General features: G+C 34.6%; 4 protein-coding genes and 1 long non-coding RNA gene across 7 annotated transcripts; 3 read left to right on the top strand and 2 right to left on the bottom strand.

The window, feature by feature from the left end:
- Positions 1-20,305: 20,305 nt before the first annotated feature.
- Positions 20,306-21,319, top strand: LOC115985903 (zinc finger MYM-type protein 1-like). The gene has a single exon (XM_031108793.1). It carries the CDS (start codon positions 20,306-20,308, stop codon positions 21,317-21,319), a length of 1,014 nt encoding a protein of 337 aa, XP_030964653.1.
- A 135-nt stretch (positions 21,320-21,454) lies between these two features.
- On the top strand, positions 21,455-22,756 carry LOC115985902 (zinc finger MYM-type protein 1-like). The gene has a single exon (XM_031108792.1). The coding sequence runs from the start codon at positions 21,455-21,457 to the stop codon at positions 22,754-22,756; it is 1,302 nt and encodes a 433-aa protein (XP_030964652.1).
- A 27,207-nt stretch (positions 22,757-49,963) lies between these two features.
- On the bottom strand, positions 49,964-51,121 carry LOC115986292 (non-specific lipid-transfer protein 13-like). Its single transcript, XM_031109150.1, has 2 exons — positions 50,695-51,121; positions 49,964-50,200 (listed from the first exon to the last, which is right to left on the bottom strand). The coding sequence occupies exons 1-2, from the start codon at positions 51,048-51,050 to the stop codon at positions 50,158-50,160; spliced, it is 399 nt and encodes a 132-aa protein (XP_030965010.1). The 5' UTR covers positions 51,051-51,121; the 3' UTR covers positions 49,964-50,157.
- Positions 51,122-57,999: 6,878 nt separating this feature from the next.
- On the bottom strand, positions 58,000-62,083 carry LOC115986293. 2 transcript variants are annotated; one of them, XR_004090624.1, is made up of 2 exons: positions 61,768-62,083; positions 58,000-59,547 (listed from the first exon to the last, which is right to left on the bottom strand). It is a non-coding gene; the product is annotated as an uncharacterized LOC115986293 (long non-coding RNA). The 2 variants fall into 2 exon arrangements; XR_004090623.1 differs by having other exon boundaries at positions 58,000-58,196.
- On the top strand, positions 59,488-61,299 carry LOC115986291. 2 transcript variants are annotated; one of them, XM_031109149.1, is made up of 3 exons: positions 59,488-59,569; positions 59,794-60,713; positions 60,952-61,299. In XM_031109149.1, the coding sequence occupies exon 2, from the start codon at positions 59,952-59,954 to the stop codon at positions 60,672-60,674; it is 723 nt and encodes a 240-aa protein (XP_030965009.1). In that variant the 5' UTR covers positions 59,488-59,569; positions 59,794-59,951; the 3' UTR covers positions 60,675-60,713; positions 60,952-61,299. The 2 variants fall into 2 exon arrangements, with proteins under 2 accessions (XP_030965009.1, XP_030965008.1); XM_031109148.1 differs by having other exon boundaries at positions 59,794-61,299.
- Positions 62,084-72,089: the final 10,006 nt, after the last annotated feature.

Genomic DNA, 72,089 nt, shown 5'->3' with positions numbered 1-72,089 from the left:
CTATTGGCTCAAGAGCTGAATCTTTCTCATGTTATTTTTGAATCTGATGCTACCTCTGTCATCTCGGCAGTCTCTCAAGGCCATTATGGTGGCTCAACGGGTCATCTAGTTCAAAACATTCAGCTCGCAAGATCTTATTTTCCTGTTGCTTATTTCAACACGTGAAAAGGGATTACAATAGGGCTGCCCATGAGCTAGCCCAAGTTGCCAAACATAGCCAAGTTTCTAATCTTTGGAAGGGTGTTATCCCTCCTTGTTTAGCTCATTTGTTTCAATCTGGCCTAATATGAGTCTGCTAGCTATTGACCTGTGTTGTACTCCTTTTCTTTGTGAATGAAATTATCAGTTTCCTCTCCAAAAAAAAAAAAAAAAATTATAGATACTATAATATTTTAACCTATAGCATATAATAATTATTTTATTCGATGACAAAAAATTTTACCAGTTGTGCCAAGTGGAATCCACAACTTATTATGACATTTATGCTTGACATTTTGCCCAATGTTAATGATCCAGCAAAAAAGAAAAAAATTGAATCCTCCCAGCATAATATGTGGAAGTTAATAGAAGACCTTTTAACACGAATTTCATGGCCAAAATGGGATCTTATCCCTTTCTCACAAACTTTCTAGCAAAATGCCCCATATATGAAATTATTTAGGATATGCCCCTATTTTGAAACTTGATTTTTAGAAAATCGAGTTTCAATGTAAAAATCTATTTTTGGACAATCGAGTTAGAACGAAATGAAGCTTTAAAAAAAAAAAAAAAAAAATTGCGGAACTTGAGTTCCATTCAAAGAACTCGAGTTCCACTTGAATATTTTCAAGGAACTCGAGTTCCACACTAGAAACTCAAGTTCCATGAACTCGAGTTCCACACTAGAAACTCAAGTTCCATGAACTCGAGTTTCTTGAATGGAACTCAAGTTCTACAATTTTTTTTTTTTTTTTTTTTGGTCATTTTGCTATAACTCGATTGTCCAAAAATCGAGTTTTACATTTGAAACTCGATTTTTAGAAAATTGAGTTTCAAAACAGGGGTGTATCCCTAAATAGTTTCAAACAATGAGCATTTTGCTGGAAAGTTTGTAAGAAAATGGTATTTTGCCATTTTGGCCCGAGTTTCATGGTGGACCCTTACCTTGATAATGATCAATCTCAATACCAATATAATCTCTCATTTACTAATGTAGGACAAAATCTCCAAATTAATTTTTGTAATTTTGTATTTTTGATAATTTATGTAATTCTCAACCCTTAGATTTTCTTTTGCTATTTAAACACATTGTAACATCTAAGGCAATTCAAATTATTATTAATAAAATTCGAACTTTGTCTATTTCTTCTATTTGGTGGATTCTAGAAAATTATCACCTTATGGATTCAAGAAACCCTTTGTAGATTCAAGGTTTTTATCCCATCAAAGAGAATATTGTGTGTGTGTGTGTGTGTGTGTTTTTTTTAGGCTTCCATGACCTCAAATAGTATCAGGGCTTTGACTGGTCAGATAGTAACCACCACAACAATAACGATGAAATTGAAGATACAGTCCTCTCTAGGATTGAGTTCCACTTTTGTGAAGAGATACAACAGTTTTATGAAGAGAGATGGCAAGATATGCATGAAATTAGGCAAATGATTGCTACTCTTCTTACTAGAAAATCATCTCACAACAACATTAATCAATATATTCAAAGAAGCGCTCCTAAATACAAGAAAATTTCATTCTTTGATAGAGAGATGCGAAAGTTGGATTTTAGTGACTGGCTTCTTAATTTGGAAGAGTATTTTAATTTTTGGAAGATTTGTGATGAAGAAAAAGTATGGCTTGCATATAATAAATTGGATGATGAAGTAGAGAAATGGTAGGAAGACATTCAAATTGATAAAGAGCGTCAAGATAAACATCCAATTTGCTCTTGGCAATGAATGAAAAAGGTGTTAGTTGATTTACAGTTTCCTTATGACTATTATGATGTACTAGATTATACCAATAATTATAGATCTGTATATGTTCATACAAATTTTAAAAATTTATGATTCTTTTAACCTTTAAAAAATTTTTGTGACCACCCTAAATTTGTTTAGGCCTAGCATAATTATACTTCAGACAAAATTTGATAACAAACTTGATTATAAACTAAGGCTACAACTCCACTCAATATTTTTTTTTTTTATTGAATGTGAATTTTGAAAAATGCTCTATTGAATTACATTTTTTTTCTTATATCTTTCATGCTTGCAAAATTTCATGAAGATCAAAGATCAGTAGCAATATTATTAATCAAATGTTTAAATTTCAAATTTTTGTAGTCTAGAATTATAAATAAAAAAAAAGACAAATTTATGGATTGAATAGTAAATGAAATTCTGTAAAGTTGTGATTTACAATTATGTTTTATGTTGGCTTTATTCCATGACAAAAAGTGTTGTAATTGCATTAATTTATTTCCTTTTATTTTGTGGGATTTTATTATATTGGGTTTAGTATTAAGTTGGTGAAGAATCGAGCATGAAATGAAGATTAGTGTAGTTTCGCGACTAGCCCACTAGAAGTTCATGAGAAAGGTTCCCGCGGAAAGAGCACGTGAGAAGCACATGCTGGAAGCTGAAGAGTCAAGTGTCAGATTGCATTTCGTGAGTACTTCGCGAGACAGGCTATCTTGCGAGGTACCTACAAAACTCTTTACTTGGAAGATTTTAAGTGTGACTTTATTACCTTTCACTTATACTATATATACCCTCATTACCCATAAAAGAAAAAAAGGCTATTATTCAGAGAGAAAACCCTAGAGAGGTTTCTACAACACAACACACCCACCTTTTAGAGAGAGCTACTCATCCTTTAGTGAGAAATCATTGTAGCCTCTTCTCCTTCCCCTCTCCCATTGTTATACCTTTAGAGGAGATTTGTATCCAAACATAGCCCACACCTATTTAGAGTGTAGAGAGTGTTTTGGAGCTTGAGAAGTATTTGGGATTTGCCAAAAGAAGTCGATAAGGCTTGGCGGATGTAATTGAGCAGTATTGCAGGATCCGAAAAACTAGTGAACAAAAGACTTTGAGAAGTTCGTTGGTAGCAAGGCTTGAAGGGCTCAAGTATATTGGGTAGATTAGGCTTGGAGGGTCTTTTATTATCCATGTACTCCAACTTATTTACTAGTGGATCAATTTCGACTTGGAGGGCCGCAGAGAGGTTTTTCACCGAGTTCTTTGGTTTCTTCTTTGATAACACGTCTTGGTATTATCTTGTGTTTGCATCTCTCTTCCCTTAATCTTTAAGATTTATATTTATTTTTGCTTGCTTGCTTATGGCTTAGAGAGTAGATCCGGTGATTGTGCTTCATTTACTCTTGTTCCGTACTTAGATAAGTTAGAGTAAAAGAAATTAAGCTGTATATTTAAAATTGGGATCTAAACAAGCTCTTGTATTTTAGCACAAATTTGAGCTTTCAAATTCGATTGACATAAAATTTGACATGTGTTAAGAACATAAAGAATATGCAATTCAACAGTTAGATTTTTAAAATATGTACTCATGTTAATTTGTTTAGTGATAGTTGTAGCCTTTGGCTACAACTAAGTATGTACCCAAACTTTGGTTCCCTTAAAAATATCTTAGGCCTTTACAAACAAAAAGAAAAAGTCCAAGAAAAATTTTACTAAACTAGAATTTGAAAGTAGCACTCATCCGTCCTAGGTGTTAGATTTATCTCCTAGGAAGCAAATGTTTTGCTTTATTTTGGTTCTTTTTTAGCTTGATAGTTAAAAAATGAGAGGTTTGAGCTCTGAATGTCTCTGTTGAAAACACTAAGAGATGTTGACAAATTGAGTTACACTGCACTTGACATGCAAATATTTCAAACTTTTAAGTTAATGTAGGATATCGGTGATATGAAATGGAGTTACTTTATGATACTTATCCCAATGTTTTGTTGCATTTTATTTTTACTGGGATAAAACGACCCTCTATTGTGTACATCCTAAGAACTGTCACGGTTCTATAGATACAATTATATATTATGAAAATTATATAGATACCATACCAAACTAGAATATACTTTCTGTTGTCTACTTAAAAGTAAAGTTTTGGGCTTTTTGTTAGCTTCTTTTACAAACAATGTTGAGCTACACGATATTACCTTAAATTAGTTAGAACTCACTATTTATATATTTTAATGAAGTAACCAAGTACTAAACAAATTAGGAATAAATCAAGTGTGATATTTTCTAAACAAATTTTTAACTAAGTTATATACTCTATTATGTGATTTATATAATTTAAAATTTTATATATTAATACTAATGGGGGACCACAATTTAACTCTATACAATCACTTTAAAAATAGGCCCGCATAGTGTAATATTGAAAGCCATAAAAGATTTGAGTGTGTCTTCCTCATCACCAATTGGTTTTAAGGTGGAATGACATAGCACACGGTCCAACAAATGGTATTAGAGCCAAGGTTATGGATTTTAGTCACGAGAGTATCATTGTGAGGGAGGGATTGTTGACTCCCTACAACCACTCTAAGAATAGGCCTGTGTGGTGTGATGTTAAAAGGCATAAATGATTTGAGTGTGTCTTCCTCATCACCAATTGATTTTGAGGTGGAATAACATAATTCACGGTTCGACAAATACTTTTTTAAAATTAAACATGTATTTTATATATTTAAAAAATTGACTTTTCACATGCATTGCAAAGGGTTTGAGACTAGTACATACGAATAATGGAGAAGTCGAGTATTATAACCAAGGTTTGACAAGTCATGTATATTTGTGGGTTTCAGTTAGCTCAATTAGTAAATTTTCTGATGATTGAATAAGAGATATGGAGTTCAATCTCCGCCTACATCAAAAACCGATTAGTGTCTTGGTTTAATAATAAAGAGTTATTATCAGAAGCGGACGCCATAGGTTGAAACACTCTAAAAAAAAATGTATATAAAATATCTTATAAATTTTAGAGGGGTCTTAATTTACTTTAACTTATATAAAAGATAGTAGTTTCAAAATCTTTTAAAAGAAAATGCATTAAATATGTTTCCTTCAAAGTTGGGTGTTTTAAACAAGACAATTGAAAAAGGAATTAACTAATGAATTAGTAAATTATGCTCACTTCTAGACATTCAATATTCAATATGTTAAGGTTGTCTGTCAATGTTTGTCTTGTATTAAATTTCACATTTGATTAGTGCCTATACATAATTTTATAAGGCTACTTTAGTAGCTTTCAAAATTCAATGGACCATTGTGCACTTTTGGTGCGATGGTCACTCCACAAATATAAATGCTTGTGGAATGTAGGGGGTAAGGGCCGGGGTTTAAATCTCCAGGAGAGAGCTTCACACACATATATATTTAAATTATATTAGAGTATAATTTTTATCTTGTATAAAAAAAATAAAAATAAAAATAAAAATCAATGATGGTAAGCTATTAATTAATTATATTAGTGCCAGATAGGTGTCGTTGAATTCCAATATGTATCGTTTCTCCACACAAAAAAAAAAAAAAAGAATTCCAATATGAATCTTTGGAAGCATGACCAAAACTATAATTGGCTTGACATACGTGGTTTGCTAGCCATCCCCCCGTGCGTTGTTCACTTGATATTACCATATTCATTCATCATTACATTTTCATATTCAATAGTTCTCTTGTGGAAGTTAATTTGCAAACTATGCTCAAGTTTCTCTCTCTTTTTATTTTATTTCTTTAATCTGCAAGAAAATTTTATGCTTAAGCCTCTCACTATTGGTATCTCAGACACTAAAATTCAAGGTCAAATGATTCATTAAAAAATGGACGCTATAGGTTGAAACTATATAATAAAAAAAAATAAATAAATAAAGAAGGTATCTCGGCCAACCCAAAAAAATGCAATTAGAATTTTGGTTCTCCAACATGCTAAAAAGGACATAACTCAAAATTATATGTATTGCCCAACAAGAACCAAAACCTTGATATACATATAAAAGAAAGTACAGACACCAAAAAGTTTAGAAATAATTTCTCTTACTCATAAAGCATAAATGAAAACTAGTGCCAATTTGTAAAAGTTTATTTTTATTAGATTATTGCGTTTAAAAAGTTAAGTTAAAAAAAAAAAAAAAAAAAAGGATATATTTGCATCTACAAAATAAAGATGTAAAAAGTCTGAAATACTAAATAAATTGAAAATGAAAAAAGTTTAGCTACAAAATTGGTTGTAGCCTTAGGCTACAAAATTGGTTGTAGCCCTTACTTAATATTATTAATATTACTACATATTTCGAATATCTAACCGTTGGATTACATATTCTTTATGCTCTTAAAATACATGTCAAATTTTTTGCCAATTGGATATTATTTACTATACGATCTATTAGATTATATTTTATACTTAATTTTAAACTATAAAAATTTGAAATTTAAACAATTTATTAATGACATAACTATTGATCTTTAATTTTATAGAAATTTTGCAAGTATGGAGAATATAAGAATGATAGATTTGTTAAAATTCACCTCCAATAAAAATATATTATGTAAGATTATAATCTTAAGACTACAACAAATTTTATACCTAAACTTTATCCAATTGAAACATATAAGCTCGCACTATTTCACAAACTAGCATGATCCAACATTTCCCATAAATTTTGGCAGACTTGGTTAATTATAGTGAAGAGAAGCCTTAAAATATTGACTCTATATACTAATTATGGTGTTAAAATTAGTCTATAGTCTAAGCATTCCTAGGTAAAGAAATTAAAAAAAGAAAAATCACTCAAAGGTCTCTATTACTAATTAGGGCTAAGAGTACGAGTAACTATACAATACTTCAAAATATGAGTTTTTTTTTTTTGAAAAGCAAAATATGTGTTAATTGCTTGATTAAAAACTTAGGCTATAGTCTAAGAATTACTAGGTAAAGGAATTAAAAATAGGAAAAGGTTGTCAATTCAAATGTAACCATTACAAAACCGTATTAGGAATATTAGTTGATGAAGCTGTGAAAATCACCAATGAGCTACATGATCCTCGCACACTTGAAATAGCGACCTGCAAGAAGAGAGAAGTGACCTAACAGAGAGCACTGGTGTGGTGCCGGCCAAATACCCTCCGAAGGTCAAGTTAGAACTATTCTCAACTCTAGAGTGCTAGAGAGGGGTGAATTATGTGTACCTTGATTTGTGAGGGTATTGGGGCTTTTATAGTAGTAGAAGGTTGACCTCTCTTCCTTGGTGTAGAAGTCTTTTCCTTATAGAAATCCCCTTAAATAATCTCAAACGTGATGGACAAGACTTTTCCTTGTAGAGAAGGTCTTCATTAAGTGCGCATCTTATGGAGCTCTTCTTGTGCTAGGATTCCTATTTCCTTTGGGATTCTACGATGACTCAGGCATGTGTAGCAAGTATTTCAAGTTAGGGTTTCCGCCTGTGCCTTGGGCTTACCCACTGTCGGCCCATGGGCTGGGATCCGTCAGGCCCAACTTAATGAAGGTCCATCATTCCAAATTTTACCCCTTTAGTTGCCCCCTTCACCCTATGGTCCATCATGACAAAGTGGACAGATCAATAGGGTGACGGTTTAAAGTTCTTAGGGTTGACGGTTTAAGGTTCATGGGATTGACGGTTTAAGGGCCTTGGGGTTGACGATTCTCAAAGAGGACGATGCGAACCGCGATCACTGTTGACAGGTTGTCAAGCATTTATGAGGTACGACACATGTCATTTTTTGATTGGATTTTCCCCCGGATTGAAGTGTCGCTTCATCTTCCGTGCATGTCTTATATATATATCACACTTCTCCTCTTTTATTTCTCCACTTTTCAGCTAAAACATACTGTCAAAGTGCCATCGTCAACCTTGTCAGAGAGCAATCTATTAAATATCTGTACCCGTCATCTATACAACCGTCGTCCTTCAGTTATGTATTTTCTTTTCATAAGTCCAGTAAATGCATACCTTATTTTATTAAGAACTTTTTACACACCCGTCATCACTTCTAGATCTGTCAGTCTTAGGTTTTGTTGTCACATGTAGGCAATGTCTAGTGCGTCAAGTAATCAGTCAGTCATTCACGACGGGGCGGATTACGAGGAAGTATACCCATCTAGTCATAAAGACCAAGAAAGTCTATGCAAAGAGAAAAGTCCGTCCGCCTCTTCCTCGTCCTCATCAAATAAGGATATGGAAATGGCTGAACCAGAATATACTTCTGATGACGGCGAGGATGAACCATTGAGATCTGTCATTGGTGCTAATGGACTTGGGGAGTTCATCATGCTACCAGAATGGACGGTACATAACTTCACATCCGTCATCAAGGAGAAACACTTTAACACATTTATGGCTAATTTTCAAATTCCAAATAATATTCTAATCCGTCTATCCTATGTATCAGAGAAATGTTATTACAAGGGGGTAGACGGTGTCGGAGTGTACGAACAGATGCTGAAGGTGGTACTTAGGTTTCCACTAAGTACCCTACACAGAGAGCTTCTAAAGTATTTGGGTCTGTCCATCTCCCAGATATCCTCTAATGCCTGGAGGGTCTTCATAGCAATGGAGATTCTTTATGGTGCTATGACAGACGACACTAGGAGGCTGACGGTGCGTGAATTCCTTCATTACTACTGTCCAGATGAAATAGATAGGTCAAGGGGGATGTATAGCTTTGCCAGTAGGAGTCCATTGTTAAAGGTCATATTTGAAACACTCGACTCAAATAGAGACTGGAAGAGTCGTTACTTCTTCTTAGAGGGTAACGAGTGGATGGATCATCCAGGGGAGACGGAATATATGCCCGTCGACACGACCTGGGGAGTACGAAATCCATCCAGTAAGCATCCGTCCTAGTTTTTGATTCTTTTTACATTCGTTTAGTTGAATTTTCTCCATCTCTTCTTAACTGTCCATTTCTTTTGTAGTTAGACGGCATCCACAAGTAAGTATTGAGGAGTTTAGTTTTTTTGAGAAGATTTTTTCAAAGACCAAGTCGGAAGAAAGGACTTGGGCGAAGTTAGTGAATCCAAATACCATCCATTGGTATTGTGACGGTCCTGAACCCACACCGGAAGCCGTCAGATATAACGCCAAAATTCACAGACGTAAGTTCGTCAATCTTCATCTTGTATAAAAGTCTTTAACTTTTAGTTGATAACTTCATCCGTCCTTCTTTATAGAGATGGATGATGCTAAGAGGAGGGCGTTGATCAAATCACAGGCTGCAAAAAGAAAGGAGTCTGGCGATGTGGCTCCTAAGGGGACGGTTCCATCCATTAAAAGGAAGCAGCAACCGTCCAAAGGGGACCGTGCCCATAAGCAACAAAAAGTCCCTCCGGAACCCATCGTGGGATTGATGGCTGAGGGTACAAAAACCGTCACCCCAGCAAAGCATGGGTCAGGCAAGGGCTTAATGAAAGCCCCGTCCACTAACCAAGAGAAGCCCCCTCCCCTCCTCCGTGACGACTCCAAATATGCCTTGGAGAAACTTTCATCTATCATCACATTGGAGGACTACGAGGATTTAGGCAATCACTCGACGGAGGCAATGGGGGAAACGGGTCTCTTTGCCATCGCACAGGTTATCTTTGTCCGTCGACTTATGTCCGTCCACTCCACTTTGTTTTTGTCTAACCCTTATAACTTTTTTATTTCAGTTCCTGATTATGGTGAAGGGCCTAATGGATTGATGCCTTAATCGTGAAACGGCTCTGGATCGTGTGTGAGCAAAGGCAGAGTAGACGGAGGATGAGCTGGGTCAACTTAACAAGTGGAAATCCACTATGGAGAAAAAGTTTGACCTTTTAGAGCAGGTAAGGAAGGAGCTTGAGCAAAAGACGAATGAAGCGAGGAAGGCCCTAGAGGTCAAAGATAAGGAGATCCAAGACTTAAAGGAAAAGCTTTGTCAAGCTAAAGAGGTAGCAGTCCAAGAATATCATGACTCCGACGCCTTATTGTCCGAGCTGGGAGAATCATTCCTATAAGGTTTTGATGATGCGCTCCGTCAATTTAAGGAAGCCTACCCTACCCTGGATGTGTCCATGATAAAAGTTGACAACCAAGCCTAGACGTCTGCTATGCCCGTCGCCTTAGAGAACACAGATGACCTTTTTGCTAAGGATGAAGCCCCAGGCGACGAAGAGTCAGCCCAAGCTCAGAATATCCAAGATGCCGGCCCTAAAGAGTAGAGAGATGACCCCCCCTTTTTTTTTGTACATTTGAAAATAATCCATCATTAATTTTGTATATTGAATAATTGCCCTTCAAGGGTTTTATCCGTCAATGCTGTTTTATTTCTCAACTTTATGCCTGCTTTATATATCTTTATTATTTGAATAAGATGTATAAATCTCCATCCTCTCCAGTTGTCCATTATACGGAGAACTGGCAATCTTTATGGACTTGTATAATTTTAGTTTTTTGGACGAACCATCCTCCTTAAATACTTAGGTAGTTTATCCCGTCCTTCCTTGTGGACTTGGAAATTTTCACCCCTTACTGTGGTCTGCTATGCCCACAGGACGCTTGGTAGTTCGTTCGGTCAGATACCCTTTGCCCCCTTGAGCCGGGTCTTGATTATCTTAAGCAAGGACTGGTTCGTGACTTCGACTTGCCCATTAGCCTGTGGGTGTGTGGGCGACGAGTAGTGATTCTTGATCCCCAGCTCTGAGCAGAAGTCTCCGAACGCGCTGTTGTCGAATTGCTTACTGTTGTCAGAGACCAGCACTCTGGGTATTCTGTACTTGCATATGATATTTCTCCAAACAAAACTTCAGATGTTTTTCTCCGTAATAGTGGCTAAGGCCTCTGCTTCTACCCACTTAGTGAAGTAGTCTATGCCGACTACCAAAAACTTTGGTTGCCTAACCGCCGTCAGGAACGGGCCTATGATATCTAGTCCCCATTGCACGAACGGCCAGGGCGCCGTCATGGGGGTTAGTTCTTCAGATAGTTGCCTGATGAAATTGCTGAACCTGTGACACTTGTTGTAGGACTTGACATAGGCTTGCGCGTCCTTCAGCATTGTAGTCAATAGTATCCTACTTGGATCAACTTATGTACTAATGACCTTACCCCTAAGTGGTTTCTGTAGATACCCTCAAGGATTTCTCTCATTACGTAACTTGCTTCCTCATGGCCTAAACACCTCAGGTATGGTCGAGAGAAACCTCTTTTGTATAAGACATCTTTTATCAGTACAAATCGTGATGCCTGGACCTTCAATTTTCTTGCGGCGTCCTTCCTGTCTGGTAACGCGCCAATTTTCAGATATGATATCAATGGCGTAGCCCAATTGCATTTAGAATCTATTTCCTGCATATTCATTCCGTTGTTAATAAGTGAGGTGATTTGAATGAATGATAATACCTGTTCGGGGACAAGCATACTTCTTCTAGATACCTCTTCATCCTTTCATTCTTACACTCGTAGCTGCCATTAATCTGACTCGTTACCAACTGTGAATCACAATGTACGACTATGTTTTCCGCACCCGCAGCCTTTGCGAGGTCTAGCCCTGCCACCAAGGCTTCATATTCTGCCTCGTTGTTGGTTGTGGGGAAATCTAGTCAGGTCATACATTGGATCTTATCTCCCTCCGAGGTTTGGATCACTACACCGGCTCCTCTGGTTCATCTATTTGAAGATCCGTCTGTATAAATATTCCACTGTCTTTTCTCCTCTACCCCCTGGCCATCTCCGAGGGTGAATTCGGCGATAAAGTCAGCTACTACCTGCCCTTTTACAGCCGTCCACGGACGGTACTGGATATCAAATTCACTAAGCTCTACTGCCCACAATGCCATTCTTTCTGCTGCCTCTGGACTACCCATAGCTTTTCTCAAGGGCTTGTCTGTCAAAACAACGATGGTATGTGCTTGGAAGTATGGTTTGAGTTTTCGCGCTGTGATTATCAACGCGAAAGCTAACTTCTCCATCTGAGGGTACCTCTCTTTAGCCCCTCGGAGTGCCCGGCTCATGAAGTAGACAGGTCTCTGCGATCCGACTTCCTCTCTTACCAAAGCTGTGCTTACAGCGGCGTGTGAGACGGCTAAATACAAGTAAAGCTCTTCTCCTAGCTTGGATGGATTGAGCAACGATGGAAAGGAAAGATATGCCTTTAAGTTGTTAAATGCCGTCTGGCATTCGTCCGTCCATTCGAATGTTTTTCTGAGAGTGCGGAAGAAGGATAGACATCTGTCCGTCGCTTTTTTGACGAACCTGTTCAGGGCTGTGATTTTTCCATTCAAACTCTAGACCTTCTTAATCGTCCTCGGTGGTTCCAACACCATTATGGCCTATATCTTCTCCGGGTTGACCTCTATTCCTCTTTGAGACACCATGAATCCTAGGAATTTCCCTGCCGTTACTCCGAACGCACATTTGTTTGGATTGAGCTTCATATTGTATAACCTGAGTGTGTCAAATGTCTCCCTGAGGTCGTCTAGGTGATCATCTTCGCACAGACTCTTTACTAACATGTCATCAACATAAACTTGTACGTTCCTCCTAATCTGGTGTGCAAATATTTTGTTCATTAACCTCTAGTATATTGCCCCAACATTTTTAAGTCCGAATGGCATCACCTTGTAACAGAATAGTCCCTGGCTTGTAACAAAGGAGGTCTTTTTTTGATCAGATTCTTCCATTTTGATCTGGTTGTAGCCCGAGAAAGCGTCCATGAAACTTAAGAACTAGTGTCTTGCAGTTGAATCTACCAAGGTATCTATTTACAGGAGTGGGTAGCTGTCTTTTGGGCAAGCTTTGTTGAAGTCCGTGAAATCTACACACATCCTCCATTTTCCGTTGGCCATTTTAACCATGACAACGTTTGCCAACCAGTCGGGGTAATATACTTTTCGGATGAAATTTGCCTCTAGTAATTTTTGAACTTCCTTTGCTATGGCCTTGTCCCGCTCCTAGGCGAACACTCATTTCTTTTGTCAGATTGGAGGGAATGAGGGCGACACATTTAAATTGCAGACCATGACTGAAGGGTCAATTCCTAGCATGTCTTCGTGACTCCAGGCGAACACGTCTTGGTTATGTCTGAGGAAAGTCGTGAGCATTTGGCGCACTGGCCAACTAGCTAGTGTGCCAATTCTAGTCGTCCGTTCCGGCCGTGTATCATCAAGGCTCACCTCTTCCAGTTCTTCAACTGGCTCTGCTAGTGCTCGTTGCTCTCTGATACACATCGTTTGCTGTTGATCCTCCATCTCTAACATGGCAATATAGCATTCTCGTGCTGCTATTTGACTTCCTCCCAGTTCTCCTACCCCGTACTCCGTTGGGAATTTAATCATCAAGTGGTATGTTGAAGTCATCGCCATCCAGGCATTGAGAGTGGGCCGTTTGAGAATGGCATTGTAGGCGAACGAGCAATCGACTGCGAGAAACATTACCTCCCTGTAATCTGCTGAGGATAGTCACCTGCCGTCACAGATAGTGTAATTGCACCCAAGGGGAACACCTTCGTTCCTCCAAATCCCACAAGTGGGGCATTCGTTGGGGTTAACCGTTCCCTGTCAATCCTCATTTGCTGGAATGCGGGGTAGTATAGGATGTCCACTGAGCTGCCGTTGTCAACGAGGACCCAATGCATGTTATAATCTCCTATTTGCAAACTGACCATAAGTGCGTCATCATAAGGATGGTGAAGTCTTTGAGCATCATCTTCTGAAAATCCGATAACGGAGTTATCTATTCGTGGCATTTTAGGTACGAATCCTGTAAGTTGGACGTTATGAACCATTTTGAGGTAGGTTTTGCGAGCTTTTTTGGAAGATCCGGTAGCGATTATGCCCCCTACGATCATTCTTATGTCCCCTATGGATGGTCTAGGGCGCTCGTTCTCCCGTCGTGGGGCCTGCTGCTGGGACAGATTGGTTCTTTCCTTGTTGACGAACCTCTGTAGCTTCCTTTGTCTAATAAGGGCCTCAATCTACTGTTTCAAATCGTAGCAGTTGGCTGTGTCGTGCCCATGGTCACGGTGGAAGCGGCAATACTTATCCCTTGGCCTCTTGTTGGGATCTCCCTTTAGTTTACCAAGGAACGTCAATGCTCCTTCATTTTTGATCTGCATTAAGACTTGATCTATCGGGGCGGTTAATGGGGCGAAGTTCGTGAACTTCCCAGTAAGGGGTCTAGGGCACCTTTCATCTTGTTGATCTTCGGTTCTAGCACTCTTTCGCCTCCTATCCTATTGTGTGTCCTCCTGTCTTTCCCTCTTTTTGGGCTTCTCCTCACGGGCAGCAATACATCTTCTACGTTCATGTATTTAGTGGCTTTGTAGAGCACGTCAGACATGGTCTTTGGGTCATTCTTGTATAAAGAAAACAAAAACTTACCCTTCCGTAATCCATTAGTGAATACAGCTACGAGTATCTTATCATCCGCTTCGTCAATTGAAAGGGCCTCCTTATTGAAACAAGTTATGGAGGACCGCAGCATCTTGTCTTCTCGCTGCTTGATGCTCATTAAGCACGTGGTAAACCTTTTGTACCTATGTCCCCCAATAAAGTGCGAGGTGAACTGGGCGCTCAACTCCTCGAAAGTATTGATGAAGTTTGGCGTTAATCTACTAAACCAAATTCTCGCAGGACCCTTCAGCATCATCGGGAAGGCCCTACACATGATCTCGTCTGGTACCCCTTGAAGGTGCATCAGGGTCTTAAAGGTCTCTAGGTGATCGAGGGGATCCTTGACCCCATCGTAGCTTTTAATCTAGGGCATGCGAAATTTTTGTGGCAGGGGGAAAGAGTTGACGGAGGTAGTGAATGGTGAGTCGGTTCTATTTACTAGGTCATCAAGATCATTGGACACTCGTCCCTTAAGGGCATTTATCATGACCTCCATCTGTTCCTTCATCGCCTGCATCTTTGTGACAATAGGTGGAGGGGCCGAATCCATGAGAGATGGAAGGCTCATGTTTTGCCGCTCTAGTCTGCTTGGGGCGTTACTGCCCTCTGGCTTCTCTTGGTCTCTTCGTTCGGCACTGTTACCTTCTTGGTTTTCCTTCTGAACGTTGTGTCCTGTGTCCCTTTGGCGTAGCTGCTCCTCCAGATCATGGTTTTGTTTTGAAAGACATTCTACTGCTACCATGAGAGTTTGTACTTGCCTCTCTAATGTAGTAGATCTTGCCGGCTCCTCTCCTTGAACATTGTTAGTGGTAGCCATCGAGCGAGTGAGTACCATGCAACTCTTATGTCCGAGAAGCGATTAGTCTGGCTAAATGGTCTTTCCCACAGACGGCGCCAATTGATGAAGTCGTGAAAATCACCAGTGAGCTACACAATACTCGCACGCTTGAAATAGCGACCTGGAAGAAGAGAGAAGTGACCTAACAGAGAGCACTGGTGTGGTGTCGACCAAATACCTTCTGAAAGTCAAGTTAGAACTATTCTCAACTCTATAGTGCTAGAGAGGGGTGAATTATGCGTACCTTGATTTGTGAGGGTATTGCTGTAGAAGGTTGACCTCTCTTCCTTGGTGTAAAAGTTTTTTCCTTATAGGAATCCCTTTGAATAATCACAAACGTGATGGACAAGACTTTTCCTTTTACAGAAGGTCTTCATTAAGTGCGCATCTTCCGAAGTTCTTTTTGTGCTAGGATTCCTCTTTCCTTTAGGATTCTACGATGATTCAGGCGTGTGTAGCAAGTATTTCATGTTAGGGTTTCCGCCTGTGCCTTGGGCTTACCCACTGTCGGCCCATGGGCTGGGATCCGTTAGGCCTAACTTAATGAAGGTCCGTCATTCCAAATTTTACCCCTTCATTAGTAATTATATTATACAATAATTCGGAAGTAAAATAATTTTAATGATGGACAGGTTTGCGTTATTTATGTCATAAGCATAAGGAAAACAGTTTAAAAAACCAATCGCACACTTTGACATTACTTGTGTATTTGTTTTTTTTTTTTTAATATATACAGACATTACTTGTGTATTTGTTAAATCGCTTATATGTAATCCAATAACTGATTGTAACTGATTGTTATGTATTTATATTGTGTTGAAGTGCGTGGTCTTAGATTTTAACAAAAAAGGCAATGATAGAAGTTCTTATCCACTACAGTCCAACATGAAAAAAAAAAAAACAAAAAAACCCACCCATCCAAAGCCGCCCGCCGCAATATAGATGACCGTTATACCGATTCCCTAAACTCGTCCAATTACAACGCACTTTTATGACATGTTCCCGACCTGGCCCCAACGTGCAAAGCAGTCGTTTGGAGGAGTCTTTCCCAACTTCATCCCACGTAACACCCTCGAAGGCCACCCAATTACTCACTCACCAGATAGAAACAATAACTATAACCACATATTATTTATGTATTATATTATTAACATGACATTAAACATATTCATTCGACATCAGTTTATGATAATTTTATAACAAAACTTTTGTTTACCGGTGCCATTGCCTTTTGTTAAGGAGGAATTTAAGTGACTCATTTACTTTTTCTCTCAAAAAAAAAAAAAAAAAAAGAGTGACTCATTTACTACTGCACCAAAAAAAGCTAATAAATTATGAGTAATTCTTGGGTACTTATGGAGCACGAAAAATTGTGCTCATTACTCTAACATTCATAATGAAGTTTACTCATTAATTAAATTTATAGTAAGATCCACCATGAATGTAAGAGGAGAACATGATTTCTCCGTACTCCTCGAAAATATTTAAGAATTTTCCATAAATTCCAATAAAATACTTAACGAGTCAACCTTAACCACTATATTCAGAAGTTCGTTAATCGAACCCTTATAGTAACATATTTGTGGTTGACAACAGTGGCGGTTTTAGAATTTTTCGCTAGGGAGTCAATAGTGTTAGAGTTAGGAATTTGTTGTGGGTAGTAAAAAATAAATTAATTAATTAATTAATTTTTTTTTGTATAGCTTAAAAATCGGTAAGACAACAACCAGTGAATACATAAATAAATAAAATTTAATAAATAATCATACATTTTTGTCAAATTAATAATAATTTATTATATTTAAATGTAATATCAATTAAATAAAAATATATGACAAAAGAAGAATAATAGCACATCTAGGAGTAGGATTAGGAGTAAACATGGAAATAGAGGAACATATTTGCAAGGGAGTCAATACTGTACCAAAAGCTATACCGGTTTGGCCAGCAGTACAATATATTTCAGATACCGATCAATACCGATGTACCGTTTCAGGTTTACTGCTATTTAATATATTTAATATATATATATATATATACACACACACACACAAAATCTCTATTTACCATAAAACATTAATTCAATTGTTCATTGCATATAAAGAAAAAAAATACACAATATAAAAAACAAAAACATAATTATTCATTACACAAACAAAACTAAAAAGTTACTACTTAAAATAAAAAAATAAAAATAAAAAAAAATAAAAAAAAAAACAAAAAATAAAAAACTATAAGGTTCTATTGATGTGATGCAATTAATGCATCACATAACGTGCGGCTCAAAACTGAAAAGAAGGTAAAAGGCTGAACCATTCAGCCCATCTTTTATTAAAAAAATATAAGTTTTCAACATTTCCCAGGCTAGTCATGTGTAAAAGGGCTTAAGAAATTTCAAATAAGATACAAAACAAAGAAAGAGATACCACATAGCAATGTTCATTGTTTAGCAAAAAAAAGAGAAGAAATCATGGCAATGGAGAAGGACAACAGATGAGAAGAAGAAAAAAAAAAAAAAAAAGGAAGAAGAAGATCTAATCGGGGATGTCAATGTGGTGGCAACTTGCTGCACTGGGGTTTGTTCAAATCATGCATTTTTTCTATTTTTCATTTCAGTTTTTGTACTGGCCGAATTTCTCTTTTCTGGCCGAAACGTCCGGTATACTTTGGTACGGCCGGTATTGTCCGGTATAGGCCGGTATCTTGAGCAGTACATTTTGAAGGTGTTTCGGTACCGGTTCATCGACCAGTACAAAGAATTCCGGCTGTACCGGCCGGTACAGTACGGTATCAACTTCCTTGCATATTTGTTTATATATTTCTTTCTTTTTTGATAGATTAATGAATTGAACAGGACATAATATATATAGTTTATTAATATTCTTTTCACTGTTATTTTCTCGGGAATAATGGCTAAATAATCTTAATTTTAAGAGAAATACTGTCTACAACACTTTCACAACAATTTCTTAGTGGTAGGTTATAATTGGTTGTTATGTTTTGGCAAAAAAGTAATTTAAGTTATAAATCCAAATTATTACTAATAACAATTTGTCACCTATGATTTGCTGTTAAAGTATTGTGAAGATGTTGTGAACAAAAGCACTTCTCTAATTTTAAATAACCTTAATTTGGAAAATAGGATTATATTGCTATATAATTTTAAAACTAAGGCTATTTAGTCATTTTTGCCTTATTTTCTCCCTACAATAATATGCGGGATTTTACCCTAGACAGACGTCGAACCTGGGCTCAGCCCATGGGAAAGTGGGGAACATGCAGACATCTTGGCCATTTCAAAAGATATTTGAAGTTTTATTCATCTTTTCAATAGTCAAGTAAAAGTTGAGAGAATATGAGATGGGATTGCAGGAACCAAATGCTACAAGAGAAGAGGATCATTGGAAGATCCATTTGTTAAAAGAACAGTAAAGAAAAAGGGAGATGAAGAGGAAAAAAAACAAACAAAGAGACAAAATGGTAGACGAATAAAAATACTAGTCTGAATTCAGAAATTCCATAATTTTCAAAGTCTTTGGAAGATCCAAATCTGTTAACAAAGTCGGTGAAACTTTAATATAATTTAAAGTTAGTGGAACACTGAAACTTGAAAAGAAATTTTTTTTTTTTTTTTAATACAAGATAAAATTTCTATTCTAACATAATTTAAGTGTATATGTGTGTGAAACTTCCTCCTGGAGACTTGAACCCTAACCCTTGCCCCCCACCGCATAAGTATTTATATTTGTGGAGTGACCATTGCACCAAGGGTGTGCGATGGTAAAATTTGAACAAAAATTTTTTTTAATACAAAATAAAATTTCTACTTTAGTCTAATTTAAGTCAGGGACGGACCTACAGTAGGGCAGGAGGGGCCATCCCCCCCCCCCCCCCCAAAAAAAAAAAAAAAAAGCTAATATACTAAATTTTCGTCCTAATAGCCCCCCCCCCCAATTAAAAAAAAAACACTGGCATGAATAAATCTGAAAAAATCACCGACAAATTCTCATAAAAATAAAAAATAAATAACCGACAAAATAAAAAATAAATATGGAATGAAATCTGAAAACCTAAATTACAATTCTCAAATTTTTACCCTAACCTCACTCTTCCTCCACTCAACCTCATCAAGTATCAACGCCTCCTCCAGGCTCCATCACTGCTGCTAAGTGCTGCTGCTGTTCTTTTCCTCAGATCAGATCCGGGCTGTTGGTCTATTACTGCTGCTGCTCCTCCTTAGATGCTTGATCACAGTCACACACGGTAAATCTAAGAAATTTCTCTCCTCTCTCAAGTTTAGATTTTTGTTTTTTTGTCTTGCCGGGTTAGCGCCCTCTGCGTTTTTTGATGAACTGTGTTGACTGTATTTCAGTATTTGTGAATTGTGGCTTACTGGCTTTTATTGGACTGGTGTGTTTACTGTGTTGTGTCTTGTTATCATGTCTGTGTGGACCGTAGACTTAGTTGGTGACTTGGTGTTTGTGGCTTTGGATTGAGACTTAAGTATTGACTAATGTGTAAAGTGTAATTGTTTATTTGTTTGTTGCTTTTTACTTTTTTGATTGTGTGGACGTAGGACCAATTTCAAACTTTGTTTGTAACTTTTTTTTTTTTTTTGGTTTTAACTATAAAGAAATAAAGTGGGACCAAGATACAGTGGAATGTGAGTATGTGATAGTGAATGTCTTATTTGTGAGAGCAGTATTTGGTAGTATTTTTTTTTGTCACTTGTGAGTCTGTGAAGATTAGTTTTTGGTAAGTCATAAGTGACTTTTTTGTGAGACCAATCACCAATTGATCAAGTCTTTGGTCAATTGTTTTGGTTTTATCAAAAATTATCTTTGTTACTTTGTGTGATGTGGCTAATATAGTAATATTATATGTATATATATGATAATATGAACTTATGAACTTTGTTTTTATCACTTTATGTGACGTGGCTAATATTAGTAATATATATAAACTTGTGCTTATCTATTTGTGATTATTTTGGTTTTAGATTTTTTTTTTTTTTTTTTTTGGTTGAGAAGTTCCTTTTTTTTAGTTGGTGTATAGAACTACGAATTATGGAAATAATGAGAAACTTTTTTTTTTTTTTTTAATTTGTAGATCATGAGTAAGTCCACTACAATATTAAATTTTTTCAAAAGAAAAAATCTAAATAATTCCGAAGTCATAGCTGATGATGCAAGATTGCCAACCCCTAGCGTTGAATCCGTTGATGTCCCAGTTTCTGAAAATCTCCAAACTGAAGTTCCAAATGTCACCATTGACGAAAGTACAGGTTTTGTGCGTGATCCTGGAATGCGTAAGCAAATATGGGAATATGATGCTAATGAACGAGATGAAATTCGAAGAGTTTACATTAATCTTGGTCCATACCAACCTAAACTAGAAGAGTACAAGAAAACTAAATTTGGAAGGCATTCTCGTAAATTTAAACATTCATGGTTTGCAATTGAGGAATTTAGTCCATGGCTTGAATATTCACCTAGTAAAGATGCTGCTTTTTGTCTACTGTGCTTTCTCTTTGACAAGCCAACTGGGAATTCTAGGAGTCATGTATTCACTAAAGATGGATTTCGGAATTGGAAGAAAGTTAATGATGGAAATAATTGTTCCTTTTTGAATCATATGGGGAAAGAACCTAACTCTTTTCATAGAGCTTCCGAGCAAGCGATGACAGATTTGATGAACCAGTCTCAACACATACAAAAGGTACTTGAAAATTTCAATTCTGATCAAATTGCAAGCAATCGATTGCGGTTAAAGGCCTCAATTGATGTTGTCAAAGTGCTTGCATTTCAAGGACTTGCTTTTAGAGGACGAGATGAAAGTTCTGATTCAATTAATCGTGGGAATTTTCTTGAAATATTGGATTTGGTGGTATCATATAATGAATATGTTGCAGAAGCGATAGAGAAAGCTCCCAAAAATGCCTCTTACAAATCACCCAAAATCCAAAAGGAAATTTTACATGTATTTTCAAACAAGGTGAAGAAGGCAATTCATGAAGAAATTGGTGATGCAAAGTTTTGCCTAATTGTTGATGAAGCTCGTGATGAGTCAATGAAGGAGCAAATGGCTATTGTTATAAGATTTGTAGACAAAGATGGTTTTGTTTGAGAACGTTTTTTTGGGGTGGTTCATGTCCCCGATACTACGGCATTAACCCTAAAAGATGAAATATATTCTATCTTGTCACATCATAGTCTAGATATTCAAGATATTCGAGGGCAAGGATATGATGGTGCAAGCAATATGCGAGGTGAGTGGAATGGATTAAAAGCTTTGGTTTCAAATGATTGTCCATATGCTTACTACATTCATTGTTTTGCACATCATTTGCAATTAGCATTAGTAGCAGCATCAAAAGAAGTTATTCTTGTTCAAAGTTTTTTTAATAGATTATCATCTATTGTCAATGTTGTTGGTGCTTCGTGTAAGCGTACTGAGCAACTAAAAAAAGCTTATGCTGATCAAATTGCATATTTTGTTGAAATTGGTGAGCTTGAAACTGGAAGAGGACTTAATCAAATTAGCACATTACAACGGGCTGGAGATACTCGTTGGGGTTCTCACTTGAGATCGATTTCTAGCTTGGTAAATATATTTAGTCCAACATGTGAAATTTTACTTAAGATCATCAAGGAAGGAAATACTACTTCCCAACGAGAAGCAGCATACTCATGTTATCATGCTATGATTTCTTTTGAATTTGTGTTCATTTTGCATCTCATGAAAGAAATTATGAAGATCACTGATGCACTTTGTCAAGCTTTGCAGTGTCAGTCTCAAGACATTTTAAATGTGATGAATTTTGTTTTATCCACTAAAGCACTTATTCAAAAATTCAGAGATGAAGAGTGGGATAATTTACTTACCACTGTGAAATCATTTTGTGAGGCACGTGACATAGATGTCCCAGATATGAATGCTCGTTATGTTGAGAGAGGAGGTCTAGCTCGTTATCAACAAGATGACTTCACAATTGAGCATCATTATCGGGTAGATATTTTTTATGCTGCAATAGATTCTATACTACAAGAATTAAATCATCGGTTTAGTAAGCATGCGGTGGAATTGCTTAATCTTAGTTCAGCTCTTGATCCTAAAGAGGCACGTGAGTCCTTTAGAAGTATAGACATTTTGTTGTTAGTAAGCAAGTTTTATCCGAAAGACTTCACAAATCAAGAAATGACACTTTTAAAGGCAGAAGTTGATCATTATGAGCACAATGTAGTTCGGCATCCAGACTTCAAGAAGCTGTCAAGTATTTCTGAGTTGTGCCAATGGTTGGTAAAAACCCAAAAATCATTATTTTACCCATATATTTATAGATTGATTACACTTGTGCTTACTCTTCCAGTTTCTACTGCAACTACAGAGCGAGCATTTTCAGCCATGAATATTATCAAGAATAGGCTTCGCAACAAGATGGAAGATGATTTTCTAATGGACTCTATGATTTTGTACATTGAGAAGGAGATTGCTACAAAATTTGGTACGAAATCAATTATAGACGACTTTCGAGACTTAAAAGAGCGTCGAGTTCCATTTTGATAAATGTGTTGAAATGTTTAAAAAACACTTATTTTGTATGTTATACTTTGTCGACATTTTTATAATATCAAATGTTTAAGAAACAATTATTTTATATGTAGTATTTTGTTGAATATGAAATAAGTGTTAGTTTTTTTATTTTCATTAAAAAAAAATTGTTTTAAGCTTTGCCCCCCCCCCCCAGATTCAAATCCTGGTTCCGTCCCTGATCTAAGTGTATATGTGTGTGAAACTCCTTCCTGGAGACTTGAACCCCGGCTCTTGTCCCCCACACTCCATAAGCACTTATACTTATGGAGTGACCATGCTGCCAAAGGTGTGCAATGGTAAACTTGAACAGAATTCTTAGTTGGCTGAACATGAAACCCTTTTTAAAGCTTTGTTCACATATTATTGGAGGGCTAGAGCCTAGAGATGATAATGTAAAAAATGTAAAGCGTACAATCCAAGTAAGCGTAAAAAAGGGATTAGATTGATACTAAGGCAGATATTGTGATAATGGTCCACCGAATACTTGTGTTAGAGGTCGTCTATTCACTTCCGCATATAATGCCAAGAGGATTCTTTTTTCCTATTTGCTGTTCCTCCACTTTGTGCAAAACTTTTAGCATAAATGTTATAATAAGTTGTGGGTTAACAATTTGTTCAATTGATAAAGTCCATTATATAGTCTAATAAAATCATTATAAAATGTAGGTTAAAATGCGATCAATATATATATATATATATATATGTTAATAATGTGTTAATAATTTCCATAAATTAATGGTCCCAAATAACTATAGACATAGCTTAAAATAAGGACAAAACTTAGGTACAGTATCTTAAGTGTTGTTTCTTAGATTTCTCTCTTAAGATTCAGCCATATAACTACTTAACTAAAAAATACACTTCCATCCATGAGGAAAAATTCATATGGCAGAATTTTAAAATAAGAACTTAAGGAACAGCACCTAAGTTTTCTCTTTAAAATAAAATATTAATAAAAATCTATCCACTAAAGGCATCAATATGAGCAAATTGGAATCTAAAAGTAGATGGGATTATAACGATACTTGTCTATAAGGAGTTTTTATATTGCTGACCCCGTTAGAGAAATTATTAAAATATATTATGTTAATATAAGCCCCTTAATGGATTTTATTTATGTCAACTATTTTATTTTTTATTGTTTAAAATATTCTTTTTCCTTATCTCAAGTAGTTAACCAATGAATTTGCATAAAAACAAAATTCTATCTTCTTCTGTGTACGCTAGTTAATAGAGTAACTCATATGACCATATTTAAATAAAAATTCTAAGATCATAATTAATTTGATTATTTTCACAACTATTCAATATAATTGACTGTAAGTGGTAGAAAAAAAAAGTTGTGGTTCGTGTAAATTTTTTATTAGTTATTATTATTATTATTTTAAAATTTTAAATTTCAAACATATAAAAACGAAGTCATTTCGAGACACTTAAATAACTTCAGTTTCTATATAAATTTTGAGAATAAAAGCACATATATATACACACACACACATATACTAGCTTCATCACACCCGTTTCGTGCGTGCAATGAGACTTTTTTATTTTTAGTGGTCCTATTTTGTAGCCAAAAAAGTGTTTTTATTTTATATATATAATTTTTATTTTGAAAATCTAATTTATAAGTGGATAAAGCAATCTGAAAATCAACAACAGGAGAGTGACCTTATTTTTTAGGTAATGTTTTAGTAAGAATTAGAGTTGTATTTTTACCAGATTCTCCTTTAGTTTTGTCTCGACTTAAACATAGGGACGTAGGGGTATTTTAGAACCATGAAAATAAGGAATCAAACAGGGGAAACCCCTTAGATAGTAGTATAGCGTTTAATGTTATTTGCTGCACTCTTGTTGAGCCACATCAACGCCATATTATTAACCTATTTTCTATATATTTTCTCTCTCCTTTTAAATTATTTTTCTGCTTATTAATTTCCCATCTTACAATTACACATTCTTCAACATTTCCTTACTTCTACCTTTTTATCTCCCTACTATATACCTTAATCCTACAATTTCTCTGTCTCTGCATCTTCCTTTTTATTTTGACTCTTCTTTCTCCCCATTTTTTTTACCATAAAAATTTGTGATTTTCTATTCCATTCAATCCATATTTTGCTCACACAAAAAGATGAATACTCTCTCTCTCTCTCTCTCTGTATATATATGTATATATGTATATATATATATATATATATTCTTTCTTTTGGTGGATGTTTAATTATTTATTACTCATTTAGATTGATGAATTTTTATGTTTAACTCTACTTTAGGTTGATATGATTTGGTTATATTCTTTTTTTTTTTTTTGTTTGTTACATGTTAGCCTATAAAATTACGGAAAGATTTAATGTTATTTTATCATATAGCATGACTTGGATAATTTGGTGTTTATAACTATACATTTTCTTTTGAATATTGTTCTACTCATCTTCCTTTATATAATTTTGTTATTTGTCTCATATTCTCTTCCAAAAAAGGTGATATCTCTCTCTCTCTCTCTCTCTCTCTCTCTCTCTCTCTCTCTCTCTCTCTCTCTCTCTCTCGTTAATTATTTATTGCAACTCTACTTTAGACTGATGAATTTTTTTTTCTCTACTTTTGGAAAATACACTTTAGCGGTGTATTTTTTAAATTATTTATCACATGTATTCTCTATCTCTTTTATAGTGTTGGTTTGAGTTAATTTTTAGGTATTTTAGAAGTGAGAATTTGAGTTTATATCAATTTACAATCTACATGATTATGTATTAGAATGTGTTTATAAATTATTTGAGTAATATCAATTGTGCATTTGTGATGTGGTTTGGTTATCATGATAATTTTCTTAAAAGAATGAGAAATTCAAATAATTAAGTTTGGAACTTAAAAATTTTAGTTGTAGAAAAAAAAAATAAAAAAAACACAACACGCTGTTACAAAAGCTTGAATAATATAGATCACTTGAAAAAGAATAGTATTTCTATCTTTTATTTCAAAACAATAATTATGGAATAATATCAATCAAATGCACCTGAGTTTTTTTTTTTTTTTTTTTTTTTTTAACTCAAAATAATAGAATGATGTAATTTTAGAGATTGAGAGATGAAAAATAATTTTAGAAATAATTCAACTTTTAAGGAGAACAAATTTATCTCTAGTACGTTTTAGAAAATAAATCATACATTGTACTACATTACAAAATAGTTGAATATTCTCACGCATCACGCGGGTTTGCGACTAGTATATATAGAAAGAGAGACAAAGGGGAAAGGATTATGTATATATGCAAAGTATTGTGTATAATTTTTTACAATGAAATTAAATAATATATCTGGGTTCCAGTTAACTTAAGTACTCAACTGGTAAAGTCTCCTCTCATCGAATAAGAGATTTGGGTTCAATTCCCGTCTACACTAAAGACCAATGGGTGTTTTTATCTTATAATAAAGAGCAATCATAAACGCCATAGATTTGAAACTATCTTAAAAACAATCACATAATATAGAGAGGCCCACAAGAGACAAGAACCTTAATTTTCCAAAGTCTTTAACTGAAGACTTCTAGAAACATTTATAGGGTTAAAGTCGTCCAGGTTGAGATGGCAAAGAAATTAGGAGGTACTATATATATGTATCTATCATCATCTCCATTCTTATCACTTCTTTAACACTCCAAAAATATATAAGCCTCTCTTATTTCTCGAACCTAGAGGCAATATGGGGCGAGTATTATTTTGGCCAAATCAGCTACACTTTCTCATTTGCTTCCTCTTACTTTCTCAACCTAATTGTTCTTCTTCCCTTTCTTTTTCCTCTTTTTCATTGTATTCATTGTAAGGTTGAATTTAATCAACCATGTGTTGTATTTATTCCGTGACAAATTTGCTTGTAATACAACACTTAGAAACCCTATATTTAGGTGGAAATCATGTAAAGGTAGTGTGTGAGAGACTGTGAAAAAATGCTCAAGACTGTGCAGTAAAGCAGGGACTCGCAGCTGGATCTTGCGGGAAGCTGGCGGCTTGCAAGCCGCCAAAAGTTGCACACGCGCAGAGCATGCAGGGGAGCTGAACAGTCATGCCAATTGGAGCACTACAGGACAAAAATCCAAACTGGCCATTCAGTTAGCTCACGGCTTGAACTCACGACTCAGTCAAGTCGCGAGTCAAGTCGCTAGCCAACCCTGTTTTGGAAAAACTGACTCTTCGCATTCCATTCTCACACCAGTATAAATACCACTCATTCCTACAAAATATGTGTGGCTATTCAGAAAGAAAAACCCTAAGAGAGGTTTCTTCAAAACACTCACCCAATTAGAGAGAGCTACTCATTCTTAGAGAGAAATCTTTGTAGTCTCTTCTCATTCCCTCTCTCATTGTCATACCTATTAAGAGGAGAGATTTCTATCCAAACACTACCCACACCCATTTAGAGTGTTGAGTGTTTTTGGAGCTCTGGGAAGTATTGAAAGATGCCAAGGATGGTGGATGCTATGGATTATAGCGGAATCCGGTAAGCTAGAAAAGAAAAAGGTTCGGCGTAATCTCGTTGGAGCAAGAAGCTTGGAGAACTTAGGTACACTGGGTAGATTAGGCTTGGAGGGTCTATTGCTGTTCATGTATCCCAACTATATTTTCTAATGGATTACTTATCGCTTGGAGGGCGATGGAAAGGTTTTACGCCGAGGGCTTCGGTTTCCTCTTCAATAACACATCGTTGTGTTGTCCTTGTGTTTGTATCTCTCTTCCCTTAATTTTTGCCTTTTATTTTCTGCTGTGGATATGATTTTAATTAGCTTAGATTGTTTACCAATTCTGTTTATAGCTTGTATTTATTTTCCGCACACGTGTTGTTTGTCATAAAGCTTGAATTGATTATTTTGTATTTGGGAGTCTAAACGTTCAAGGGTGTTTTATACACTATTTGAACTTTCAATTGGTATCAGAGCGAGTATACTTGTTGTGGTTTAAATACCTAAGTGTGATCTTTGACCCCTTGTGTTTATTTGCCATGGATTGTGCTTTCTATGCCTCTTTGTATGATTTGGTTGGTGATAAATGTAACATGCCACGTGTTTGTGAAAATGCCTCTATGAGTGTTAATCCTCATAAGTGTGATGACATGTTATTTGAATCTATGGGTGTTGTTGACAAACTCTTGAAGAAAAATGCTAAGACGTTTCAAAAGAATTTGAGCAACTTATTTTGTGAAAATGATGATTTGATTGCTAAGCTCAATGAATCCAACAAATTGGTTGAGAAATATAAAAAACTTGCTAAAATTTCTCTTGAAAAGCTGAAAGAGTTTGAATGTTTGAATATGGACTTGGATGCTAAACTTGTTTTGTCTAACAAACTTGTTGATGAGTTAAAATGTGGAAATGAATCTCTTAAGATGCATGCCAAGTGTTTGATTGCTGAACCTATTGCTAAAAAGGATGATATTATTTGTTGCAATCATGTTGTGGTACCCGATTTTGTACCTAGTGTGTGTTCTACCTTAAAGGACAAATCGGTGTACATTCCTCCACATAAAAGAAATCAAAAGGTGGAGAGAAAGGCTGTTAAGTCAAAGCCTCCGTTTAGGTCTCAACCTAAGGTTTTGAATGGATCTAAGTTTGTTCCAACTTGCCACCATTGCGGTTTGATTGGTCATATAAGACCTCAATGCTCCAAGTTGAAAAGGGAACAAAACAATGTTGCTAGATCTCTTCCCATAAGGCCTAGTAGACCTAAACACATTGTGTGTCACCATTGTGGTGCCTTTGGTCATCTAAGACCATAATGCTCTAAGTTTCATGCTTTTAAAAGAATCAAAAGAAAAGAGAAACTTGAGTTTTTTGGAAATTGTGCTAAAAAGCGTAAATCGGTTTTAAGTGAAAATAACATGTTGTTAAAGAAAATGTTTAATGCTCTTAACTCTTTGACTATGTACATCTCTGGTTCTCATTCTTCCAACCCTCGTCTCACTTCTCTTGAGACACTTATTCCAAACAATCGTTCCATTTGGATGAGGAAGGGTTCCTATGGTTGAGCTTTTGCTCTTTTGGTCCTTGATCTAATTCTTTCGATCTTTGTAGGACCCTTCATGCATTAAATGCCATATCTTCATGTATTTTGTGCATCTTACATTTATTTGTATGCATTGTTTTGTTTTTTATCTTACTTTTATATTTCAGTTTTGTGTGAGTAAAAAAAAAAAAAAATCCAAAACCACATAAAAAGTGAAAAATTCAAAGAGTTTGATCGTATATGTTTGAGCACATATCACATGTGAATTTGGCCTTGTACCTTTATACAAATGGCTTTGTGCATTTACGAGTTTAGCTTGTTATTTTTGCACTTATATCTTTGTGGGAAAAATCTTGACATCTTTGTGTGATTGTTGTAAATCGATCTTCAAGCTTGTCATGAATGATTAGTCAATAGTCATGTTGGTTTTGATACATGCGTAGACTTGTGATTATATCTCTTCCCACTCTTTTATTTTTATTGCTTAAAGAGCTCAATAAATGTAAATATCAAAATGAAAAGAGATAATGAGCTACAAAAGCCGTCACACATACTAGTATTCGACTAGAAAAAAGGGAAAGCGACTTATATGAAAATGTATGATGCCCTAAAAGCCAAAGGCTTGTTCATCAAATTGAAATATCACAAATTTCAGGTATCGATCTCAAAATGAGATGTTTTGATTCAAAATGATCAAATATTATGAATTGTAAAGAAGCCAAATGAAAAGCTTCATCGTATGTAATCATTTTTTTTGTGGGAGGTCATATATGTTCATTTCTATAATTGAGATAGATCACTTGACTTAGTACTAGTTGTGTATGACTTGATTGAATTGATCATTAAAGCTTCACTCTAGACTAAAGACTATTCCACATTTGATACACGCACACAACACATATGCCTAATGTTCAATGAATGTCTTATTCATTTGTTAAGATTGTACTTGTCTAAATGTGATGTGTGCATGCTCTATCATATATTGATTAATCCAAAAAAAAAAAATTTGATCATTTTATATATTTTTGGAAGTGATTTTTATCACTTTTGGTGTTCATGTTTAGTGCTTACTTTGTTTTTCAATATTTAAACATGTTCTGTTTTGAAAAACAAGTGTCAGAATTTTTGGCTACTCATTTTGGCTACTTGCATGAGTTGCCAGCAAGCTGCCAGTTTTGGCTACTCGTTTTGGCAACTGCAAGTCATGAGTTTAAGCTGCAAGTTTTACAAAAAATGGTTTCGCGACTCATTCGCGACTCAGTTCGCAACTCGCCAATCGCGAAATGCCTAGAATCAGCTTTTTAAAGAGTTTTTTCATGGGAAACCTGTTTTAAACCTTTCGCATCCTCTTTTAAACCTCTCTTTCAATATTTTTACATCAAAACCCAACCAATTTGAATGGTTTTTCATTCCATTAATATTTCTAAAGTAATTATAAATTCTTTTTATTAATTTTGATCCTTAGATTATATTTTGAAGAGTTTTGTGCTCTTGGTTGGGATTTTTATCATAGGGGTTGGGAAAACTTAATTTTTGTCAAATTTCTTCATGGGATTGGTTTCTTTTGCTAATTTGCATTGGATGTTGGCCCTTTGTGGCTAAAAGAACATGTATTAAGGGTGGATTTCATGATGTTTATGCATTGTTTCACATTATTGTTTATAGTGTGCATGCTAAGTGTTTGATAAAATGTCTCTTAGACATTTTCTCGCTTGTTTGGACTCCGATGAGTACCAAACTTTGGGGTTTCTCATGCTTCCTCATTAGGAACATGTTTGGTTCATTGGTTGTGTATTTAACACACCTTGCCCTACATGTGCATTTTTCATGCATTGGTCATGCATTGCACACAGCCACCTCTTGCACACACCTTTGCTACCCTTGTCATGCATTGGTCTAGACCTTACTTCTTCATCCTGGCATGTCATGTCTACCTTATGCTCTGTAGCATTTTACATTGTCTTAGGTTTAAGCTTCATTTTCTCATTCATCTCGCACCCCTCATGCATCATTAGAATTTTTCGTACCTTCATCTCTTGCCCTCGTTTCTTTTTGACCCTTTGTCTATTCTTGACAAAAAGGGGGAGAGTATACACTAGAGAGTATACCGGAGTGTTTTGTCATTTCTATGTGACTCTTATGCACATCCTTAGGGGGAGAAATTTTATTTCTCATGCACATTTGTAGGGGGAGAGATATTCCATAGGGGAGATACATATACCAAGGGGGAGAAGACATTAAGATAATAAGAAAACTTTGTTCTGTTTGTTTTCTTGTTGGTTTTATGGTGCTTTGAGTTATGCTTTGTGGTTCTCATCGCATCATGTTTTTGTTTTGGACATGCATATATCCCTATGCTACTGTGCTCCATTAAATGCATGTTCGGATGATCATTTGCTTTGCTATGTGATCATTGTAGTCATTTCTATATGACTATTTTGGTGTATGATCAAGTTGCTCACATGTTTCATATCATGTTTACTTGATCGCAATTTACTTGTTACATTATACTTGTCCTTTTATTACTTGCTTTACCTTGAGGGTCTAATGTGTTTTGTGCAAGTGTTTCAGGTTACAAGTATATATGTTCCAAGTGCATCACAACTTCTCATCACTTTGAAGAGGAGAAACTTTAAGCACTTTTAATTTATATTGTTTAAGTTTATATTCAGTATTTTGTGGTTTGTACCCATGTCGCTTTTGTAAACTTTTAGGGTTTGTTTTCATTATCTATAGGCTTTATGGTTTGTACCATGCTTTATGCGGCCTTTATGCTTTGTTAAATCAGTACTTCTAACTAAATGTCATGCATTTTCTTTTTAAGTACTGTCACTCTTGTGCCCTTGCAAGATTGTTCCTAAATGCATATACTCAGTATATCATGCATTGGTTGAGTGTTGGGCATACAAGTGACTTGCATTGTTCTTGTTAACTTGTATGTCAAAGTGTACATTCCAAGTGTGAATGAACATTGTGGTCACTACCTTGTACTGATTATTTTGTTTGATCAAGCCATGGTTTGTTTCTTTACTCCATCTTTGCTTGATCACATCATGCTTGCTTCATATGCATTTCATGCTTTTCTACATACAATAATCATGGTGTATTGTTGTGTTTCAGGAGATTCATGTTCATATGATTCAAAAGCTTCACAACTTCTAGATTTAGGTGTGAGTGAGTTTTGCCATTGTTCCCAAACTCACGTTTAAGTTTAGAGTCTGTTTTGGGGTGTTTTGTCACGGAATAGCCAAAGGGGGAGATTGTAAGGTTGAATTTAATCAACCATGTGTTGACTTTATTCCGTGACAAATTTACTTGTAATACAGCACTTAGAAACCTTGTATTTAGGTGGGAATCATGTAAGGGTAGTGTGTGAGAGAGTGTGAAGAAATGCTCAAAACTGTGCAGTGAAATAGGGACTCGCGGCTAGATCTCATGGGAAGTTTATGGCTTGCAAGCTGCCAAAAGTTGCACATGCGCAGAGCATGCAGGGGAGCTGAACAGTCATGCCAGTTGGAGCATTACAGGACAAAAATCCAAGCTAGCTATTCAGTTAGCTCGCGGCTTGAACTCGCGACTCAGTCAAGTCGCGAGGTCAAGTCGCCAGCCAACCCTGTTTTGGAAAAACTGACTCTTTGCATTCCATTCTCACACCAATATAAATACCCCTCATTTCCACAAAATATGTGTGGCTATTCAGAAAGAAAAACCCTAAAAGACGTTTCTTCAAAACACCCATCCAATTAGAGAGAGCTACTCATTCTTAGAGAGAAATCTTTGTAGTCTCTTCTCATTCTGTAATACTCGATCCCAAAATAAATAAATAAATAAATAAAAAGGAGATTATTTTTTAGGGGTAATTTAGTAATTTCTAATATTGAAGTTAGCAATATTTATACCCTATTGTATCATGTAAACCCTAGCCACCCTAAGGATTTTGCTTTTTTTTTTCGCCTAAAGATTTTCTAAGAGGAGTTGCCGTCCACACCCCCCCCCCCGGCCTCATCTTTTCTCCTATCTAAGAAGCCAACCAGTATATGTCCAGTTAAGCAAAATTTCACCACCAAAAGCACGTCACTGTTATTCCATGATTCCTATTGAGGGCAACGTAACTAGATGTGTGTTGGCCACTATGGGCAATACTGACTTGTCATTAAGGTTCCTTATTAATAGATAAAAGATGAAGCCAATACCAATTATTTGAAGGTTTCCAAGGATTTAGTCTTTTCACGTGTAAAGCATCTTTGCCTTGTTGTCTCTGTGGTGTTGGGTGGCATTGAGATTTGAGGTCCAAGGATCTAAGTGACATACTTGTTTGGAGTAAATTCTTTATTTAGTTTGCTAAAAGGTTTACATTGGATTGGTCTTGGGAAACTGCAAGGATTTTTGAATAGGCTTTGGATTGAGGTAAGTAACCTTATCCTAATTGGTTTTATTTAACTCCTAAAATTTGTTTACAGTTATTACAATTTTATTTCTAATGTATTACTGATTTCAAGTAAAGAATTATCACAAATATATCTGATTACTGAATATATGATGTATTTTATTTAATTGTTTTTAGCTATACTGATTCAAAGTAACGAATAAAGAATTTTCACAAATACATATGAGCACTGAATATAAGATTTATTTTATTTAATTGATATTTGTTAGCTATATTGATTTAAAATAAGAATATAGAAATATCACAAATATATTTGATTATTGAATATATAATTATATATACGTATTTGAATAAGATATATTTTTGTTAGAAACTATGATTTATTACAATATGATTATGGATTCAATTCTGACTGGGGGTCATGAATTTATTCATTGGTATTTCTGATAATGGGGGTTATTCATTGATTTTGATACCCAAACCAATGGGGGTTATTCATTGGTACTCTGATGCCCAGTCACGGGGATATAGCGTGACCATAGTCATAAGATTGTTAAGAATATGAATTACGTTTGAGTATTTGAACTAATTTGAGTCTTTAAAACTGCTTATGTATTTTTAGAACCTATTTTAAGTTATAGCTTTTGATATATAAAAAAACTGACTACTTCCTAAACCATCTATGATATATTTGTAAGATTAAAGTATATGATCTATTTGCAACTTATTATTTTAAGACTATGAAATTTCTTTAGTTATTTTTTTGAAAACCCATAGCATATTATGACTTTTGAAGGCTCATATTACATCTTATTACTTTATAGATCTATTGCTTGATAGAACTTATTAGGGTTTTGGTTACTTATTGAGTTGTCAACTCACCCCCCCCTTTTTCCCCTCCAATTTCAGATTATGAAGAATAACAAGTTTTGGGAGTTTTGATGATTGTGTTGTGAGCGGGAAAAGAAGCTTAGTCATTTTGGAATTGGATGGTCTTCTAATAGTTTTATATTTATTGGCCAATTGGCATTATGTACGTAAGGTTTGGATTTTATTCCTATTAAATTATTGGAGATCTATTCATAAAGAAATTGTTGAGGTATTTTGGATTTAATTGATTTAGTTTTTTTGAGAATAAATTTTAGTTGCTAAGAAGGTCTTGCACACTTATAGAGTGCTTACTTTATAAGCGTGCGGCAATTGTCACATGCCAATCTTTATAGTTGGGTTCGGGGCGTGACACATTCCCTCTCTCATTGTCATACCTATTGAGAGGAGATTTATATCCAAAAACTACCCACACCCATTTAAAGTGTTGAGTGTTTTTGGAGCTTTGGGAAGCATTGGAAGATGCCAAAGATGGTGGATGCTATGGATTATAGCAGAATCCGATAAGCTAGAAAAGAAAAAGGTTTGGCGTAACCTCGTTAGAGCAAGAAGCTTGGAGGGCTTAAGTACACTGGGTAGATTAGGCTTGGAGGGTCTATTGCTATTCATGTATCCCAACTACATTTTCTAGTAGATTACTTACCGTTTGGAGGGTGGCAGAGAGGTTTTACACCAAGAGCTTCGGTTTCCTCTTCGATAACACATTGTTGTGTTGTCCTTGTGTTTGCATCTCTCTTCCCTTAATCTTTGCCTTTTATTTTCTACTGTGGATGTGATTTTAATTGGCTTAGATTGTTTACCAATTCTGTTTATAGCTTGTGTTCATTTTTCGCACACGTGTTGTTTGTCATAAAACTTGAATTGGTTATTTTGTATTTAGGGGTCTAAACGTTCAAGGGTGTTTTATATACTATTTGAACTTTCATTCATCAACGCCTTTATGCCATTCAGACCAAAGTTTTGCTTTACTTCAATTCAGAAAATCATTTTCTATCAATGAATCATTTTGTGATTATTATTTTGATCCAAAGAAGAATTCTTGGAAAATGGGTACAAATTGTTATGGGTGGTATTGGGAAATTGCCTAAAATTCCAATTGTGACTTGGAAAGTCAGTTAGGTTTCCTAGTTGAAGAAGGAAAAATTAATTTGGGTTTCCTTGTTATAGGAGGAAAGACTATTCCTTGGTGTGGAAGGAAGTCTATTCCTTGTTAAAGAGGTTATGTATTCCTAATCCAAGAGGAAATAGATTCCTTGTTAAAGAGGAAATATATTTCTAGTCCAAGTGGGAATAGCAAAAGAGTCTTATAAATAGATGATTTTACAAAGAATTTGATGGCTTTGGCTTTGGCCCAAGGGTCCTCCCTATGGGGAGAGGGAAAATAGAGTGTTAAACCAAGAGAGATAAAAGGGATTTTCACTTGGGAGGAACACAAGAGGAATGAAAGAGTAAGGTATTGTCGCCTTCATGAAGATAGCCAAGGAGGAGAGAGCAAATGGTTGCCGCCTTCGAGAAGATAGCCAAGGAAGAGAGTATAAAGTGTTGCTGCCTTTGAAAGAGATAATTAGTGTGTGTGTGTGTGAGTAAAGAAAAATAAGAGAGATTTTTCTTTAGCCGTGAGACATGCACAAGAATTATTGTAATTGATTTGATAATAGTAAAATTATTCGGAGTTTGTCTCGTAGTTTTCTCCCTTCAAGAGAAAGGGTTTTCCACGTAAATTTTGTATTCTTATGTGTGATTCTTATTTGGATTGATAATATTTGTGATAATATTATTTGGAACCCAACAAGTGGTATCAGAGCTAAGGTTAAAGTAGAAGCGATGGCCAGAGAAGAAGGCAAGGCTTCAGGAATTGAAAGTTTGATGGAACAGACTTTAGATATTAGAGGATGCAGATTGAAGATTATCTCTATGGGAAGAATTTGCATCTACCTCTATTAGGGTAGAAACCTGATACTATGAAGGATGAAGAATGAAACTTTCTTGATAGACAGGTATTGAGAGTTATTCGATTAACTCTATTAAGATCGATTGCGCACAATGCTATAAAAGAAAAGACCAACAGTGGTATCAAAGCTTGGTTGATTTAGTGGAGGACTCTTTGTGTGAATTAAGATGGAAGAAAAGGGATTGCTTTGATTAAGGTGGAGCTATTCCAAGAGGAAAAATGGACTATTTGATTAAGGTAAGAGCTATCCCAAGAGGAAAGAAGATAGTCGAGGACAATTGATAGAATTTGAGTCAAGGTAGAGATTGTTGGGAAACTGCCTCAAATTCCAATTGTGACTTGAAAAGTCAATTAGATTTTCTATTTGAAGAAAGAAAAATTAATTTGGGTTTCCTTGTTATAGAAGGAAAGACTATTCCTTAGTGTGGAAGGAAGTCTATTCCTTGTTAAAGAGGTTATGTATTCCTAATTCAAAAGGGGATAGATTCCTTGTTAAAGAGTTAATGTATTTCTAGTCCAAATCATAATAGCAAAAGAGTCTTATAAATAGACAATTCTACAAAGAATTTGATGGCTTTGGTTTTGACCCAAGGGTCCTCTCTATGGGGAGAGGGAAAATAGAGTGTGAAACCAAGAGAGAGAAAAGAGATTTTCACTTGGGAGGAATGCAAGAGGAAGGAGAGAGTAAAATATTGCCTCCTTCAAGAATATAGCCAAGGAGAAGAGAGTAAAGGGTTGCCGCCTTCAAGAAGATAGCCAAGGAGGAGAGAACAAAGTGTTGTTGCCTTTGAAAGAGATAATTAGTGTGTGTGAGAGAGCAAAGAAAAATAAGAGAGATTTTTCTTTAACTGTGAGACATACACAATATTATTGTAATTGATTTGATAATAGTGAAATTATTTGGAGTTTGTCCCGTGGTTTTTTCCATTCAAGAGAAAGGGTTTTCCACGTAAATTTTGTATTCTTATGTGTGATTGTTATTTTGGATTGCTAATATTTGTGACAATATTATTTGTAACCCAATAGGTGGGATGGGGTGACGTGTGATAAAAGGCTAGGTCATGAAATCCTGGTTAACTTACCAAATTTAATTAGCAATCTCAAGTCCTTGAAAGAACAGTTCCTTGGTAATTGCAATTTTATAGGGTCATCTCCAATACTTCTTCCAAACCTCACACAACTCACTTATTTGGACCTCTCATATAGTAACATTGGTGGTCAGTTTCCAGGGTCCCTTCTAAAACTTTGAAGAATGTTTTTACTTAGATCTCTCATACAACAACTTCATAGGGCAGCTTTCAGACAAAATTTCCTCTTCAAATAATTCTTCTAATAGTCAACTAGTCAATAAGACTTCTTCTAAACTAGAATTTCTCATCTTATCTGGTAACTTATTAAATGGGCAATACCATCTTGGGTGTATACAATACCATTTTTGTGTAACTTATGATTATAACCAAATCACTGTGCATATTGGTAAATTCTAGCATAACTCATTGCTTATTCTTTGGTTGAATAATAACAACCTACATGATCCTCTTCCATTGTCAATCCCTAAATTGGTGAACCTTCTTGATCTAAGTGTCTCCTTCAATAATTTAAGTGGCATTGTGGAGTCAAAAATATTCTCAAAGCCCAAGTCTTGAATCTCTTGATATGTCAAATAACCCTTATCTATCACTAAGCTCCTTCACCTTTGCCACCAATATCCTGCCCAAACTTCATGTGTTATTTTTACAGTCTTCCAACTTAATTGAAATCCCACATTTCTTACGAACCGTAATTTATCTAGAAAGATTATACATTTCCAAGCACTACAAGAAAAAAGACATAATACAACAAGTATTATTACCAAAAAAATAAAATAAAATAATGGAGGTAATATATATATTATTGCATCTCTAGGTTGTTTTTTGTTGTAATAGTAACTTAAATTTATTACATCAATATGAGATTGTAGGAATAATTAATATGTTACATCAAAATGTGTTGTTGTAATAGGTAACTCTTATTATACATTGAGATATGTTGTTGCAATAGGTAATCTTTTATTTCACATCGAACTATATTGTTAGTATAGTTCCTAAATATGGTTTTTGAATTGCAAAACAGGTTAATGAAAAAATTATTATTTAAGAAAATGATTTATTTATTTTTAAATTTTTTTGATAAAAAAAATCAACCTATTGCAATGTGATTTTTTCAACATATTGACTTGGAGTTTATTACAACGGCTTGCATTGGCTTTTTTGTTATTGCAATAACACCTATTGCAATGAGATTTTCAAAATAAATCATTGCAATGTGTGGAACTAATTGCAATAACCCTAGATAACGAAGGGTCACCAATTTAGAGATTGACAATGGAAGGGGACCACATAGGTTGGTATAATTCAACCAAAGAGCAACCAATGAGTTATGGTGGAAATCACAAATATGCCCAGTGAATTGGTTAAAACCAAGATATAACTAACACAAAGATGGTATTGTATACACCCAAGATGGTATTGTCCCATTCAATAAGTTCTTAGATAAGATGAGATATTCTAGATTGGAAGGAATCTTGTTGACTAGTTGACTATTAGAAGAATTATTTGAAGATAAAATTTGGGTCAAGTTTGTCGTAACTTTCAGAAGCTGCCCTATGAAATTGTTGTATGAGAGATCTAAGTAAGTAAGAACTACAAAGTTTAGGAGGGACCATGGAAAATAACCACCAAAGTTATTATATGAGAGGTCCAAAGAAGTGATTTGTGTGAGATTAGGAAGAAATGTTGGATATGATCCTATGAAATTGCATTCACAAAGATACAATTCTTTTAAGAACTTGAGATTGCTGATTAAATTAGGTAAGTCGATTGGGAATTCAGTTCTAGAGAGATGCAAGGACTTAAGAGGAGTACTCCAGTTATACGTTGGAAGGGAACCGGTGAGATTGTAGTTGGCACTTAGATAGAGCAGCTGGAGGTTTGGGAGGTGGAATATATTATCTGGGAATCTCTCTTTCAATCCACAATCCATAAGACAAAGAGATGTCAAAGAGGAAGGCAAATTCATGAAAAAATTAGGTGAAACAAAAGACATGTTAACATAATCCAAAAAAAGTTCAGTTAGATGGGTTAGGTTTTGAACAAGCCTTACCAAACTAGGCGTTTTCATTATTATGCCAAAATTCGAAGAGAGATCAAGTGAAACCAGTGAGAGATTTCGGATGGGAAATTACCAGCAATGGAGGAGTTAGTGAGGTTAAGATGCGTCATGTTGCAAAGCCACCAAACTTAGATGAAATTATGGAGTCATTGAAATTGTTGAGAGCAAGGTTGAGCTGCTGGGGATGGCAAAGAGAGAAAATGGTGCTATTGGGATGGATGGGACCTCCAAAGGTGACTGCAACTGAGGTCGACAACAATGACATGACCTGTCATCCGATCACAAATGACCCCATCCCACCTACAACAATCTGTACCCATTTTCCACGAATTTTTCGGAGGATTTGAGTACAGATCACAATAAAAATTATAATAGCTAATAGAAAAAGAGTTTTTGAAATGGAGCAAGGCAGAGGCAAGATCTGAATGATTTATTTATTTTTAAATTTTTTTTGATAAAAAAATCAACCTATTGCAATGAAATTTTTTCAACCTATTGCCTCGGAGTTTATTACAACGGCTTGCATCGACTTTTTTGTCATTGCAATAACACCTATTGCAATGAGATTTTCAAAATAAATCACTGCAATATGTGAAACTTATTGCAATGAAAATCTAGTGTTGTATAAGCCTATTGTCTCAGAGTTTATTACAACGGCTTGCATCGACTTTTTTGTCATTGCAATAACACCTATTGCAACAAGATTTTCAAAATAGATCATTGCAATGTGTGGACCTTATTGCAATAACCCTAGATAATGAAGGGTCACCAATTTAGAGATTAACAATGGAAAGGGATCACGTAGGTTGTTATTATTCAACCAAAGAGCAACCAATGAGTTATGTTGAAAATCACCAATATGCCCAGTGAATTGGTTATAACCAAGATATAAGTAACACAAAGATGGTATTGTATACACCTAAGATGGTATTGTCCCATTCAATAAGTTCTTAGATAAGATGAGAAATTCTAGATTGGAAGGAATCTTGTTGACTAGTTGACTATTATAAGAATTATTTGAAGAGAAAATTTGGGTCAAGTTTGTTGAAACTTTCGGAAGCTGCCCTATGAAATTGTCTTATGAGAGATCTAAGTAAGTAAGAAATTCAAAGTTTTGGAGGTACCATAGAAACTAACCATGAAATTTAATATATGAGAGGTCCAAAGAAGTGATTTGTGTGAGATTAGGAAGAAATGTTGGATATGATTTATTTATTTTAAAATTTTATTTCATAAAAAAATCAACCTATTGCACTAAGAGTTTTTTAACCTATTGCCTCAAAGTTTATTACAACGGCTCGCATCGACTTTTTTGTCATTGCAATAACACCTATTGCAACGAGATTTTCAAAATAAATCATTGCAATATGTGGAACTTAGTGCAATGAAAATCTAGTGTTGCATAAGCCTATTGCCTCGGAATTTATTACAACGGCTTGCATCGACTTTTTTGTTATTGCAATAACACCTATTGCAATAAGATTTTCAAAATAGATCATTGCAATGTGTGGAACTTATTGCTATGAAAATCTTGTGTTGCATAAACCTATTGCCTCAGAGTTTATTACAACAGCTTGCATCGACTTTTTTGTCATTGCAATAACACCTATTACAATGACATTTGTTGTTATTGCAACGACTTATTTTTTTGTATTAAGTATTTTTTCTTGTAGTAAAGAACCAAATTAAAGGAGTTATTCCAAAGTGGTTTTTGGAGGTGAGAAAGGATTTGTTGAGTAACTTGAATCTTTCATACAACTCCTTGACAAGTATAGGTCATCTTCCATGGAAGTATATGGAAATTCTTGATCTTCGTTCTAACATGATTCAAGGACCACTTTCAATGCCTTTATTGTATACTTCTTTCTTTTCAGTCTCAAGGAATAATTTAACTAGAGAGATCCCTTCCTTAATTTGCAATCTCAGTTCCCTCCAATACCTTGATTTGTCATTTAATCACTTGAATAACATGATTCCTGTTTGTTTGGAAAAATTAGGTGACCATCTCAAAGATTTGGATTTGCAAAGCAACAATCTTCATTTCACTATCCCTAAAACATTTGCAAAGGGCTATTACTTGAAAAGTATTAAATTCAATGGCAACCAATTGGAAGGGTCATTGCCACAACCATTGGTCCATTGTCGAAGTGCTTTGGTAACAACAAGATTAATAGTACCTTCCCTAGTTGGCTGGGAACTCTTCCAGAGTTGCGAGTTCTTATCTTGCTATCAAATAGCTTTCATGGTGCCATAGGAAATCCCAAGACCAAATTCATGTTCCCTAATTGGCAAATCATAGACCTCTCTCACAATGAGTTCCATGGGATTTTGCCAAATAACTTTTTCAAATATTTAAAAGCCATGATGAAAGCAATTGTGAACAAAGGTAAATTGAAATATATAGGTAATGAGTATTATCAAGATTCTATGATGGTGGTGATGAAAGGGTTTTTTTATTGAAATGGTGAAAATCCAAAGTCTATTCACAACCATTGATTTCTCCAACAATAATTTCAAAGGAGAAATTCCAAAGGCAATTGGAAAGCTTCAATCATTGAAAGGGCCTAATTTTTCACACAATAATCTTATAGGTCGTATGCCTCCATCGTTGGGAAATTTAACCAATCTTGAATGGTTAGATCTCTCTTCAAACAAGCTCATAGGTTAAATTCCTATTCAATTGGCAGATCTCACATCACTAGAAATTTTAAACCTATCAAAAAACTATCTTTATGGACAGATACCTCAAGGTAAACAATTCAATACCTTTATGAATGATTCTTACACTGGGAACTTGGGGTTATGTGGATTTCCAATGACAAAATCTTGTGGCAATGATGAGGAACAACCACCACCACCGTCTTCAATCACTCAAGAAGATGATTTCAAATTTGCAAATGGATTTCATTGGAAAGTTGTATTGTTGGGGTACGGTTGTGGATTCATTTTTGGATTAGGTTTGAGTTATCTTGTGTTCTCAAGTGGGAAACCAAAAATGGCTAGTGAATATTGTTTATGGAAAAAGACATTACAAGATATGAAGATCCAAGAAGAATACTCGTTGGCAAACTCATTGAATAATAATTTGGTGGATGCAAATTCTAATTCTAGGTATGTTCATATATACTAATAAATTTGAAAATAATCTTTTTCTTTTTTTCTTTTTCATTTTGGTTCTTTAAAACTGTCTTTATATTGTTAAGAAGATTTTTCATTTTTAATTTCCTTTATGCTAGTTAGGAATGGTTTGAGCTTGTGTTGTTGTGAGGCTTATTACTAGTATTACTGGGTGCATAAGGTTCTATGCTTCCTTTTAAAAAAAGCTCATATGTTTAATGTATAGCCATATAGGAGAGTGCATAGGCTAATACTATATAACCACCACATTTTAATGCTTTCTTTAGGTTAGACTTCACTTAATGACCCTACTTTATGCTCTAGTGTGAGAAGAAATTTCTTTACACTATTGCAATTTCTTGCCATTTCTTTTAGGTATTAATTTGTTGGCCTTAATGTTTTGTGGGATTTTCTTGGTTACGACTGTGATGCTTTAGTACTTTTGAATAACAACAATCTATATTTATATATATCTAAAAACTGAAACATAATATTTACGGTTACTACATCTCACCTACCACATCCTTATAGCTATATCATAATTATTTTTTATTTATTTTTAATCTATAATTTTTTGACAATATTAAATATATAAATATATTGGCTTTACAAATTCATGTTAGGAGGTTTTAACTTTACATATTCACGTACTCTAATTTTGATGCTATAACTAAATATTAAATTAATAAGAAATTAAAACAAAAATATTCTCTATACATATTCACTTTAAACAGTTTTAACTTTATATATAATTTGACTTTACATGTTCATCTATTTTAATTTAGATCAATACTTATAACTGAAAAAATGAATCAATGAAGAATCATTAAAAAAAAAAAAAAATTATCTATAAAAATGTATTTTCAAGTCTTGCTTAATCTTTCATGATTGAAAGTTTATAATTTGACAACTACTCAATAGGAGGAGTCTGAATCAAACATGTTATAGATCTCCTACTAGAGGTTTGTAATCACATTGTCCTATTATTGACTAATTTATATATGTTCCTTGATACAAGTATATTTTTTTATTTTTTTTATTTACAACACTAAATGCATTTAATGAATGGTGTATGTTGTTGAATTGATTTGAGGGAAAATCATATTATAATATGTCATATTTTGTATTTTCTCAGGTTTTAGTTTATTTGGAAAACAACAAGATAGTTTGGAAAATATGATGAAGAACTGTTTGAGCTATAAAAGAAGATGGTTTTTTTTTTTTTTTTTGCAATTTCATTTCATTGTTTGTAAATATTTTGTTTAACAAATTAGCAGAAAATATTGTTACATCGTTGTTATATGATGTTCCTAGATGCTTGAATAATTATTTTTTCTTCTATAAATATTTTATGTTGCTATTCATCTTCCTTATGCTGGTCCGTTCTTGATCCTTAATATTCCTGTTAGGTTCTAAGACTTTAAGAATTAAATGTATTAGAACTTCAATTTGTAATGTATTGACAAACCATGATCAAAACTTAGAGTCTAGATTTAGGCTGCTCAAAGTGTGTTTATTTGTAAAATTGGAATCAAGTGATTGCAAAATTTATTGGACCAAATCTGCAAGGCTTGATTGATCAAAAATTAGACTCAATCGATTGAATCTCGCGCAGATTTTTTTTTTTTTTTTTTGGTAGAATTTCCAATTAAGCCCAAGCCCATGTGACGTGTAGGGTTTTATGTTTTACTCTAAGTATAAAAGGAAAAACCCCAGCTATGTTTTAGATGTCTTTGATGTGCTGTGTGTTGAATCATGATAGGCCAAAAACAGATTGACCTTTTATGATAAATTAATTGATTAATTAGCCAAGTTTATTAATTAATCAAATTAACATGCAAACACGTGGTAGCACAAACAAATCACTAATTAAACTAAGTGTAGCGGAAAATAAATTAACACGGTAATTTGTTTACAAATGGGAAAAACCAACACGGCAAAAATCCCACCGGGTGATTTTAAGGTCACCACTCTTGAAATTCCTCTATTATCACAACAAGTGGTTACAAATAAAGGAATCTCAATACCTTACACTAACCTACAGTTGAATCCTTATCCTAATACTCAATTGGACTTGTTCTATAGTGATAATTTCTCCTTTTGATGCACAGCTCCCAGTACGTGACTAACCAATTGCGCAAATCTTAGTACGCGACTTCAATCACCAACTAGAGAAGGTTGTTAGCTGCAAAGTTCTTCAGTTCATCCACAATGAAGATCAAGAAGATGCTTGGTCACAAAACCCTACAGTGCACAAACACAACAACTTCTTCATAAGAATGATGAACTAGGGCAAATTTTGTCTCCGGTCACAATTTGCTTGAACAAACTTTGCTCAACACTTGTGCAACTTGTGAACACTTTGACGGCCCTTAAAATAATCCTTTTATATGTCTAGGTTTGTGAGAAAAGAAAACCCAAACACATAATCACGGATTGGAGTTAAAACAGAACTGAAAATTTGTTTTTCATAAACCTCGACAGATACCTTATCTGTCGAGCCACGAACTTCAACAACTCTACAGGTCTCAATAGATAGCTGGCTGTTGAGCTCTAATAAACAACACTTCTTCAGTTTATTTTTTGGACATACTTGCATGGTTTTAACACTTGATCTTGAAAAATAGTTTCTTGAAATATTAAACACATCCTAGATCTACCCAAATACAAGTAAATTGCATTTTGTCAAAGGATTAGCTAATTACATAAAATAGTGACATATGTTCCTAACAAGTGAATCACATATGTCCTAACAAATCTCTTGTGAGATCTAGAGGTGTTTATCTTCATACACACTCAGGGTTATCAAGATCAAGATTAATGTCAAGAACTTGGTGATCGTTTCAGTTACTGAATAAAGAACTTGAAGAAGATCTGAAACCTTGGAGTGGAGTCTCAAAGTCACAAGTGGGAGTACTTGTGGTTGCAGTGGTTCAAGGAAAGAAGTAGTTCGTGGACTTAGAGCTGTCACATGGTCTTGGTAGTAAGTTTTCTACACGAGGTAGCAATAGGATGTTAGTGGTTTAAGTCTTATTGTACAAACTTCAATTCTTTCATAGTGGATTTGTTTTACCTTAAGTATAGCTAGGTTAAATCCTCCCCAGGTTTTTTACCAGTTTGGTTTTCCTAGGTTATCATATCGTGTGTTATTTATATTTATGCATTATTTACATGATATGTTTTTCTTGTGTTAACCTATATCTGAATAATTTATCTAAGTAATCACTTGGCTAAATAACTAGGTTAAACAACTTGTGTTTTAAGGGGTCTAAAAAAGTACAATTCCTATTCTCTCTCTTTTAAGATATTTTTGTTATTATCAGGAGTCTTTTCACCTAGGGGTTTTAGCAACAATTTACAGTCTAGGATTTGATGATTGTTTGTGTATAATTATTCTTGAATGAAACTTGGGTAAAATATAAGAAGTAGACTTGAAAAGAGTCCATACCTCATTGCATTTTTATATATCGACAGGCGTCTATCAATAAGATTCTAAAGTACATATTAGCTATGGGGACAGCTTAGAAAGTTAATGAATTGAAAATGTGTTCCTAGTGAGTTTTGCTGCTTTGGTTTCCAGTTTCCACAAATTGTAAGTCACCTCTGATTAGCCAACTAGTTGTTTTAGGCACTTTTTATTAGGGTTTTTCAAGTCTGAAAATTCAACAACAACAAAAAAAAAAAAAAAAAAAATACTTTTCTTATTCCAAATTCTGTTAAACTGACAATAAAGAAGAGCTCTTGGGAAGTTTGATGATGTGCTTGAGCCCGGATGCCACTGTTTGATGTGAAACAAGGACAAAAGGTTTGTTGATTTTTTTTTTTTGCCTTAATTTCTCATTTCTTTTTCTTTTTAGGAATTTAGCTGGAACATGCTTGTATCATTGAGTTCTATTGGGTTTTTTTTTTCTCCAAATATGTAATAGTGTGAAAAAAAGAATCATATACTTTGAAATTATATGGGAAGACAAAGGTAATAGTTTAAATTTGCATTTTACAATAATTTTTCTGTTTTGTAGCAATCGGAGAGAGTAAAACAATCAATTTGTCTCAGTATAAATGTCATCACTTGGCAAGAATTAGTATCATACAGATTTGTTGGAAAAATTATAATGAATAAACAAGTTTGATACAACAAACAATATCCCAAATAATTGGCAAAAATGTAAATAAGCAATAATAATATAAATTTAAGTAAATTTAGGACCAATTTCACAGTGCTATAGAATCACGCAAAGAGCATTGTCCTTAAAGATTGATTCGTGCCACCCAAAGTAAAACTTGGTACGATTGGTTCTCTTGGCCAAACAACCTTCAAGATTAGACTATAGCGTTGACCTTTGTGATGTACACACTTCCACTCACAAAAGGTTTAAGAACAACCTTCTATTGTCTTTCCTTAAAAAGCAAAACAAAAATTCTTGTAGAAAAATATGTGGGAGAGAGAGATAGTAGAGTTGTGTACATCTAAAATATAGAGTAGTAAAAAGAAAACCTTTAGAAAATGTGTTATGATGAGTATTATATGGGCTACTTATGAAGATAATAGTCTATAGTTATTAGTTACTAATAACCCTTAAAGGCCCAACGGCTATATTATCAATTATTACCTAACGGTTATTTTTCTCATAATTGCCCAACGGCTATTTTATTCATAAATTTTCAATGGTTAGAAAATAAATAAGAATAAAAGTGTTTGGAACACACACCCACACCAACAAGATTTGCAAGAAATTTTGCCTGGGGATGTGTTTTGCTTAATTGTTGTCAAATCATGAGGGAGAATTGATCTGGAAATTTCTTTTGAGTTAAAAGTAGCAAATGACAATATATATATATGTGTGTGTATGTTTTTTTTTTTGGGATAATGTTTTTGTTACTGTTGTTACTTCTATTCAATACAGGGCCTTGTCAGACAAAGTTGCTAATGCTTTCTTCAAACTCAGCAGCACCAGAGCATAGATCCAATCCTAAGTCTTTGATGGTATGGATGTGTAACTGGACCTTGAAGTTGAAAGTCACCGTGTTAGTCTTAATAATGAAATTAAAAGAGTCATGTCCTTTACTATTAATTAATGTCCCATGGGTCCGTATTTGTTAGGAAAATAAATAAATTCTGAGAAGTCTGGGCTTTTCTAACTTGATATGGACCTTTGAAGTTTAGGCTGAGAAGTGTGGACTTCTTTTCTAACTTGACGTTGATTTTTGTAAAGTTTATGCAAAAACCATTGAAATGTCTATTCTTAGTGAAGCAGCTATATAGGATAATCGTTTAATGTTTTAAAGTTCTTCATGATATGCTTAATGCATCATGATTTACCATGTACATGATATGCTTTCTTGGACTTGGAAAAGTGATTATTTTAACAATAATGTTCATGTGGACAGAACCATGGAGGTAAGGCATCTGATGTGAATATTATGAGGACAAATGGTGCCTAGTGACAGAAGTTGGTGCTGGATTCTGTTTTTGAACAAAAGAATGAGATCGCGAAATCTGTGGAAGAGGAACTTGAAAAGGCATTTCTCTGGAGGTAATGTTCAAAACAGCAATGCAAAAAAATTGTATATAGTTAGTTAGGCAACGTTAGAAACAATAAAGGAAAGTAGCATCTTGAGTTTCTAAAACTCGAGATCTATATTAGAAAAGGGCCGCATAGATCTCGAGTCTTTAAGACTCGAGTTTCATGCAAAAAAAATTTCACCTATAGTGGCGTTTTTAAGCCTTTCAGTGACGTTTTAAATCCCTATAGCGGCGTTTTCTTGGAAAAAAATTTTCTTATATGGAATCCTATAGTGGCGTTTTTAACCCTTATAGTGACGTTTTATAGACCTATAGCGGCGTTTTTATTCAAAACTCGCTTTTCAGCTTAATTTTTATTTTTATCTTGGAACTCGAGTTTTAGACACTCGAGATGTTAGTTTTCAACATTAGTCAAGTTACAAGGTAAATCTGTTTCTTTTTAATTTCTTTCAATTTTACATGCATAGCCCATGTCAGCTTATGGGTTTAAGGTTGTTCAAATGCTTCTCGTGGAAACTGAACATGTGAAGAGGGTTATGACTGAGATAAATGCCGGTTAAGTGTTCATTTTGAATTGAACATTGTTTCTCCTGTCTCCCTCTGAGTAAGTTTGGCTTCTTTTTCCCTGAATACTAATCAACCTGTCATTGAAATTTTCCATGTGATGAACAGCTGAATCTAAATATCTGGCTGGGCTTGGTAAGCATTGTAGTTGGGCTAAGGTACAGCTGAATCTTTGTTTGTGAATGTACCTGGAACTACGTCAAAGGATGTCATGGACATGGTTCTGGTGACTCCATATTTCGAAGCAATGAAAGAAATTGGCGCATTGCCAGTGTCCAACTCTATTTTCATCACACACGGACCAGGTGCTGTGAAAGATTGCTTCACAGATTAGAGATGGCCTCCTTCAAGCAAGTACCGCTCAGAATGAGTGACTTTATCCCAGCATATATGCTGCACGAGTGGCTTTTCTAATGGTATATGAAATGATTGGCACAAGTATCTATGATTTGTGTCTTTTATTCTTCTTCTTCTTTTCTTCTTTACGAATTAATTACTGAAGAATTTCTTATAGGACAGTGAAAAACAATCTTAGTGTTGAAGCAAGAACAAATCAAAGATTAGAACTGTTTGTGAAGGAAGAAAGATTGAGAGAGAGAAAGAAAGTGAAAGAGAGAGAAACTGTTTGATTAAGAAAACTGAATTTCTTGCTTAATGATAAACTGAAGCGTGCAGAGATATATATTTATAGTACAATCTGTCTATAACTGAATAACAAATAAATCCACATTATACGGATCTAATCCGTGAAAATAGGAAAAGAAAAACAAACTAAACTAACTGATCTTCACACCAAAACCAACTGCATTTCTAGCATACCACCGTTTCTGCTAAACCAATACTTAAGTAATAGCACATACGAAACGGAGTGTTTTATTAAACAACCTTTAGTGAAACGGTGCGTTTCCTCCCTATTTGAAAACCGACGGTAACTCCCAAATTCAATTCAGTCTTCTTCAACCTTGAGCCCTCTGTTCTGAAATCAATCATTATCATCCTTAAGCTTCTTATCCTTGCTCTTTGTTCTGGAAATGCTACTATCACTAACAATTACTTGAGTGAAGATAGGAGGTGCTAGGGAGTGTCGTGCATTGCAAATAAGTGGTGTGGTGTGTGTACATGGTGTTGAACTTGGCCATTGTATTGGCAATGTTATTTAATAGTATGAAATGTTATTGATTTGGGTATTTTTGCGGTATCCTCAGGTGTTATATGCTATTTTGTAATTGTTGTCTGCATTTTGTAACTGTTATAGGTTACCTTCGCGCTTTGACCAATGAGAATTAGAGAACTATTATTAACTAGGATTGTATGAAATATTTTTCATAGTTAGGAGGACTTGGATACTAAAACTACAAATTTTAGAGAGAACTAGCTTTCTTTTATTATTATTATTATTATTATTATTATTATTATTATTATTATTATTATTATTATTCATAGTTACAATGAGGAATGAGAAGTTTGTACCTTAGACCTTTCAATTATTTGAAATATTAAAAAAATGATAACTGAACGACAAGGCATTTTTGGCTTGTAAAGAACTTAATGGAGTAAATAAGCACATAATATATGAAGAACCACCAAGAAAAAACAATTTCATATATAAGTATATTTTTGTACTCATCAAAAAGTATCCTTATTGTAATTATTTGTAATCAGTCTACTAATATTTATAAAGTATTTTTTAATGAAACAATACATATAATAATCCACTAAGATTTATGGCCAACCCCAAATTATTGGGATTAAGGCTTTATTAATTGCTGTTGTACGTATAATACTCCACTAAAGTCACTCAATTAAGAACAACTTCCTTATAGTCCAACCTTTTATGAACCCTGCACCAAAGCAAGAAGAACAATTAGTCAATTGGGATCACCTTCTCTCTTTGTCTTTACTATTTTAGTTTTTTATTATTCATTTTTGGGTAAAATACGCTAAGAATCGTTGAACTTTTATGATTTTGTAGCAAGACTCCTTTAGCTTTTCTTTTTTCCCCAATTTAGTTCATAAACCTTGATACTGTAGTAAATATATCCCTTCTCTCCACTCTCCAAATTATTGCTGCACATTAGATGATTCAGTGCAAAAAATGTTAAAATAGACGGAAATGGACCGAAGGGGTCCATCTACTCTTCTACTACAGTTTCGGTATGTACTAATTAAATTTGTGAAAAATAAAAAGTCAAGGGGGGACTTAACTTAAAGTCTGCAATTACATAAAAGTTTAGGCGACCTTAGTTCATTTTATCCGTTTTTTTCTCCACCTATTTGCATTTGTGTGAGTACTTGAGAGAGAGAGAGAGAGAGAGAGAGAGAGAGATTAATTTACTTGTTGCAGTCCATGCTATCAGAAATGGGGAAGCTAAGATGGGTGTGGCACATGATAGGAAGAGCATTGATACGTGAGGCAAGCAAGCGAGGTTGTGTTCCCTTTACACTAGCCTGAATGCAAAAGCAGATTGTCTGAGGCCCAAGCCCGTGCTTTGCTAATTTATTTAGCTTCTCTACGTGTCGACAACATATCTTTGTTGGTACGTAGTAGAACCCAACGAGGAAGGCCAAGCAGTCAGGGAAATACTCAAACACAGGCTCCCAAACAGGGTATTGAGCCAGTTTTGACTGGTGAGACATGTTTAGCCTAGAAACTACAAGCAAGAATATTAAGAACACAATAGGACGAGTCATTGCTGAGGGTTTTTTTTTTTTTTTGGGTGTACATATAAAAGCTTAATTAGTAAATATGTGTAATGTTATTGATATTTATTAAAGGTGGTATTATATAAGAATTTAATAAATTTTGTTGCCAATGGAACCAAATAGAGCAAGTTCGTTAGAGCCACGCATGCATGCAATTCTCATGCTCCCTGAATTGCTCAAACTTGCCCCAGTACTCCTGAAAAGTAGGAGGGTTACGTGAGTAACAATTAATATACAGTATGAAAAGCTTTTCATTATGCATGGTACCGTTACGTGATATTTCGGAATTGTCTACAGAATTCACCAAAATTATTCATGGGATTTATAGCATCACTCTAATTTGAAGTAGTCAGATTTAATAAATTACAAATGAGGACTAAAGAAATATATACTTCAGAATTCAAGCCTTTAATATCTTATATATATTAAACTTGACCTTTTCAGTTGCTCCGTTGGCATGAGCCTAGATTAAAATGATTTTAAGAAAATAAAAAAGTTACCAAGACAATGTTTTTTCCTAATTTGTTGGGTCCTTCACAATGCATGCCAAAAAAAAATGTCAACTTAATTATTTTAAGTAACAAAAGAGAGTTAGTTCAACTAGTTGACACATTTTGATGTTTTCAATACAGACATTTAGGATTATTCAAATCTCTCCACTCCAAAATAAAAATGTATAAAAAAAAATATTATTATTCTTCAAGTAAGGTTTTTCTTCTTTTAATTTTTTACCATAATTTTTCAAGAAAGGTTTATGATACAAAAATTTTCACAATCATTTCATAAAATATAACAAGTTGTGATTAGAATTACATCATTTTCACATAGACCCTCTAATATCACCACTTTTATTAATACAAATATTAAAAAATTACATTTTTACTATTATGAGAAAGATTGTAAAAAAGTTTTCTACCTACACTTATATTTGTAATAAAAAGATGGTTGAAAACAACCTAACACTAATTCAAAAGATTTAATAGATAACTCTCTCTAACTTTCGGAGTATCAATATGGGAGAATCCAATGCAGATAGGATATTATGGCTTTGGTTTCAATGAATACATGTAAATCTAGGACCAGTAATTGAAACATTTAGCCTAGAGACTAGATAGCCAGGACCCAGTTCCAGGGGTTGCTTCCTTCGAATTCTTAGAGACTAGAGAGATCCTTCTCTCCAATTTCTAAGAAGATCCCTTTCGTCTTCTCTGATTCATGCAGGTATAGTAAGTTTTAAATTTATTTTGCATGTTTGTTTTTGTCATTGCCATGCTTATTTTCATAGTTACCATGATTGTTTTCACATCTTTATAATAGCTATGATCGTATGTTCATAATACCATAATTAAATTGCTCACATGATGATTATCCAAATAAGTTTAACATCACTCATGCATTAACATAGATTTAACTCTTGATCTAAGATTATTACTTTGTTTAGATTTCATAGATCTATGTTTTATATGATTTATTTTTCAGATCAGAAATTTTCTTTGTAAAAATCATTATACTTTCTATAGCAAAAATCAGATCAAAATCCACATAGATTCATATCCAAATCAGATCTGAGATTCCTTTCCAAAAACATTATATTTTTCACATCCAACCTAGATCTGAAATCCTTTTCAAAACTCATTTATTTTTCTACATCAAAAATCAGATTTGAAAAATTCTTTTTAAAAGGCATTCTACCTTCATATAAAAAAAATCAGATGTGAAGTTTCCTTTGCAAAAATATTTACAATTAGGTACGTAATAAAAATCAGATTTGAATATATTTTCATAAAGATGTCATATATTCATGATTAAAAATCAAATCTGAGATTTCCTTTGCAAAAATGTTTCCATTTTCATAATAAAACCAGATCTAAATATTTTTCATAAACTCATTGTTTTTCACATAATAAAAACCAGATCTGAATATTTTTCATTAACTCATTGTTTTTCACATAATAAAAATTAGATCTGAATATTTTTAATCAAAGCATTTTTTTTTTCATGTTATAAAAATTAATCTAAATCTTTCCCATAAAAATGACATTCTTTTCATAACAAAAATTGGATCTGAATTTATTTTCAAAAAAATGATTCTGTTTTTTTGATAAAAAAAGCGGATCTAAACTTTCTTATTAATCTCATTTCCTTTTATGAAATTTAAATCTTTTGCATGGAGTAAAAAATAGATCTATAGATCTAAGCTTACATTTAATATTAGATTTACGAAAACTAACAATTGCATATTACATTTCAGAGTAATTCTACGGTAACCCCCCAAAAAAGAGGGGGGTACGGTACCCACTAGTAGGTAACCTGTTACATTAGGTTACTTTTTTCTCACATTTGACGGTTTCATGCTCATATTGTGCAGTTCCAATATCACATGTGACAGTTCTTTTCTCACATTTGGTGGTTCCCTTACTTTTTTCTCACATATGACGGTTCTATTCTCACATTGTGCAATTCCAACATCACATGTGACAGTTTTTTCTCACATTTGGTGGTTCCCTTACTTTTTTTTTCTCACATTTGACGGTTCTATCCTCACATTGTGCAGTTCCAACATCACATGTGACAGTTCTTTTATCACATTGGTGGTTCCCTTACTTTTTTCTCACATTTGACGATTACATCCTAATATTGTGTAGTTCCAACATCACATGTGACAGTTCTTTTCTCACATTTAGTGGTTTCCTTACTTTTTTCTCACAGTTGACGGTTCCATTCTCTTATTGTGCAGTTCCAACATCATATGTGACAGTTTTTTCTCATATTTGGCGATTCCCTTACTTTCTTTTTCTCACATTTAATGGTTCCATCCTCACATTGTGCGGTTCCAACATCACATATGACAGTTCTTTTGTCACATTGAGTGGTTCTTTACTTTTTTTCTCACACTTGACGGTTCCATCCTTACATTGTGCAATTCCAACATCACATGTGACAGTTCTTTTCTCACATTTGGTGGTTCTCATACTTTTTTCTCACATTTGACGATTTCATTCTCACATTGTGTAGCTTCAACATCACATGTGACAGTTTTTTTCTCACATTTGGTGGTTCCCTTACCTTTTTCTCACATTTGATGGTTCCATTCTCACATTGTGCAGTTCCAACGTCACATGTGACAGTTTTTCTCACATTTAGTGGTTTCCTTACTTTTTTTTTCTCACATTTGACGGTTTCATCCTCACATTGTGCGGTTCCAACATCACATATGATAGTTCTTTTGTTACATTGGGTGGTTTCCTTACTTTTTTCTCACATTTGACGGTTCCATCCTCATATTGTGCAATTTCAACATCACATATGACAGTTCTTTTCTCACATTTGGTGGTTCCCTTACTTTTTTCTCACATTTGACGATTCCATTTTCACATTGTGCAGTTCCAACATCACATGTGACAATTTTTTCTCACATTTGGTGGTTCCCTTACTTTCTTTTTCTCACATTTGATAGTTCCATCCTCACATTGTGCGGTTCCAACATCACATATGACAGTTCTTTTGTCACATTGGGTGGTTCCTTACTTTTTTCTCACACGTGATGATTCCATCCTCACATTGTGTAGTTCCAACATCACATGTGACAATTTTTTTCTCACATTTGGTGGTTCCCTTACTTTTTTCTCACATTTAACGGTTCCATTCTCACATTGTGTAGTTCCAATATCACATGTGACATACATTTGGTGGTTTTCTTACTTTTTTCTCACATTTGACGGTTCCATCCTCATAGTTGAGGTCATTTTCTTGATGCTTATATTTTTATTATTTATATATGATGGTGAACCAAAAATTAGATTGTCTCCAATTCGTCCATAGTGTCGTTCAAGACTAGAAAGGTCATCCAAGTGTAAGAAGGTTGTCCAGCATGGAGTCACCTGGACGACAGCCAAAAACTTAGAAATTTTCAGAGTAAATCTATATCCAAAAGCTTATGATTCAGACCATGTTCTACTATTCTGAAGTAGGAGCAAAATTATTATCCATCGCTCTAACTTCCCACTAAGTTCCTAACTTCCCACTAAGTTCTTAACTTCTGATGGTAGTTGTAGAAATTAAGTTTGAACCTTTTAACTTCCATCCACGTTGAGGAAGTTACTAAACAAGTAACCACTCCAAAACTCACTATAAAAGGACTCAGCCATATGAAATCAAAGTAAGTTTTTCACCACTTATAGAGTTGGAATTCCTAATTTCAAGAGAGAAAACTAACTTAAGCATCGGAGGGTTCTTGGCCAGTTCACCACAGTCACCTTTGATCTAGTGCTTCTTCTTTTTTCAGGCCTTCCAAGCAATCTCAAGCCCATTGAAACCCGAAGCATTTAGCCTACTGATTTTCTATGCATCATTAATATATACTATAAAACCGAAGATGTATAACCTTATGTGCTCTCTAATTGTTCTTATGCAACATCTGCAACTTAATCACAGTTGTGTGTTTATTGTGGTGTGTAAGGTTGTAAATAGGGTGACTATACAATTAGCAAGATATGCAAAAAATCCAATACAAAGATTGTTGACAATTTTAAATTTTCAGTAAACATTTGAATTGAAACTACAGATCCAGTATGAAATAGTCATCAATCAAGGCTACTGCACCAGGTTATATATTTTTTAGGCATTTTCATTAGATCCACGTGTGTAGAAGTGTCAAATGACTGTGTCTGACACAAGTATAACCACCCCAACTAAAGTGTCTATGCAATTTTGTTTCATAAAATTATTGTTATATTTAGACCCATCTAAAACAAAATAAACATCCCAAAAAATTTCCATAATAACAAAAATTATCAATAGAAAAGCTAAAAACAATTAAGCATAATTGACCGATTTTACCAAAAACGAACAACCCAGTCCTTTTAAAAAAAATTATCAAAATAATTTTGTCATTGAGAGTTTAGCATATCAACCAAAATGATAAGTGTGAGCCTTATTTGAGTCAGCAGAGCCTCCACTAGCTAAGTCTGAGAGAGCCCTAATAGTAATGGAATGTTTTCGTTGTTGAAGACTTATCGGTGCCACAAAGCACTTATCTCTCTCTCTCTCTCTCTCTCTCTCTCTCTCTCTCTCTCTCTCTCTCTCTCAGGGTTTCGCAAAATTTATACAAACTCGTCATTCTAAAGCCATTTGGTATTTGTTCCTATAAAATATTAGAATGTGCAATTTGAATATAATTGGCTGTTAAAAGGTCAATGTTCATCTCTGTACTTTGTTCGAATCAGCGTGGTGGCAAGTCGATATATTTTTTGCCGAGCAACTCTAGTTCGAATCCTTCACACTTGCAAATTTTTTTTTTTTTTTTAATTTTCAATTTTTGGTCCATAAGCTGAAAAGCCCATAAGAGCCTATGCCCAATAAAAACCCTAGTTCTTCCCAAATCTTCATTCCTTCAATGTCAGTGATAACAGCCATCGATTTTCCTCTCTTTCTCTGCCCTTTTGTTCGAAGCCTCCACCGTTTCTCGTCACTAAAATCTCAATACGTCTCATCCATATTCTTTAGTTTTCCATCTGGAGTTTTTGCCGTTTGGCTTTTGTATTGCTGAATTGTTATTAATCTTGTTTTGTTTTTGTTTTCCTTTTTGGTTTCGCAGGGCTAGGGATAGACATAGGTGGGGGCCCGGGCCCTTCTGGCCCAATTTTTATTTCTTTTTTTAAGTAGGTTAATTTTTTTTTAAAAAAAACACTTGGGCCCCCTCTGAAATTGTAAACCAACCGACCAACCCACATGTAAAAAAAATAAATAAATAAATAAAAATAAAAAAAATAAAAAAAATAAAAAAAAAAAGAAAAAGACTTGGGCCCCCTCTGAAATTGTAACCCACCCAGCCAGCCCACATGTAAAAAAATAAATTTTAAGTAGGTTAATTTTCAAAAAAAAAAAAAAAAAAAGACTTGGGCCCCCTTACAAAAAGCTTGGGCCCCCTCAGAAATTGTAACCCAGCTGGACAGCCCACATGTAAAAAAAAAAGGTTTAGTCCAAAAATGTAAACCTAGCAGTCCAATCGAAGACTCCAGTCTCTGAAGTCCAATCAAAAAAACAAAAGAAAAAAAAAGAAAAAAAAAGAAAACCTAAGGCTGAGGCAAGACAGAGAAAGTGAGGGGCTTTTCAAAAAAAAAAAAAAGACAGGTGTAACTTCTTTAATATTGGACACTTTTTCTGGTCCAAATTCACTACTGGCCTTTTGATTATTTGAACTGTTTGTGCCTTTATTTATTACAATCATCTCAAACTTGAACTATTTTTGCCCATACTTCAAGCACTACCATATTTTTCTTGATACACAGTGTCAGGTCCTGTTGTTGCATGCAATGGGGTATTGCTATTTTTCCCTCTGTACTGATTTCTCTGCACTAGGTACTGCTGGATTTCTGCACTCTGCACTAGTTACTACTAAATTTTTGCACTGGATAGCTGCTACCTGTAGCGTGTGGATTGAAAGAAAGCATTGATTTTTTCATTCACCAAGTAAAATTTGCACCGATATATTTCTCAGCTTAACAACATGTCTAGCCAATACTAAACTAACAATATCATTTCACATCACAGAAAATTATTCTCATATACACAAATATTCACTTCCACAAAAACGTATTGCAAAAAAATCTATACACATAGTTCTTAGTTCCCACTATTTTCTTTAAGTGCAGGCAAATGAAGGTTGGTGGACTCTTTTTATAAAGGATGAGGCAACCTGTGGTGAACATAGAGCCAAAACTCACAATAAATTCAAATGAAATGGCTTAAATGCCCCACTTATAAAAAAAAAAAAAAAAAAAAAAAAAAAAAAAAAAAAAAAACCTTAGTTTTGATAATAAAATGAAGTAAACAGTGTTTTATTATTGTGAACTCACATTACAAATATCACATGGCATATTGCAAAAGATAGTACACTAAAGTAAAAACAGAATTCACTAACTAAATACAATGCATATTGTGCAATTTTTAAATAACTTGCAACTGTACAAAATAATTTGAATGTATTCAACGTCATAAGTCCTACTGCCTATTCAATCTAACACGTCTTTCTACCGTTTGAAATGGTTGAGCTGCAAATCACTTTATGTCTCAAGATGCTTGAAATGCATCCCTCATAAATCCTGAAGTGGCAAACTTTGCCAATCTGTCTGCCTATGCACAAGTCAGAACCAAGGCAAAATGAGAAATATTAACAAAAATAGTCAAAAGGTGGCACTAAGAAGCAGACAGATATGTACAAATATTTATGTTCTTCGCGTACATTGGCCTTCACATAATGCTGTTAAAAGCTCCTTAAAAACAGTAAATGCAGAATGCTAGTTAGAACAATCAAATATGTATTTATGTCTCCACTTACTACCTAAATGAAGTAATATACTAGCTAGCCGCAAGTTAAGAACTTCAATAAATAATCCTTGGCATTACCAGAACTTCACTTTCTTACAGCAACTTGTGGACAGGTGTTTTAATTTTAAAAAGGATACCTAAGGTACTATATCTAAGTTTTGCTCTTTTCATATATATGCATCTTAGCATCCTCACCAATCAAACAACATAAATTGATATCTAAAAACATGCAGGGCAACTCACATAAACAAGGGTAGTGCAACTCACGAAATTCAATCTCCCTTTCAATTAAAAATAAAATTCACTAAATTGCAGCAAGGAACTGCCCAGCTACTGGGTTTGCTTGTGTGGAAGGTCCAGAGAGAAGGAGCCAGGGAAGGAAAGTGTGAGCTTCTCTATAAACTTGAAACTGCTGGGAGAGAGACGGAAGAGTTGAAAAAACTGAGACATGAAGATGCAAGAGCCACTGAGAAAGTTGTGAGAAGCAGAATAAGAGTGAATTAGAAGAAAAGCTAAAAGAAGCTAAAAATGTCATCAAAGAATTGAGAGAAACTGCAACGCTTGAAGCCCAAGAAGAGCATTCTTCTGAGCTATGGAAGCACAAATCTGCCTTCATTGAAGTTGTGACAAACCAACGGCAACTTGAAGTTGGAATGGGCTGCGAACTTAGGAAAATTGAAGCTACAAAACAAGAACTTGGAGTAGTATTAGAGCCAAAGGAGGAGGCAGACTTGATGGTTCAAAAACTATCAATGGAGATGGTAAAAACGCATAAGGATTTGGAGCAAAAAGAAAAAATTCTGTCAGCAATGCTTAGGAAGAACAAGCTGGATACAACAGAGAAACACTTGCTTTTAAAGGAGGTTAAACTATCAAAGGCTAAGAGAAAGCAAGCTGAAATAGAAACTGAAAGGTGGAGGGCAGTATCAGAGTCTAGACATGAGAGGCATCATTAAGAAGTATGTTGACTAACCAAGTAAATTCAAAATTGGATTTTTACACAGGGGCAAGAGGGGTGCATCAGCATGCAACAGGATCATCAAACAATGGAAAGACAAGATCACAGCCAACTGATCTTGTTCTTGAGTATGGACATATTGGACCTAAAAAGGACAAAAGGGAGCCAGAACTTTCTCCAATCTTTGACTGCTACTCACTGGAAGGAAATGAGGCATTGGGTAAGAACAAATTTCCCAATTTTCATTAGGATTTAACATATATGAACTCTTAGCTTTAACCAACATTATCAATAGCGAACTCTAATACACATGTGCGCACGCACACACATATTCTTGATTTTATTTTCCTTTATAAAATCCAGTCAAAATGCTTTAATTCCTGATTATGTATAAAATTATAGATTCTTATTTTCTTAATACCTTCCCTTTTCTTGCTTTTTAAGCTATGACAGCTGATGTTAAGCAATTGGAAAGTTGGGTACTGTCAGAAGCTGAGAAGTATGCAACTTTAATTGAGCAAAGGCATCACTTAGAACTAGATGCTTTTGCAGAACAAATGAGAATCAAAGATGAGAAATTAGAAACATTTCGTTGGTAGTTGATGAGCATGGAACTAGAATCAAAGCGGCTACAGTCCCATATTGAGGGAATGAATGAGGATATGTCGCAGCTCAGACATGATAATATGAAATTGGAAGCCTTGTTATTGGAGAGAGAAGAAGAATTAACTTCCTTAAAAGAGCAACTAGCATCACAATTGAAGGCCCTAAATTGCCAAAATACTAATTTAAATTGTTCTGTACATAGTCCAGTAATAGCCCATGAGACCATTGGCTCTGAAGTTATCAATAAGAGAAAACAGAATGAGAGAGAGCAAGAAACAAGGACTCCAAATTCGGAGGATTTGTGTCAAGAGGAAGATGCTGAGAAAGAAGAAGGAAACTCATCCTTTAACCAGTCCAAGGATGTAGGTTTAATAGCCCATGCTCCTGAAAAAGTGTTAGAAGATGATAAGGAAATTGCCAATGAGGGTCCTGTAAAAGAGGGAAGAACAAGTCCAGTGGATATTGATGTTACTGAAAACCTGGCATCATCTAGTCAACCCTTGAATAAGACAAACAATTCTCCTTGGAGGATGGATCTTCATGCTCTTCAAGTTTCTTATAAGATCAAAAGGCTGAAGCAGCAACTTCTAATGCTTGAGAGACTGACAGGGAAGCAAGAAAGCCTTGAAGATACAGAAAGCAATGATAATGGGCAAATTGGTATCAAGAGTTTCCTTGCATTGATGTCTTTGCTGAATAAACAAGTTGGCAGGTACTAGTCCATTCAAGAGAAGGCAGATGACCTTTCCAAACGCATGGTAAGCTTGGATTAATTCAGTAAAGTTCAAAAAACTATGACAATAAAATTGACTTTTGGCAATTCACTGTTCTCAACACTTTGATAGTTGCAAAATTTCAACCATCTCTTTTAAATATCGGTGCTTCTGTTTGGCTTCAATTAGGGCCTAACACACTATATGACATTCTCATTGGCCTCTCTTTTGGCAGTTTAAAAATGTAGTCATTTACATATGGTTTCTTATTTATATTTTTCAGCATGAGCATAATCTAACTGCGAGTGGTGGACATTCTAGTACAGCAAGACCAAAGGAAGAAACTAAAGCACTACAAAAATTCCTAGACGAAACATTTCAGCTGCAGAGACACATAGTTGCAACAGGACAGAAATGGGTGGAAATTCAATCCAAGATTGCTTCTGGATTTGTTGGGGTCACTGAAGAAATAAATAAGATTGCCAGCTTTGACATGAAATGCTTTGCTGATAGTGTCAGAACTCTCTTTCAGGAAGTTCAAAGGGGCCTTGAGGTTCGGATAGCTCGAATTATTGGAGATCTTGAGGGGACATTGACTTGTGAGAGGATGATACATTTAAGGAGGTAGTGAGGAGAGCTAAAATAAAAAAATAAAAATATAAAAAATATAAAAATATAAAAAAATTAAAAATTAAAGATGAGGCTTAATACATATTAGATAGTCTTGCAGTTTGTAAGTGTTTCTACTGATTTTTTTTTGAGATTTTTTTTTCTTTTTTTTGAGAAACCAGTCTATGAGACAGAACGATGCTTTTATTAAAACATAAGAAAACTAATCAAACAGAGCAAGGGGGATAATGTCCTCAGGTAAGTCTTTAACCCAAACCTGACGTTCTAATTCTAGCCCAACCCAAGATTTCTTTGCCAAAGCATCGGCAACAGGCAATCAGTGGTGGACTGTCAAGCCCTTCGGTGTAAAGATTAATTTGTCAAATATATAAGAACCGAAACTCAAACAAAACAATAATATCATAAACCCACAAAGTTTAGAGAAATAATATAAACCTATATCAGCAATAATCACATGTAAAGAGAGAACCTGAAGATTGTGGGTGGCGCTGCCGATTTAGAATGGAAGAGAAGAAGCGCCGCCGAGTCGTCCGGGAAGAGATGAAGCGCTGCCGAGTTGGATTGGATATGAGTGCGCCGCTGATTTGAATATGGATTGGAAGAATAAGCTAGAGAGCGGCGTTGACAAGTTGGATTGGATGAGAAGAAGCGCCTCCGATTTGAGGTTGTGGGTGCGCCGCAGATGTGGTATCAACCGTCTGATTTGAGGGTTTTGTTTAGAGAGGCAAACAGAGCAGTGAGCAAACGAAGTAGAGAGGTAGAGAAGCAAACGTGAGAAATGAGAAAAAGGCTGAAAAGTGTGATGAATTATTTAATTTTTTGTTTATATATAAAACCTGCTCAACCGGTAACCAAAAACCTTTAAAATTACATCAACGGTCAAGATCAAAATGATAATAAATTAACGGCTCAGATATAGGTGGGTACCGTACCCTCCTATTTTTTGAGGGGGTATGGTAGAATGACCCTACATTTCAAAGTTTACAGTATCATATGTCAATGATTGTGTGGGTATATAGATGGTCATTCATGGCCTAGAAGACTAGATTTTTTCGGGCAGAGTAGATGCCTAATAACTTCCCACTCTGTAACCTAGCCCCTAAATCTAGTTTGTGTTTTTTTTTTTTTTTTTTTGTCTTCAAGATTAGTGTTTTATCATTTTCTTTGGTAGAATGTATTAGGACCAAAACTTTGTAATTTTTATGTAGATTGTAATTAGGACCAAAGCGATGTAATTTCTACCAATTGTGATATTCTTGACATAATGAACATTCAATGCAATTCAATCATTCAATTCTAAACTTTTAGTTTTTTTTTTTTTTTTCAATTTAAAAAATAAGTAGTGAGTCCACAATTAATTAACCCAAAGAGGTTCCAAGTATCCTCTTTTGAGAGTTTCCCAACATTGGTCTCTCCCACAATACAATAGGATATATTTAACCATCAAAGGAAAAAAAAAAAAAAAAACAAAATTAAATTGCATCAACCCAAAGTATAGAACATAAAAATTCACCAATCTAAAGTAGAAATGCAAGAAAAATAAATAAAAATAAATCCACCAAAATTTTTTTAAAAAAAAAGTTGAGAGAGAGTTCACATTTTGTGTGTGGGAAAACTATGCATAGAATGAGAGAGAGAAAATAACAAAATCATAGTAATAGGATGAGAATGAGAATAGCCAAAATAAAGGAAGATAAGGGGATAGAGAAAGAGTAATATTAAGGTAGAGAATAGTGGTGAATTGAAAAGGTAAAAGGGAAGGAGAAATGTTGTTAAAAGTGTAACAATAAGTGGAGAAGTTAATAATAAGAAGAATAGTTAGAAATAAGAGAGAGTAGTTTGATTGTTAAATAATAGAGTTTCTAATTCACCTTAAATGATTAAATGTTAAAAAATATATATGAAAAATTGGAAAGAAAATGGATAATAATATAACTACTGATGTGGCTCAATTGAAACGGAGCAACAACAAATGTTACGCTTTAGCTTTTAGATATACTAGTCAAAAATCCGTGCGATGCACGGGAAATTTTTGCCTAAAAGTATGTTGGTCTCAAGTTTTGCATAGAAAGTATAATTAAATTATATTAATCTCAAACTGAAACAATAAACACGACATGAAGAATTAAAAAAAAAAAAATGGTGTGCATCTAACTAAAAGTTTCTGTAGTCCTCTCTAGTTTCTACCATAAGCGATACCAAAAATATTTTTGCAATAAATTTCTTCTTAAAAAAAAAAATTAGAGTAACTATATATCTTCTTTAACCTTACATCTTCAATAGTTTACATAGTAAGAATGTTGGTTTGGTTAGATGAGATCACTGAATTTAGATTGTAAAATCGTTGCTTGCAAAGAAGTTGAAAAGTGTGTGTAGTCCAAAGGGAATCTTGTATGAAGGAAGAGAGCTTCTAAGTGAGTCAGTATCTTCGCTTTCAAGTTTCATCTACACCTGGGGTAGGAGAAAGAGAGTTTGTAAGTGGGTTAGAGTCTTGGCTTTCATCTACACATGGAAAATGATCATGCTTGAGTCATAATATGTAAGGAAATCACTGGGCTTGGGCTTCTCATAAAGTTTTGTCTGATTTGGTCTAATTTCCAACAGCAACCCATCTTTTAGATAACAGTAATAAGAATATAACCTGATCTTTGGGGTAAAAGTAACAAAGTTAATAAGAAGAGGTTAAAGAGGCTACATGCAAAATTAGAGCGTCACATGGCAAGACTTTATGCTCTCTCGCATGAGGTCTCTACTTTTATATATATATATATATTCAAGCCATTGCTACACATATATTAATTAGAGATTCTTAAATTTTGTTCTGAATATATTAAGAGAAGTCTTGATACTTCACAACATGGAATGAAACCAAATTACTACAAAACAAACAATTTTATAAATCATATTGTTTTGAAAGGTAACAATGGTAGAATGGTGGATGATGATGAAGTTTTTCGAATTCCCTGCAACTCAATTGCGACCTCCCTCATTGTAGGACGTTTCCTTCCATTCAAGTGCAAACATCTTTTTGCAAGTTTACCAACTATGATGACCTCTTCCTTATCACTTTCCTTCTCTACTCGGTCATCAAGAATATCAAATAGATGGTTCTCCTTCATTGAATGAAGGAAATATTTAGATAAACTTCTATATGCTTCTGACCTTGTTGAAGAAATAGGTTTTTCTCCAATTAAGAGCTCAACAAGGACTACTCCAAAACTATACACATCACTCTTTTCATTCCTCTCTTGCACTGTGTTGCACTTTTTAATTGCAATAATTCTTCCATCACTTAACATTCATTTGAAAACTGTACTTTGACCACCCTTACTAACTATTCTATTTTCACTAAAATGGTCTGTTGCCTTTTCCAACTCCTTCAAATTGAATAGTTTTATATTTTGAACATTGTTTTCATTTGAAGATAATTGATGTTGTAACAATAAACCACCATTCTTTTTAAAGAATTTTTTCTTAAGCTTGGTTTCACTTCTCTGCTTTATCACATTGAATAAATCCAATGTAATGGTTATTAGAAATAATGCTCCAAAGCTTGTACCAAGACCTGCATAAGTCAAACATAAAAAAATATATATATGAAATATCAATATTTTTTATATATAAAACATGATTTTCTAGGAGACAATCTCACCGCTTGTGGTTGTAAAAAGCAAAAGACTGTGGCTTGGTCAAGTACTGAAGTAGAGTACAAAGCTCTTGCCAATGCAGCTGCAGAGACTAAATGGCTGCGTGCTCTTCTTTATGAGCTTGGCACTCTTGTGTCCTGTTCTCCAGATTTATGGTGTGACAACATTGGTGCAACTTATTTGTCTTCTAATCCTGTTTTCAATGCCCGTACCAAGCATGTTGAAATAGAATTCCACTTTGTTAGAGACATGGTTGCTGATGGTTCTTTTGTGGTTTCTATCCAGCAAAGATCAACTTGCTGATGTGTTTACCAAGCCACTATCTTCCTCTAGATTTGCTCATATTCGGACCAATCTCAACGTACTTCCAGCACAGTTGAGCTTGCAGGGGAGTGTTAAGGATAACCGCTAGCAGCAATCTAGCTGTGTGTTCAGCAGCTGTGATAACGTGATAATGTGATAGTTCAAATTCAATTTCTAAATTGCAACAGCCCTAGATTGTGATAAGATAAGATGGGATAGAATAGAGTTGTTTATAATTCAAACTTCCTTGTATTTAAATTCTGGTACTTGTGATAGGATAGGATAGAGTTGTTTATAATTCAAACTTCTTTGTATTTGAATTCTGGTACTTGTATAACTCTAAAAATGATAAGTCCTACACCGAATTTGGTTAGGCTGAAAAACAATTTCAGATATTATTGTCTTTACAGATAAGAAGTACAATACTTTTTTTTTTAGTAGAAGTTACTAATTCTTCCAAATTATGTTCCACTCTTTCCTAAAGTCTAAATTAGTGTTAACTTCTATTTAATTTCTATAAAAAAAATAAAAAATAAAAAATAAAAAAAATAAAAAAAAAATCTTTTTTACTTTAATTTTCAAGTAATTAGTACATATGTGCAATGATCAATTGTGTTCCAATTATTAACAAATAAATAAAGAAATAAAAATAAAACTTCTCGTGACAACACCTTCTGAGTAGAGTCACCTTCTACCATCTACATTTTGAATTGACTGTTTAGAGCTTGTTTTTATCATCTTCTTTGCCTTAAACTTTTATAACAGCCTATTTAACTTCTTCCTTGTCTCAAACTTTTGTTAACGCTAGCGGCCAAGTCTTCTTCCCTTTTTTCACCCAAACCCACTTTTCTAAGAGTCTGAACAAAATGAATAGCCAATTATTGGTCCCCCTGCCCCCTTTTTTTTCTTCCCTTTTTAGCTATGTACTATAAAACCTAGCATTGAACAAGGGTTTTTGTGTTCGGACCCAAAGTGTTTCTTCAGGGAGCCTAGCTCTAATAGAAGAGAAATAGGTTGGGGTGATTGTTGTGAGTTGGAGGCCTGTGATGTTGATGACTACATGGTTGACCAGTTGGTCCCATATCCCATATAGTGATGATGTATTAACAAACACCACCTTTTAATGAGTAAATGCTGCTCAACTGGTTGAGGAAGTCATTTCTTAGTGTCATAGATCCTTCTCGAGAAATTTCGTAGTGTGATTTCTATTAGATGCAGGCTATTTTTTAGTTTGCCTCACGCAAAGCTTAATTCGATCATGAAGCTTGGCACCAATAAGAAATGGTGAGAGTGTTAGGCAAATAACAAAGATTTTACATTTTCCAAGTTGAGCACATCAATGATCTTGAACACATACAATGCGAAGGCTGGCAACAAGGGGAGGAGCCAGGAATTATTGTTTGTGGGGCCAACATGGCAAGCTATATTATTTTGAACTGGAACTCAGAATACTAGCAACCAATGATTGTCTGTCCGTAAGGGATAGAGAGAGTAATCCTCATGGGAGACATATATGAAGAAGATGAAACAATTCCTGTAAGGAGTTTCCCCACGCTTGTCTCTGAAGATGAGTCTCTTTCGCAGAGGCTGAACAACTCGGGGCTTGGGCTGTGACTTACATGAGGATGAAGGCCTACTTAACACAATTGGCAAGGGAGTGGTTTGTGCCCTCCAATACTCAGATATTTGAATTAAAGGCCCAATGGATCCTTGTTATGATCGGTGGCCTGAATTAAGGCGAACACATGTGCCTTGGTAGGGGGAAGTCTTGTGCCTTTTATGGAGCGTGCATCAAATCCTAACTATTAAGTCTCACATGGTTTCAAAAAAAAAAAAACTATTAAGTCTCACATTGCCTAAGTAGGGGGAGAGTCTTGCGCTTATATGGAGGCCTTGGAGTCTAATTGGTATAAGACTTGTGTTTTGGAAACAAAACCATGAATGTGTACTCATGTGTGGAGGCATGCCGAAGAGGACAATATCCTACGGACGAGGCCCAATTTTGCTGCATGCTCCCCCGATTAGGCCTTTTAAAACCTTCATGACAATATTTATTGGTAACTGGACATTTGCCCCTAATTTACAAATTATGCAGCAAAATGTCTCTGTCTTGAAATTACTTAGCAAAATGTCCCTTTATTTTAAACTCATGTGAAAAATATAAATAAATAAGCAAAGTTAAAATTGGACACAAAACAAATGTAATGACTAAATTGAAAAAAAAAATATTAAAATTAAAGAAACATAATGAAATAAAATTAGAGAATATCATTTGTAATATATATAATTTTTTATTAAAATTTTTTCCATGTAATTATCAATTTTTTTTTTTGCTAAAAATAAAAATGATTTGAGAAAAAAGAAATATAAGACATTAAACAGTCTTTGATAATAACATTTCTAGCATGGTTAATTCAGACACCGAGACAATATGATTGCCACGCATTTAATGATTGCTTGCTACATGTTCAATCGACAATTAGCAATTTGAATAAATTTTTATATAGTCCAAAATTCAGGGTAGGTAATAATAGACAAGCCCTGCAAAAATTTATGACTTCCTAAGTCTTTGCAAGTCTTCTAATGGTGAAACATGTTTCTAAAGGATGAAAGAATCTGGCTGATCAATGACTTTCAAAAGAGCAGTGATATTATTTTGCAAAGTTACTGATTAAACATTTCTTTAGCTGCTACTTTGGAATACGAATGTTCCCCGTCAACTTTTCTTTCCACAAATCAAATTTGATGAATGTGCGTCATTCAATTTGTGACAAGAAAGAAAGCTGTTCTTTCATGTGATTTCTCTCTAGTGTTTAGTCTTCAATCTTCATAGGCAATGCTCGGGACTCACACTCTATGCAACCCGGCAATATCTTTAATAAGTTTTGTGCCACGAGTCGTGAGGCCTGGCCTCAACTTTTCTCATCTCTCTCATCGACAAGACCACTACTTGTTCTTGTTTTCTCATTGCTTCACTACCAACATATTCTTTGAAAATGTAAAATAGTTTACTATAAAAGACTTTATTTCAACACTTTTCACTTTTATATACACATTTAAAGGTTTTTATTTTTTTTATATAAATAATGGAAATTTTATTAGGAAAACATTAATGGATGATGTAAGGGCATGTTTGGTAGCTAGACTGTAATAGGTATTATAATGTAATACCTATTCCAATAATTTAATTATTCTTTAGTTTGGTTATGTTTTTATTACAAGGAATAGTCATTCTTTATGAATAGCTATTCTTCAAAATGAGGAATAACTATTTCTCTTTAAAAGGGTTGTATTAGCTATTCTTTAGTAAGTGCAATAATTTCAAAACCTAATATATTTTTAAATAAACAAAATTTCCATATACATCTAACAATTATAAAAATAAAAATCATAAAAAATTACACATATCTTTCTTAAATTCAAAAAAATAACAATTTTTAAGGAGATATAATTGTATGAGTAAGATATTTCTTAAAATAAATCTTGTTTTATTCTAATGTTATAACTCACAACCAAATTTATGAATAAGTTTAGTTATTATATTACAACAAATTTTATTCTTAGTAATAAAAATTACAATTCCTGTCGTAATCTCTATTCAGTATAACAAACGTACCCTATGAGTATTTTTTAATGCACTATTTTAGGAATTTTTTTATGGGAAAATAAAGAAAACAATTAATGTTTTGACTGCTGTGGGGGCCTTTTTTGTGTATGGTGTATTGGGCTTGGGCTGCCTCCTATGGTAATGGGCTGGGCTGCCTCCTGCGGTGATAGACCCAAATATTTCTGAGTAAGGGAGTTGGGGCCGGTCCAACTGTAACTCAACTTGGGCCAGTTTGTGCAAAAACTTATGCCTTGTCTGCCAGGAGTAAACTTACGGCAAGCAGAACTGTTACAGACGAGTTACGGCAGGCAGATATAATAGTAATAACCAAAACAGAATATTCTTAACTATTTAAACAAATGGTTATGTAATCTCTACTTATAAAACATGATTACAGTCATGATAATGTCAATCACAGAGAAAGTAAAGAAAATAATACGAGCTAATCAAATGGGCATAAGTCAAGTTTTAAGCTTAGTCTGCCGAAGCAAAGCCAAAGAGGGAAGAACGCCTCTTCTCAATGCAAATAATCTCCCAGGAAAAAGATCCTGCCGTGGGAATTAATGGATTTGAGGGAGTCGGACCTGAATGGTTATTGCCCAAAAGGAAAGAGTCCTTGTTTACGTTTTGGAAGAAAGCAAGATTTGAAGGGGGAGAGAAGGAAACTGATCTATTGGTGCATGCCCATTGAACTAACTCTCTTTTTTCCTTAGTTTCCTTTCTTTTCTTCTTTGTTTTCTTTCTTATCTTTTTTTTTTTTCCTTCTTACTCTGTTTTTCTTTTCACTCCGTAAAAATGCTCTGTTTTTCGATCCTCGTTCCAGGGCATGGCAAAGGCCCTTTTATAGTGCCTGCCGTGACCAATGTTTTACCGTTTTGCCCCTTAACCGCCTTTGTCTGGTCTGGGCGTACTTGCCGACCACCAGGTCTGTGTGACATCCACCCTTGCCAGACAAAGGCAGGTTTGTTTCGTTCCTCTGTATACCGTAACACTTCTTCCTGCCACGGCATAAATGCTTTCTCTCTCTACTCTCAAGGCATGCACCCAATGGTTCCCCCTCAAACTTGCCTCTTTTGGGTGGTCTGCCATCCCAGCAGGACGTACCTCCCAAAAGGGCTTGGGCAGGAGCCTCAAAATAGATCTTTTCCCCTCTCCCCACCACCAAACCGTACCCCATTTACCTCTTACCTCTGGCCCATGGCCCCACCACGTCCTATATTGGCTGGGTACAGGCTGGTGGTGCCTAGGCCTTGCGCGTGCTTCCCTTTCAGATATGTCCAAAAGTCTGTCTACCGCTCATGCGTTTGCCGTAATCTGTAGACTCTCTGTCTGTGTTTTTTGGCCTTTCATGTGGGCTTTTCTTTGGTTTCCCACTCCATTCAGGAGCTAGGCTTTGCATGATGATGGGCCTTACGTTTCTTTGGCCCACTCTTGATTTTCTTTATTTCCTGTAACGTTGAACTGTTATTCCTGCTGTAATAACTTAATCCTGCTGTATCTCTTTTAGGCCAACCGTTCATCCCTTTTCTCAGTGACCTGTTATGGGCACTGTTTTGCTTTTACTCATGGGCTCCTATGTCCCTTTAGGCATCCACGGCCCGATTGCTTTCTTTGGACTTCCTCGGCCCGTTTGCTAATTCCACACTCCCATGGGTTTTTTACTAACTTCATTGGGATTTCCCAGCCCAATAACCTTATTCTTATCTTTGGGGTTCATGGGCCTGCCATAAACCCCTTACTTTCTTAGTTTGAATTGCCTTGTGCCTACGGTGGCCCTTTCTCACTTTTTTACCTCATACACTGCCCATGGGATGCTATTTCTTTCTTTTCTGACTTCTTTGAGCCCGCTTGCCTCTTCAAGACCCATTTATTTATTTGTTGGGCCTGTGATCTATTATTCCTGCCACTTGGGTCTAATGAGTTTTTTGCTATTTATTTTGTCAATTCTTTGTAGCCCTCATTATTGGGCTTTTCTGTCTGTCTGGGTTTCCACAAATGGCCCTCAACAACTGCATTTTTTATTTCCTATAAAAGTGGTATCAAAACTTTTGTGAAATGGCTTATTATTATTTTAATGTGCTGTATGTAAATATAAAAACAGGGATGTGAGTGAGTTGTAAAATGGTATAGTAAAATAGATAAAGTAGAATTTTAAAATGTAAAATGTGTATTTTTTTAGATACTTGGATGCGAATGCTCTGAGTCTTTTATAAATGTGCAAACTCATTGATGTCACTAATGACTACTTGATTGATATGATCTCTAATTGTACACGTTGTGTATACTTTGGTGACTTTTTTTCATGATTTCATAATTTTTGTTTGACTCTCTCTATCTTTGATCCTTGTATGGGATACTAATGAGTAAATTTGAGTAAATATGTAATTATACATGAGTTTCTTAAAAAAAATTATTTGAGTAAAAAGAAAAGAAATAGAGATCCGTATGACATGATTGCCATATGATAACATGATTGCCACATGAACATGATAAATTGATAACATGATTGTTGGTTCAATACAGGGACCCATATAACATGATTCCTGCATTTTCAGTTTGCAACTTTGCAAATTTAAAGAAATACTATTTTATTACAAAAGGAAGACTATAACACTTAACTTTCCAAGTCTTTACTTCTAGGAAAAAAAAAAGAAAAAAAAAAACTTTCCAAGTCTTCGAAATTCCAAACAATTATTACAAAAGACATGGTGAAACGTTTTTCATGATTTTATACTTCTGTATCACACGATTTCAAGATTGAAGGAATCTAGCAGATCAAAGACTAAAAAAAAGCATGGTGATAAATAAATAAGTATATATATATCTATATATATATATATATATAGATATATATATATATATATTCTCAAACTTTTCTTAGCTGTTACTTTGACAATCTCGGCCTTGTTTGATCTGTTTTATATATATATATATATATATATTCTCAAGCTTTTCTTAGCTGTTACTTTGACAATCTCGGCCTTGTTTGATCTGTTTTGTGTGTTCTATTCTATGCAAATTTTTTCCATTATCAATAGGCAAAAGGAAAAAAGGAAGACTATAACACTTAACTTTCCAAGTCTTTACTTTTAGAAAAAAGAAAAAAGAAAAATAAGAACTTTCCAAGTCTTCCTACGTGACCCTGACAAAAAGAAAGAAAAAAGTGAAACCCATAGCCACAATTGTTGACTGTGAGAGATAGCCACAATTGTTGACTGTGTGAGTGCAATCACA

This window comes from Quercus lobata, chromosome 4, assembly GCF_001633185.2.
Source record: "Quercus lobata isolate SW786 chromosome 4, ValleyOak3.0 Primary Assembly, whole genome shotgun sequence".
NCBI lineage: Eukaryota > Viridiplantae > Streptophyta > Magnoliopsida > Fagales > Fagaceae > Quercus > Quercus lobata.
Note: the sequence above shows the minus strand (reverse complement) of the source record. Positions and strands in the feature narration are given on the sequence as shown.

Excerpts from the sequence above, each read along its gene's own strand:
- LOC115985903 (XM_031108793.1), top strand. The coding sequence starts at position 20,306 with ATGAGTAAGTCCACTACAATATTAAATTTTTTCAAAAGAAAAAATCTA.
- LOC115985902 (XM_031108792.1), top strand. The coding sequence starts at position 21,455 with ATGCGAGGTGAGTGGAATGGATTAAAAGCTTTGGTTTCAAATGATTGT.
- LOC115986292 (XM_031109150.1), bottom strand. The coding sequence starts at position 51,050 with ATGACTCGTCCTATTGTGTTCTTAATATTCTTGCTTGTAGTTTCTAGG. Across the intron at positions 50,201-50,694 it reads GATAGCATGGACTGCAACAA|GGTTCATAAAAGGTTGGACT; the intron begins GTAAATTAATCT and ends GCTTTGGTGCAG.
- LOC115986291 (XM_031109149.1), top strand. The coding sequence starts at position 59,952 with ATGAGCATGGAACTAGAATCAAAGCGGCTACAGTCCCATATTGAGGGA.